The sequence below is a fragment of the Pogona vitticeps genome, chromosome 3 (genome assembly GCF_051106095.1).
Source record: "Pogona vitticeps strain Pit_001003342236 chromosome 3, PviZW2.1, whole genome shotgun sequence".
In the NCBI taxonomy this organism is placed as follows: domain Eukaryota; kingdom Metazoa; phylum Chordata; class Lepidosauria; order Squamata; family Agamidae; genus Pogona; species Pogona vitticeps.
The window spans coordinates 115,485,200-115,539,958 of record NC_135785.1 but is presented as its reverse complement, the minus strand read 5'-3'; the positions used below and the strand labels follow the sequence as shown (position 1 = coordinate 115,539,958).

Sequence of the window (54,759 nt, the reverse complement as noted above, 5' to 3'; positions counted from 1 at the left end):
ACTTCATACCCCTTCAAGAGTCAGCAGGTGCTATAGGTTTGTGTTTGAGCCATGCAATTATATCTGAGTCGCTAAAAGAGCAGCATAGACACAACATATTATGAGTAAGTTCAGACTCTTTCATATTTAAAGGAGACTGTAGCGTTCACTCCGCTCATGAATATTTATTTTGAGATTTGCATGCACTAGTAGGTGTTGGTGGGGGATGGAGTTAAAGGGGAGAGAATAAAAGGAGAGGGAGTAGGTGGTTGAGAGTGGAGGAAGAAGGTTGTTTTAATTGAGAGTTAGGAAAGTGTGAAGGCAAGAGGAGAAGGGGACGACAGAGGACGAGATGGTTGGACAGTGTCACTGAAGCTACCAACATGAATTTGACCCAACTCCGGGAGGCAGTGGAAGACAGGAGGGCCTGGCGTGCTCTGGTCCATGGGGTCACGAAGAGTCGGGCATGACTAAATGACTAAACAACAACATTGACTGGACTTTTATCACTTGTAACAATAAACAATTTCTACTTGGTTCTTAAATGATACGTTGCCTGGACCTCTGTCATTAATAGTGAATGAAGTTGATGTAATCAACTGCTGGCAGCTGAACAACACATAGCTTGTGCCTTTGCTTGGTGAAACAACCAAGGGACAGGCGGGAACGTGACAGAGACCCATTGAAAGAAAGTTTGAGTATGCTTAAATTAGATTCACACCATTGTTTTGTTTCCCACTGTACCCCTGTGGAGAACAAATTGCTTAGCTCTGGACATGCTAGCACCTACAGTTTTAGAAAGCCAAAAATTGTCTTTCTCAGAATCATCCAGGTAAGTTTTGAAAATTGCATACTGAACTTTCTCAAAATCCTACACACAAGCATCTCTATCCCTTCAATCACCTAGTTCTACACAGCTGGGTAGGGGAAATTATATACTGTGTGGAAGACAAAATAGATGATCCTGGGATGTTGTGTTTCCATCAAAAGCTTACTGAAACAAACAGTTATAAGACACAATCCCCTGCCCTGTTCTTTCCTGATGCAATTCAAAAAAATTTAGGTATTACAAGAACTGAAAGTGAACAACTCATATGCTCCTGCTCTTTCCTGGACCATGAATCAACTTGTTGTCGTGATCCTCGTGTTTTCCCATGGCTAGTCCTGCCATTAGGCAGATGGGGCAGAAGATGCTGGGGAACAGCAGTCAGGTATAGGAGGGAGGTGTGCCCCACAGAAACTAAGCTAGACTGCTCTCTTCCAGCGTGTTGGAAGATGGTGTCCCGTCACCAGCGTTGAAGCAAAATTCAGCTTCACTTCCCAGTCAGATCTGTATGTGGAGTATGAAGAGGTGCCATTTTATTCATCCTGTTAGGCAGCAAAACCTATTAGGACAGCCCTATTTTTTGCCACATATCCTAAATGCAAGCAGAGTCGTGACTCTCCTGTTTCCCCTTGTGCCAAAAGGATATTTGCTTATCTTGTAGTTCAGCAGTGTATGGGTCAGCCAGAGGCCCCTGCCCACTTTGATCCTTCCTGCTGCCAGTGCCACTTCACAGTACCTCTCATTTCCCTTCCTTTGCCACTGCTTTGCCTTGCCTGAATTTCCTTGCCCACCTGCCAGGTATATACCTACTCAGGCTTTTTTAAAAAAAGGCTTAATTTGTCAATGTGAACAGGGATAAAATGCTTATCTTTCTCCCTGCATATCACTGCCTCGATATGAAGGACTGAGAAGATGACACCATTTGTTACAGAAGGAGACTCACCAAGTGATTGAGAACCCTAATTTTTCAGGACCAGAGACCCTATGGGAGGCATGAGCTTTCTGCTTCAGATTGACCATCTATACCAATGATGGTGAACCAATGGCACACGTGCCACAGCTGGCACACAGAGCCCTCTCTGTGGGCACACAAGCCATACCATCAAGAAATACTTACCCATCCTCCAATCCTGGATTTCGGCGCTCCCCTCTGCTGGTGCAGTGGTCCACTGGAGGGGTGCAATGGCGACCATTATCAGTCTAGCCCAATGGGGACCAGTAAGCATTTCTTTGTTGATATTGCCCATAGGAAAAACACAAGCATTTAACCCTTGCAGTGCAGGGGCAGTTGTGTTTTTTTTCTAAACAAAAATCTCAGTATTCGGTTTTAATTGGAGTGTTGGCACTTTGAAACAAATAAGTTGGTTTTGTGTTGCAGTTTGGGCACTCGGGCTCAAAATGGTTCGCCATCACTGATCTATACAGAGAATGACAGGTGAGGGGGGTGGGACTGGAATTTTCTCCCTGTTCCTGCTTTCAGGTTAACCCTTCTTGAAACACATCTGGAGAGGGCTTGTATATAAGCACACAAGCTTCTTCAGGCCCTAATGCAGCACACCGTTACTGCCACTAATCTGCATGAGCTGTTGTGTTGTGGAGTGGATTAAGAGCTAACTTCCAGGCTTAGTGGAAGAATTTCTACTCGCCCTCCAGTCTTGGCAATGTGCGTATAGCGAGATGGATTTCCACAGGCCAGTGATTCCTAGGAACAAGAAACAGTATTTTGTTTGCAACCCTAGAGTCATTGCCTGATGTGATTCTCTGTGAAGTCCAAAGGTCAAAAGATTAGGAGGAGAGGATTTTCTAAGTCTGCCATAAGAGTCTAAATCCTCCCAACTTATCACTATAGCAGGTGAATGCTAAGGTCCTGCTAGGATTGGGAAGCCCAGTTTTGCCATCTAGTGGAGAAGTGCCTTATGTCTCTTGCACTGTCCTGCAGCTGTTGCAGAGGAGGGGGAAATGTGAGGTCTAATGCGGACATTTGCAAGATGTGGTGGGGGGGGCTCATTGGTATAAGGTAGTGCAGTGGCACTAGCATACATATACACTATCAAGTTTTCAGTCTGATATTTTAAAAAAATCTGTGGCTGTGGAGGGACAGTTTTTGGGAGTACAGTGCATGGGTGTTGAGGTTTCCTCCCTTCTCCACTCCAGAAACAAAGGTTCAGGAAACTTGAAGTTGGGGTGTGTGCCAAAAAGATATTTGTTTACTTATACTTATTTATGCCAGAATTATGTCAGCTAAAATACCATGGAAGGCACTGTATTCTGTGACAGGGGTCCCTTTTAGACTCTAATGGAATGGTTCCCAACTTTGGACGCTCAGGTGTTCTTAAACTAAAACTCCCAGAATCCTTCACCCCCATCTCTGCTGGCCAGGATTTCTGGGAATTGTAGTCCAAGAACATCTGAGGACCTAAGGTTGGGAAGCTGTGCTCTACTGGTACTGATAGAGGCTCTTTAGAAGTTCAAATACTGGAGCGGGAAGAGTAAGAGCAGGAATGAAAAAGGAAATAGAAGGTTGACAGATTTGGAGCATGGCAGAGACCAATGTGTAGAAGGGAGAATGAATGAGCAGTGGGTGTTCATGGCCAAAATCCCATTGCTCAATGTAGTAAATCACACTAAAGTAGGACCAAAAATCAATTGGGATTTGGTGAACCAACTCTTCTGTAAATTGCATCAGTTCAAATGTGTCTACTCTAATTATAACATACTATGCTAAAGGTAAATTGCAACTACAGTCAGCCCATCTGAATCAATGCAACTTATAGCAGAGCCGACTCATCAAATCCTTGTAGATTCATTGGCCCTCTCTAGGGCAATTTGCTAAGCATTGGGATTTTGGCTGATATGCGTGAGAGTGTATAGCATGTTACCACCTTTCTTTCTTTCTTTCTTTCTTTCTTTCTTTCTTTCTTTCTTTCTTTCTTTCTTTCTTTCTTTCTTTCTTTCTTTCTTTCTTTTACATGCAACCCTAAGAGCGAGAAACTATTCTGTTCTGTCATGCTTTAAAAGGTGTGGAACCTCTTGGAGGTATCTGGGTGAAACTTATTGTTCCACTCGGAGGAGTCCTGTAATGAGGATGAACTGGAACTTCCTGAACTTGACAAGGGGAAGGAGCTGCTGGATCCTGCAAACCCTGAACCTGTGGGACTCCAGGAAGCTGAACTTGCAGAAGAAGGGAGCTCTGTCTCTGACCCTGAGGGAAAGGGCTGGACTACCTCCCAGGTCACAGGATAAAGGCATGAGCCTAACTAGAAGCCTGCAGGTAAAGAGGTTGGCTGCAGGGAAAGAGTCCTTGGGAGAAAAGGCCTCATAAAAAGTCTCCTTGATGGAAGAGTGTTCTTCTCAGGGAAACCTGCATGCCAAATCCTGCAGGAGATTTCCTTCTGCAGCTGGGCAAGTGGCTGCTACTGAGCTCAGGGTGGAACTCTAGCAGTTTGTCTATATAAACATTAGACTGTGGCTAGGACTTCATTGGAAACAGTTTCTTCCTGTCCCAGACATTAGCCTGCCTTAGAAACACTGAACTTTTATGTTTTCCTTTTGGGCTGCTTGGCTCCTTGGACTCTTCCTATCTGTACAACAGTCCTGGCTATAAATGTGGACTGTTTTTGGACTTTGGCTAACGTTTTCTCCTGCCACTTGCTCACTTGACTCGATGGTAGGACTCTGTTCTATCTCTACCTATTGCTGTAGGTTCTCTGAGACTTGGCCTCATGGGCCTGCTTGCCTCAGAGGAAGGCATTAGTTTACACTGAAGAAAATGCAATTTTTCAGTGGGAAGAGTAGTTAGAGAGAGATTTCCTCAGGTTTCTTAGATTTTCCTTTACTTTCTTTGACTTATTGTGACCTTCCTTCAAACTAGACTAATACATATCCTTATGGGTTGCTGATCTCACTTCTTCCCTTCTCACCTTTCACTCTTGATCCTCCCTGGGAGAAGACAGAAGTAAAATCTCACCTTTCTTCTCAACAGGCAAGGGGGCAGCCATGGATCCCTGCATCTCCAGTTGAATTAGCTAGAACTCCTATTAACTTTCCTATCATGATGTATTTTTACAATAAATACTAGTTATCTTATTTTCTTAAAAGGAGAAGTGTGGATGTGGTTTCTTTTGTAAGGAAGAAGTGTGTGTTGAGAACAATTCTGGTACTCAGCTGCTGAATCTACAAGTTAGCCCAACTGTTGCTTGGCACCACTTGCTCTAATGAGAGAGACTACATTTGTTGAGGGATATGCTAGACTTGCCCATCCCCCTCTTTCCTCACAGAAACACAACTTTCTAAAAGGGGGGAAGGTTGTGGTACTCAGGTAGCTTTCCCATGCGAGTCAAACCATGCTATTTTTGTATGTGAGCATCTCAGATTTTGAAGCATGACTGAATAAGGCTTGTGTCTTATCCCTGAATAAAGGTCCAGGTGAAAAATGGTTCCCATCCCTGCTTTTAGTGCAGAACATGACCAGATACCAGTTCTTAAATAATTAGTTAATGGTTTAGCTGCATGAATTTATTCTCTAGTGTTGATACTGAATTATTTTATTATTGTTCTAATGTTTTAGCTTTTCTTTTTCTTTTGTTTTAGAATCTTGTTTTTATTGCAAACCACCTTGGAAATTTCTTTTAATGAAATGCAGTACAAACATGTTTTTAGATTAATCTAGCTAGCATTGGCAGTGAAAAAGATCTAAGACTCAAATGTGGAAGGATTATCTGCCCAATACCTTGGAGAACCTCTGTTAGCTTTAGAAAGGCTAAATGAACTAAGTGGCTTGAACCGGACTTAAGATGTGACTATACTGCTGTTTACTTTGTGGTGTGTGCTGGAGTTGTCACAAAAACTCAATGTTCTGTTGACTGCATAATGTACAGCCTGGTTTTTTTTTCATAGGCATTCATTGCTTTTTGTTTAGCTATCAGGGTTTTTTTTAATGTAATGATCCTGCTCACTTCACTTGGCCCAAAGAGGCAGTGGCAGGTATGTCCTAGGCGAGGTTGACAGTGGGGCAAAAAATTTTTTGGCAAGTGACGTAGCACTGGAGTGATACAATAACTTGTAAAACTCCAGTGTTTATCTGACCTAACACTACATTGAAGAGAAATAATCAAAAATTGTTCAGAGGAGAAAATTATAACCAACTCTATAATTATAAAATCAAAAAAGTATGTTCTGATCTTGACGGTTATTATTTTGGACTTCATATCTTAGCCAACATAGTGACTTTTCCAAGCTCTGTGTCTGGTTGTATGAAATTTGGTGCAGTGTCTAGTGAGGTCTACTTAAAGCATATGCTGAAAATATTCACAAACAAAGCAGTTCACAAACGGCATTTTAAGTGCAGTTTTCACCTGTTTTGAACCAGTATTTTATATAGCTTAAGATGCCTTCATATTTTCATTTTTCCTGTTCAGATTCTCTCAACATTTCCTGGTCTTAGCAAGAATATATTTGTGTATTCAAAATATTGTAAGGTGATAAATTCCATTTTTAAAAATTATTAATTTTTAGAAGTTCAACTGTTACAGTGCATGCTCACTGTCAAATAAACTGTCTCCAGTTGGAGGTTCCTCCCAAGAGGAAAATGCCTGTGAGGAGACAAAAGAAGCTTTCACCCACCTAAAGTATGAGGGGAACAGTATCTTAGTCCGCGTGTCTTTTTGTACGTGGTGCTTGTATAAGCCAATTAATATTTTTTCAGAATGTGGTGTGTGTGTGTGTGGCATTGTATTTGTGTGAAGTGTCCATATTCGGCAGTTTATATGTTTGTTTATGAATTTCCTGTAACAGTTTATACCTAGAGTACTGAGCTCAGACCATGAAAACAGCTCTTCATAGCTTTGTTAGGGTTTAAATCTGGTCAAAATTCATCTCCAGTTCATGTACTTTTAAGAAAAATGTTGTGAAGTGGTCACCATGATGGCAAATATTTTTTCCTTTTACATTCATATATTTAGGATTCCATGACTGACAAATGTCTTGTGAAGTTGTGATTGTTAAATTTTTACCACTCTATTATGGGACATGTTAGCCTTATGGTAGATTTTTGTCTAAAGCCAACCAGTAAACTTCATGCCTAAACACAGACCTATCTCGCAGTCTGCATTTCCTTCAGTGTATTGTTAGACTACTGATTAACCATTGTGAAGTTCTGATATAGTCAAAATTTTGCCCTGGCCTAAAGACATTCTAGGGTAAAGAAAATCATTTACTAATTGCTCATGCATTCATTACAAAGAAAAATATTTATATGTTAAGGCACCCACTTTAATTTCCACAACATGAAAAACATATTTCATGGTTTCATGTATTTTACTTGCTTACAATTTAACCACCACAAACCTATATTTGACTTTGATCTTTGAGCCCTCAAGCTTTGATTAGTCTCTGCAGGTGGGGAGAAACTGACACTCAGGATCCTCATGATACCAAAACTGCACGGATCCTCTGCCTGGTATATGGGACTGAAAGAATGAGGGAAGGTGGGGCTATGCCGTATGGCCAATATGTTCTTTTATGATGTATTTATAGCTCATAAAGGAGTGATCATACAATTCCCATCTTCTTTAGCAAGTCTATTTGGGTATGAAGAGTACCACAATGCATTGTTAGTATCGCCTTTAGGCAGGCCTTCCCTCCTGTCAATACTTGATTTTATTTTTATTATAATTTTCTGTTTTCCCATCTTGAGCATTACATAGCATTACTAATCACTGTTGTTTTGAATTGTTTTGAATTGTTTTTAACTGTTTTAGCACACAATGTTTAATGGAACCCACCCGGAGTAGACTTTACCTAAAAGGGCGGGATAGAAATCTAATAATTAATTAATTAATTAATTAATTAATTAATTAATTAATTAATTAATTAATTAATTAATTAATTAATTAAATAAATGAATGAATGAATGAATGAATGAATAAATAAATAAATAAATAAATAAATAAATAAATAAATAAATAAATAAATAAATAAATAAATAAACAAACAAACAAATAAATAAATAAATAAATAAATAAATAAATAGTTAGGGGACCTTAGCATACACACTAAGACTGATCCAGCAATGTGGTTTTGGCTTCCATGGCAGTAATGGACCTGTACGTATATATATATATTGGTTTTATGTCCAAAGAACCTCAAGCCTAGACTACTATAAATGGAGCTACTCTTGACGTTTTAGCTGCTGTCAAACATGGTGGATCACATTTGAAAAGTTCACTCTCTTGTGTCAGTCACTGAGACATATCATCCCCATTTGCAACTACTTGCCATTCCTTTCTGGGTCCGATTCAAGGTGGTGTTTTGTTTTGTTTGTTTGTTTTTTTGCCACAAATCTCCTCAGGTAATGCTTCTCAAACTGCAAGGCAACTGAAGTGAAGACATTTCAGGGAGAGACAGGATCTTGAGGCAAGTGGAGACTTGCTCCTCCACACATACATAGCTAGCCAGAAGCAGGATAGGCTGGTTGAAGTTTCACAAGCCAAAGACCCATTCCGGTTCATGTTGGAATTGTATGGGTAACTGTTATCCTATGCACCGCCTCCTTGGAAGCACGAGAATAGTTGCAGCTTTCTTTTAATAGGAGTTCTGTCTATATGGTTTTAGAAGGAAGTGGACGGGGCGTAAAATATCCTTTTCTAGTTTGATTCTAATGCCATTTGTTGATCCCCAGCCATTGTTCACAATGTGATAATGCAGCAGGAGGAGGCTGTGTGTGGCTCAGAATTAGCTTTTAAATGTATGCTTCCTGAATAACACTGTACAGGAAAGTTACCGGCTCTGGTTCATAACTACACCTTATTCTATCTTCATTTGGAATTGTTGACTTCTACAATGAAACCAGAGTCACTTCTTTCAAGATGATGGCCATGGTCAAGCATGAAAGAATTTGGAATTGCATGACATAAGAATCTCGGAATTAAAAAAACACACACACAGTGCAGGCAACAGTTAAAGTGCAAGTCATAAATTTATTCCTCAGCACAAGCAATTGTTGTAAAGTGACAATTTTAACTTCAAAAGAAAATAAAAGTATTTCCAAAAGAACAGAAATGGGTCTATAACTTCTGCAGATGTGCAGCCATACATGGGAGAGGCTGTTGCTGGCAAATGTGAAGCACTCTTACATTCAGGAGAAACAGGGGAGGTGACAGTCCAGATAGCACAATGATGGCCAGTGTTCAGACAAAGAATGGCATGATGGTGAAGGTGCCAGCTGGGTCACCTGTGTCTCTCTGAAAAAGATTTAAGGCACCAGGAGTGTCCGCAAGCATCTCACAGCATTATTCCATGTTTCAGTTCCTGGTATTCCTTCCTGAGCTACTAACCTGGACTCTTGAAACTTTCTAAGTCATAGAGTGGCCCAGCACAGACTGTTGAACAAATCTTAGCAAGATCCACTGGATTCCTTCCTTCAGTTTGGTGTCTTCTTTTCTATTCAAGCCTTTTTTGCACGATACTAATCTCTCTCCAGAATTTCACTCCTGCTGTCAAACAACTAAAAACTATGGTGGAGAAAAAATGAAATAGCCCGCTTCCTACATTTCCAGGGTTCCTAGTACCTTTTTTCAAAGTTAACACCAATTCACCAGGTACTTCCTTCCTATAAGAAGAAAATAAATGAAGGCACGAAGGAAGCCCTTTGGCCGTCACTCGCTGCATAGCCATGCCTGCCAAAGTTGTTACAGGCAGCCACACAGCTCTTCAGCTCCCACAAACTCTTTTGAGACAGATGATAATCTGTAGTTTCATAACATAGAATCCCTGAGAAGCTGCATGCCCTTCCAACTCCTTCTTAACCACCACCACCCCAGGTCTAAACAGTGAAATCTCACTGCACAAGATCAGAAGGGCTGTGGGAGGCTACACCACGTCAAACCTGTTGGATTTCAAGTTCCAAGTACAAATCTGGTTGTGAAAACTGCATATAATCTCCCCCTGATTACCATCTACAGCATTTGTTCTATTTGCCCCACTCTTGAATGGCAATGAATCTTCACCACCCCCAACCAAACAGTTTATCCTTATTTCATATTTCATTTCTCAATTCATGCCTTGCATTTGAACCCACCTCAGCCACTGGTGGTGTTGTGGGTTAAACCACAGAAGCCTCTGTGCTGCAAGGTCAGAAGACCAAGCAGTCGTAAGATCAAATCCACGTGATGGAGTGAGCTCCCATCACTTGTCCCAGCTCCTGCCAACCTATCAGTTCGAAAGCATGTAAATGCAAGTAGATAAATAGGTACCACCATGGTGGGAAGGTAACAGCGTTCCGTGTCTAATCACACTGGCCACGTGACCATGGAAACTGTCTACGGACAAAATGCTGGTTCCGGCTTGGAAACGGGGATGAGCACCGCCCCCTAGAGTTGGAGACAACTGGACTAAATGTCAAGGGGAACCTTACCAGCCACCACTGAAACCCAGTTTGGTATAATGGATAGAATGACAAAGACTTAGAAGATCAGGGTTCAAATCCCCACTCAGCCTTGGAAACTCAGTGGGGAGTGGCACTGGTTAAAAAGCATCCCTCAAATGTCTCACATTCCTTGAATACTCTACTAGGGTTGCTATAAACTGGATGCAACTTGATAGCACAAAACAGCAACCATAAAGATCTCTGCTAACTGAAGAGACAATTGCCTGTAACAGGAGAATGAGCCCAGATTGGAAGGAGCAGAACAAAGGCTAGAGGTGTTTTCAGAGCCCTGTCCTTTAGGTTCATTGCTCAGAAGGCTTTGACATTCTGTGGCAACCCCTAGAGCTTCTAAGCTGCTGCCCCTCTGGCTGATCTCTGACAGGTTTCTTCACATACACACTTCCCTATTCTTCCTTAGATAATGATCTGCCACAACATTACAGATACATTGGCAAAATTAAAGGTGGAAAAGAAAATGGCAAAAAAAAAGAGGGAAGGTGAAATATTGTGGAACTTTAAAGACTGACAGATTTACCAGTGTGACCTTTTGTGGATCAAAATCCACAAAAGCAAGAAATTGTGTATGAAGAAGTAGATTTTGATCCATGGAAAGCTCACACTGAAATCTTACTTTTTTGAAATACCATAATATTGTGCCTTTTCCCTCTTTAATTTTGCCAACATACTGAGACAGAATAACATGGCTACTTTTTTTGGAAAACAGTACAGATCATGAATGGTTGCCAAGTTTTCCCTGAGCCATGCTGCGTGACCCCACCCAAAGAAAAGACTTCTACAGGTCCTCCTACTGCTGTTAAACAACAGTGTGGAGAATCGTCTACATATTCCTCCCCCAACCAGCAAGCCCCTTGACTGTAGTCCATGCAAAGCTTCAGCAACCGGGCCAATTCACACAGCAACTCTGGGTGCCTGAATACAAAATTGTCAAGCTCAAAATAGCTGGCAAACTGCAGGTAGGAGAAGTCACAGCAGGATGGCTTTTGAAGTTACTGAAGTTTTTAAAAGGACAATAGTACTTGAATGGAGTGCAGCAGACATAAGAGGTGGGTAATAGGAAGCAGCTGGGAACTGGACTTTGGGTAATTATTGATTCCCTGGGTCAGTCGCACTGTGCTCTACAGTTTCTGTATCTTGGTTTGGAAAGCCTCTAGCTTCCTTCTCAAATGCCGTGTTGCAAACAGAAATGGGCACATGGTATGTTGATTTGAAAAGGTGCAGGTCCATTCATTCATTCATTCATTCATTCATTCATTCATTCATCGATCGATCCATCCATCCATCCGTCCATCCGTCCATCCGTCCGTCTGTCTATCCATCTATCCGTCTATCCGTCTGTCTGTCTGTCTGTCTGTCTCTAAAGGGTTAGGTCAAGGCGGAATGAAGCCTCTGCTTGCATGGATGCAGGGAAGAACAATGGCCATTTAAAGGCCAGTGTGCACTTTAAAACTAATGTTCAAGTTGTGTATTTTTATTTGGGCATCCACACAAATAATACAGCATGAATTTGTCCTAACAATGAATGTGTCTGAAAGCAATGGCCATTTTCACCCGTCTGTCTTTCTCCACTTTGACACTGCCACACTGTTTTCTTCTGCCCTTCCCTTCTGTTGAAGTGAAGGAGTCTATGACAGCTGGCCCTCAATGGCCACTAACCACTTCCACTAGCTGGTGCCTGGGATGACTTGTCAGAAATAGGATCAGGCCCAGTAGATGTGAATGCATTTTCTTTTTCAAACAGGTTTTCAGAGCCCTCATGCAGTCCCTCCCTCCATTCCGCTTCGTGTCCTGTTCTAGCTAGAGGTCAATGTCATTCCTTGCATTCTCAAATGCATTAGTCCACACATAATCTTACTTCCATGTGTTTCGTAAAATTCCAGTCTCCCTTTTGATGTTTCCACAAATGACTGTCTGGTTTCTGCTCTACGCAAACTAGCTGCTAAGCAAACAAGACTGTGTTTACTGCACTCCTGCAACCAAAGACTGCAGAGTCAATTTCCTTCTGCCATAAAAAGCAGAAGTGTTTGTTCTGTTTGGAAAACAAGAGTCAGATACTTGACACACACCTCTGTACATCTTCCATCTTTGCTTTTTGTAACATGCCTTTTTGGGGCCACCTTCTCAGTCCTGAAGAGCATCTTGCGCAGTCCAAGGAGGGTGGTGGGGAGGAAATTTTGTCTGCCAGAAAAGGAATTTGCATCTCCTGCCCTATCTAATTACATAGAGAATTGTACATATCTTTATGGAGGTAAGTGGTTTCAGAACATCATACATTACAAAGAATTCCCAGGCATAATCACCAGGATAGAACTACAAAGCAAACACAAGTATGGGAGTTTGTCTCAGAATGTTAATGTTCAGGCAACGACATAATCCAGGAAGAACATCTGTTAATTATTCCCTGAAAATCCAATGCAGGAAGTTCCTCACCTAATTACCCACCTTTGCCCCAGGCATTCAGCATTATGTCAGCAAACATGGGCTTTGGAGCCCATGCTGCTGCTCAACATTTAGTTAAGGCAGGGGAGATGTTAAGTCTGCTAAATGTTCCCTATGACCTGAGAGAGCGCTGCAGAATGCATCCCCGGTGTCTGCAACATTGCAGCCATAGAGGGTAAGATGTCTTTTAGGGAAAGTGGGGGGGGGGGGGGTTTGGACTTGATGGTCTTACAGACCTCATCCAACTCTGTTATTCTATGAAACTTGCCCTCCATTATTCATCTAGCCAAAAATGAGCTTCTAAGAAACACATCTGGAAGCACTGGCTATGATCTAGTAGCCTAAAACAAGCAAATGCTTATAGCAGTCAGGTTTTGCGGCTTCATTCATGTTTTTGCTACTTTTTATTTTAACACTCGCTACTTCTTTAACACCACATTGCTGCTTAAGGATAGCTTGGAGGAGCACGGCTGTTTCTAAAGCACTTCAGAGATAAAATGCATTACGGATAGTGAGAAAGAATTCCTTAAGCACTAAAATATCTGTTTGTCACAAGACAAAATTTCACAGCTCCCACCGCTTGCAAATCAGCTTACTTTTGTTTCAGAGTGGTCACTGGCAGATAAACACAGAGTTCCTTTGCAAATATGATGGCTCAGTCATGAAAGTGTGCCTGAATCCCATCACTGGAACACAAATGGGTTTTAGCTTCTCCTAACTGGCTATCTGCAGCTCCTGTTTTGGACCCTCCTGCTGTTTTCAAAGTGATGGTGTATCTTTCACTTTACCCTGCTGTACAAATGGCACATTCTTCCGCCTTCACCATTTCCCTTCTCCTCTTGGAAATACTGCAAGTCAGGGATTCAAACAAGAAAGGCTCTCTGCCTCCTATCCTGATGTACATCCTATCCTGATGTACAAGAACCCATCCTAAACAGAAGGGATGGGTATGGCTGAAAAAGTAACTCTTTGCTACTTGTGCTTGTGGAGTCATTTCACGAATTATGCTGAAGCAAACCTGGGCTTGCCATCAAGCGGATACACAGCAGTGAGCTTCAGCCAATCCTAGCTCCCTGGCGGGTGTACTTCTCCAGTACAAGCGTTTTCAAACTGTTTGTTGCATTCACTCTTTAGATTTTTAGATGTAAGTTTTTTTTAAATCTGCCAGAATTCTGTTTGATATAGATATGTGTGGAATGGTAATCGTGCAGGTAGTTTCCCTTCTTTAGCATAGTGTTTCTGGTGGGCTGGCTGTAAAATTAGTCACGTGACTAAATAACACCTTGCCAAAAGGAGGGGAACTACTTGCACGATTAAAGTTCCCTGTACATTTATTTCTCGCAGGCTCTTGACCCTTATGTGTATGCATTAAAATGTATAATTTGAGAAGAGGCCATGGGGGTGGGGGGGTGGGGACAGGAAAGAGCTAGTCTTCTCTCAGTGTTGACTAGAGCCTGGTCTCCAGACATGTGCCTGCATCCCCGTCTGGGCTGCTGAGAACCTGGGCCTGGCTACTTGGAAACTGGAGGATGACGAGGGTCGGCTTGGAGAAGCCCCTCCTCGGCCAGCCTCACTAAGTTCAGGGGAGCTCTGGTATTGGGGGGCAGCCACGTGGAAAGGCCCAGGGGAGACGGGCGCAGAGGTGGAGGTCATTTCTGTCCTCCACACTGGCTCATCCAAGGTGGTGGCAGAGCGAGGAGCCAGCACAGTTGGAGCCAGACCGCCCGAAGCTGGCATTGGGGCAGGTGTGGAGAAGCGGCGGATTTCATAGGTCCGGGCGGTTTTCACAGGGGCTTGTTTGGCTGGGGTGAAGGACAAGCTGGACTGTTGGGCTGTCTGGCTCGTGGAGGCCTGGGCACCAGAGCTCGGAGTCTCCCCAAAACAGAACATGGCAGAATTGAGCTGGTACGGCTGATGCCTCATGAAGTCGATGGCCTTGATCCCTGATTTCTGACTGGGTGCTTTTTTCACCTTGCTCTCTGCCTTGCTGGCTTGAGATCTGCTGGCTGCTAGGGGGTAAAACGGGGAGTGCAACGGGTTATAAGCTATGGGGGGTGGAGCACGGATGTTTGGGGAGTATTTCCAAGAAGAAGGCAGAGAGGGAGCTGGAGACGGGGTTCTGGGTTTGGGGACTGATGTTGGCGCTGCTTCCACCACAAACCTGTCCATGCGGCTCTGTCGCTTAGCAAAAAGCTCCGCCCCCTTCCCTCTCAAATGGGACAAATCGTGGGGAGGAGAGGACCCATTCACCTGGGGCTTAGGGGCAACTGGAGGTGGGGTCTTGAACCTCCGGGCCGATGGCTGCATGAAGTTGCAGGCTTCAGCTCCCAGGCTGAGGAAGTCTTCCTCAGGGCCAGACTCAAACCCTGCCCCGTGCTGCTCTGCCTTGGGCTTTTCATCCAAGTTCTGTACCAGGGACAGTAGCTCCGGATTAGGGGAATTCTTTTTCTTTTCCTCCACAGACTTGAACATGGGCTTTTTACCACTCCGCCGACGGGCCTCCTGCAAGATCCCGGTTCTGGGAGCTGGAACTGAAACCCTCTGCTCCCTGGAGGCAAAGGGTTCAGGTGCCGGCTGGGGTGTAGCTGGTGCAATCCCGTTGAAGGACTGGGTGGATTGCTGGTTTTGCTGCTGAGGGGCCGGGCTAACATACACAGTGTAAGAAGTTGTCTCTTGAGGTTGTGAAGGACGTGATGGAGGGCATGCCGCGGGGACTGCAGCTGCAGCTGGCTTAGCAGGAGTTGACAGGTATATAGAAGCCGTGGAAGTTCTGGCTGTGCTGGGAAGCGGCCTAGCCTCCGTGGAGCTTCCAGCCATTGTTGGCTGCCCTGATGATGGGGTGGTTGGGATATACAGAGACACAGATGTGCTTGCTGGGCCATTAGACTGCATTGCTGACGGAGTGGAAGCAAGCCCAGCGGTCCCTGGAGAGAAAGAAGGCACAGGTATTCTCTGCCCAGCTAGACCCTCGCTGCTTTTCTTTGGCATTGATGGTCTGAAGACAACAGAGGAAGTCATAGGACGCTCCCCAGAGAAACCAGGAGTGAAAGGTCGGGCAGATCTGTTAAAGATATTTGTGGTGCTGGGGGAGATGGTTGCACCTCCTCCAGTGACGCCAGATGGCGACTGGAGCTGAGCAGGGTTAGGGGATGGTAGCTGCCGGGAGACCTGTATGGATTCCAAATGGACATTTAATGGGGCCTTTTCTGCCTTGTGTGGAGTCGGTGCTTCATTGCTCCCTGCTCTGTCTGTCAACAGGGTGGTGGGGACATGGGGCTGCTCCTCAGGTCTCTGTGCAGGGACTTTCTCCAAAGTATGTTTGCCAGCTTTCTGCCTCTGCTGCTCAAACATCTGCACTCCCCTGCCTGAGGCTTCAGGGAGGCCTTGCTCTGGCTGGGCCTGCTTATCGGCGGGATGTTCCTTGGGCTTCTCAATATCGAGGTAGGTGTTGTCCCAGTCAGAGTGGTTGGTTAAGCTCCGAGCATCAGAGAAGCCTTCCTCATCAAATTCGGACTCACTGGTTGGGAAGACACCATCTTCTTCGTCGTAACAGCGATCTTCATCAACGCTCCCAAAGCTGACCAGAGTGTACTTCTTAGCTCGCTGCCTGCGCTTCTTGAACATCAGAACCCCTTTGGAATGGGGGTTGGGGGCATCCGTCAGCAGGGACGCAATCGTTCGGCATTTGGTTTTGGCTTCTTTCACATTTTTTTCCTGCATGCTCTCACTGCGGTGAAGCTCTGCAAAGAACAAGGAGAAGAGGCGTAGTCAGAGCCCTGCAGGGAACCAGGCCTGAACTTCTGTCATGGATTTCATGACCAAGTGGACATGACCCATGAAAGCTCACGTCAATATACAGCAGCTCATCTTTAAGTGACCACAACGTTTTTGTCTCTTGTTTTTTGTTTGGTCTGATATGCTGACCACTTCCTAGTCTTGATATGACAGAAGAGCCCCTGTCAGTGCAAAGAATGCTCTTGGTCATCTCTAATGCTGTACCAGGCCTTCAGCTCAGGGAGAAATATAGGAATTTCAGGGAAATCTGACCAGGGGACAAAAAAAAGCTTTTGTCCTGAACTCCACAGGGGATTCAGAAATGGGCAAGCCAGACAGCAATTCGGAAAAGCTTGACAAAACCAAAGGTAATAATTTCCAGCTGTCTGTGGCATTCTCAAAACAATGTAATAGGATTTAGGCCTGGGGTAAATCAGGGACTGGGGCCAAGAACATTCCCTACAGTAATGAGGCACTTCTGTCATATTGTCACTAGAAATCAGGGATCAAAGTCTGGCAAGCGAAAAATTATGTATGCCATATAGGGGAATGCCATTCTAGATGCTTGCATACATTAATGGCAAATTACCTCCATCCAAGGTGAATAAAGCACTAGCGGAATATCAGGCAGAAGAGTTCTAGCTTTGCCAGTCCTTTGCTGTGACCGGCTTGTAGTTGGGAGAGATTTTTGCACATAAGGGAGTATTAAAAACATCATCTGCCACCTGCAGCCAGAAGTTGCACCATCATCTTTTTCCATAGCCCAAGATCTCTCCTGTCTCGCTCCCACCTCCATGTGCTGCCCAAATTTGCACATCTTCTCCTTCAACACATATAAATGAAAGTTGAGAATGATGAAGAAGGCCACCTAACCATCCCAAGGGAAAGCAAGAAGGGAGAGCATGGGAAGTGTACGATTCAAAAAGAAGAAAAAGTCCCCTATCAATGTTTATCCATACTATCCATTTCCATGATGATGGCAGAAAAACACAATATTTTTTCTTGCTTGCTGTCTCTGCAATATAGCTCTGCAAAGAACAAGAGGGGACAATGTCAGAACTCTTCAGGGAACCTGGTTTTATCTCCTGCTTTGACAGAAAGTTGGACTTAGAGGCCCATAGGCCTCAATTAATCTCTAGACTCCAAAGAACAATCTAGAAGGGTAAGAACCATTTGAAATGAAAGCATCATCATCATCATCATCATCATCATCAAGCCAATGTTCCCCTTAGAGTTCCAATCAATTCATCAAGATAGCTACAGCACCACATTTTTACACATAAGATTTAATTAGTTTTCTTTTAAATTTGTTCCTAATGAAATTAACAGGGCAAAGTCCTTGAAATGTTCAAGTTTTGCAGAAGGCCCTTCCACAGTTTCAAAGAGCCTTTCCTGTTCTATAATCCTCCTTCCTACCATTCACTCCAGAGACACCACATCAGGAATGTTGTCAGCACAGCAAAGGTCAGGCAACAGACATACAGCTTTACAGGAATGAGAGATCCTGAAAATGGGTGTTCCATTGATCACATTAAAATACCCCTGAGTAATTGTTGAAACCAAGTTCACCAAAGTATTTAGTATGTGCAATGCCACACGGAACTGAGACTAGCAGAGCCTACTACTTATTTTTTAGGATGAACCTGCTGCTTCATTAGATGAGGAATAGATGGACCCCTCCTCACAACTAAAAACAGATGTGAAATCAAGAAAAATATCATTTAAAATGTAGCTACAGTATTAAGTTGTTCTCAGTTTGATTTCATCTGCTTCAGACTTGTGACTCATAATAAAACAGACCAGTTGCTTTTGTGTACCCAGCAAGAAAGAGAGAAAGAAAGAGAGAAAGAAAGAAAGAGAGAAAGAAAGAAAGAAAGAAAGAAAGAAAGAAAGAAAGAAAGAAAGAAAGAAAGAAAGAAAGAAAGAAAGAAAGAAAGAAAGAAAGAAAGAAAGAATTCAAAGATCAACCCTCATTTGTCCTCTTTTAAAATTAGGTAGTATAATTAATAATAGCCGTAACCACCATGCTACAAAGTAGGAGGGAGAGAAGAACTCCCCAAAGCATGATCTTTCGTATTGTTATGAACTGCATAAGATTAGACTGTCTTGTTCAAAATCCTGCTTCTCACAACAGCCAGCCAGATGCTGCTATTAGGCCTGCAGCCTCCAGGGGACATGCTTCCCTGCATTGTTTACCCCTCCCACCTAGCCGGCATCCAAAGCAAGGCTGCCTCTCCACATGAAGGGCCCTTTAGCCATCATGATGGCTGAAAGGTGTTTAGATCTATCCGCCATTAATTTGCCCAGTCCACATTTAGAGCCACCTATACCGTCTTCTATGTTAGTCAATTCCTTGGGTATGTTTTTCAAAGCATGTTTCCTTTTGCCTAGACCACCCTTCATTTTCACTGGCACTAGAGATACCTGTCCTGCTGCAAAACAGAAAGAAGCAGTTCAAAGCTCCTTCTGGTTTCCACTGTTTAGCTTTTCCAAATTCCACCTCCTACTGCTTCTCTAGAAGGCAAGAGGGAGGCAATATTTTAAAAAAACACAAAAAACCCAAAACCTAAAAATGTAAAGGCAACACTATCCTCTTGCCACTCACCTTCTTTCCCCAGCGTACAGTTAGGAAACCATGCAAAGGCCTACAAGCTAGTAGAAAAGGGGAAAGCGACTTGTGAGGAGTCTCGCTAAAGTTTGGCGAAACAAAGAAAATGGTACCTGCATAGGGTTGGTCCACGCTCTTGAAAGCAGGATCCAGTCCCGGAGAGAAAGGCATGTCACATACCCTTTTTAACTCAATGCTTTCCATAAAGAGAAAGAGAGGAGTAAGAGAACAGCTCCCTTCTGGAGCAGAACCAAAAGTTTGAAAGAGACCCAGCCCTTTTGATTGCAACTCCACTGGCCTTTTAAAGCTGCTCTTTTGTCTCTGAGATATTGCTGCTGAAAGCCATGAGGTAACTCTCTCTATTTTTACCCCCCAGGCATCATCACTAAACAGCGTGATGGACATTGTCAACTGCCAAACACTTGTTCCACTCCCCATCCTCTCCTCATAGCTGAGGTTTAAAATAAGACAACATGTTCCGCACCAGAAATGTTTCCATGCTTATGGAGCAGAAAGGGGGACTCTCTGAGTCACAGAATGTGAACACATGATATACAACCCATAGTGATCTCTCCTGACATGCTGGTCTCCTTCACACACGACACTTTTCTGATACCTTCATTTATAAAGTATAATGCTAGTGCTATTTTTCAAAAAGTACGCAGATCATGCATCAGTTTCCCAACTGGTAACTTTGTTTTCATTGCTAAGTGGTGTCAAGTCACCTCTGATTTACGGCAACCCTATGAATGAATGATTGCTAAAATGCCCTGTCTTCAACAGCCCTGCTCAGCTCTTATAAACTCAGACCTGTGGCTTCCTTGATGGAGTTAATTCATCTCATATTTGGTCTTCCTTTCTTCCTGCTGCCGTCAACTTTTCCTAGCATTATTTCCCCACCACCACCACTGAGAATCTTGCCTTCTCATGGTGCGCCCAACGTAGGACAGCCTCTGTTTCATAATTATTGCTACCAGAGATAGTCCAGGCTTGATTTTATCTAGGACCCACTTGTTTGGCTTTCTGGCAGTTCAGGGTACCCACAAAGCTCTCTTCCAGCACCATATTTCAAATGGATCAATTTTTCCCCTTACACAAATGTAAATATTTGTATTGTGTTCATATATTTTTCTTGCACTGAATCATATGTTTTTTATATCTACCTTGTTCAGGTTTGGGGGGCCCCTAATTTGAACAACAAAATGTGTATATATCATTCACATATCTCTAGGTTCTGTTGATTTAGTCACTTTTCTCATGGCCTGGCTTCAGTACTAGAAGCCTGCTGGAAAGAGCCACTAGGTAAAGTGAAGAAACGTGTGGTAGGGTGCATTATATGTCTTCTATCCCACATCTGATACTCAAATTAGATACACATGACTTCAGCTGTAAATAAACATATGTGGCTGCATCCATGACATCTGGGCAGGCCCTCAGGAATTTGGCCTGTTGGAGTTAAGAGGTTTGCTTCTTATTGGCAGGTTCTGCCATAGCCTTGTTCAGGCATTTGGTAATCTACTTCAAGTAAACCTGCAAGGAGGGGGAGCTCACTAGTCCTGCCCTCTCCACCATTATGGCCATCCTTCATCTCACATAGACAACAACAATCTGAAAAGGAGAGTCACCTTTATGTGTCTTTTCACAATGATTGGAAGGAATGGGAAAATGAGGTAGCTTTGTACAGAGAGCCATTCCATGTAGAGATGGGGAGAATGAAGAGAGAGAGAGAGGGCACTGCTTGTGTCTTCTCCTGATATTTTTGGCGAAAGTAGATTACCACATATCTGGAAAGGGCTTTATTGTTATCGTCATTGTTGTTCTACAACATCAGGACTTGGCCACGAAAGAGACATTACAGTACTAAAAAATACTATTATAATGGATTTTAACATGATCACCATTTTCTCTTCCCCCGGAGCTGTACAAATTTCTTACCAATGGCTAGAAAAAGTTGCCTCTGGGTATGTTTGAATTTGCATAACTATGTGACACGCCAGAGAAAGGTCCTAACAGGAATTCAGAGAGTGCTAATTAGCAGCATGGAGACCCGGTGACCCACTTGTGCCTTAATATTGTATGCTAGAGTTCTTTTATTAGACCATATGAGATCTGAGAGAAGAAGTGAACAAGCAAGAGATTTAAGATCTGTTCTCATTAACGAATCATCAACAAAGTTCCTCTATGTTTCAATAAGGATAAGAATTCAGTTACTGCAAGCTTGACTCATTTTATTGATGCAGTTGTTTTGACCATGAATGGCTAAATTTGCCTTTCTATATGCTGTAACATTTCTTACTTTTGTTTATTATTTTTATTGTTTCTTTGAATTCCATATGAGTATAGTGTTTGAAACCGTGTTGTGTAGTAAGTCATACCTAGAGTAGGTCCATTGGCTCACCAAGAATTTAGTGAGTCATCTCCTTTGTAAGTTCCACTGATTCAATGGGCATCCTCTAATTGTGACTTATAACACTAAGCAACAGAACTTCAGCCAAAGAGTACTACATATGTAACACATGTTCTTCTATAAGAGGACTATGTACTTCATTAATTCTATGGAGGCTTCATAAGTGTGGGTATTACATTAGAGCTGTTTGTGCCAGGTTGGCAAATGAGCAGATAATATACTGTGATAGGCATGACTGCATGAGCTACTATTTGACAGTGGCTAGAAATACCACATCACCAAAAAAGCACTTGATTTCATCTTAATGGCAGTATATGCTGAGCCATTACCAAAGTGTCATCTACAGTCATGCACATTCTGGCATGTATGCCTTCCATGACAGAGTCAGAAGCAGCAATTGAAGGAAAACATTGGATGAAATTAAAATTTTTCTCAATACAGATATACCGTATTTTTCGCACCATAAGACGCACTTTTTCCCCATAAAACAGGGGGGTGGAAAGTCTGTGTGTCTTATGGAGTGAAGAAAACAGATTATATTTTCCTGTTTTCTTCTCCTAAAAAATTGGTGCGTCTTATGGAAAGCTGTGTCTTATGGAGCGAAAAATATGGTATATTTTTTCCAAACACATTAGGAATTGAAAAGTATTAGTGAAATGGCTTCAGTTTTATCTTGTGATTGTGGGCATCTAGGAAAATATGTTTGTGGGGCCCAGAGAACCCCTAGTCCTAGCACAAGTTCTAGATGGCTCCTTAGTACCTGAAAGAGGAAGTTGTTACGTGAGCAACAATCTCATTCCCTATTGAAAAATAAAGAACAAATAACCTTCATGGAATGGCCTGGTCATGCGAACCATCCTTTACATCACCTAGAGATTTAGCAACATTGCACCATAGGAAGCAAACAAATAGCCTCAAAGGCTGGGCTATTTATAGTAAAGCTATAATTCTGAGAGTCTGCCCATGCCAATGGAAACTCACTGTAATGGATGGTAGCTTGGCTGGTATTCATCCTGAAGCGAAGGATCCACCAGAACATTCTTCTAACACAATTTTAATCTGGTCAGTAGATTTTTAATTGGGCTACGTACTTGAACGGAAAGACTGGAATTTATTTATTTACTGAATTTATTGACCACCTTTCTGCCAAAGAATGGTACTAAAGGCAAAAATGTTGCACAGAACAGGTAACAGTTTTGATGTGCCTATTTGCAACTTCAGAAAAATCATGTTCAACTCTTATAAACTCTTTGAGCATGAATTAGCAAAGTTAAGAACTTGGACATCTTGCTGGTTCCAGCTGGATGATTGAGCACAATCATTTTGACTGAAGTCGCTGGAATATCAATGTGCTTAAAGTTGGCTAAATTATTTTCTGTTAGTTTTGCCCCCTATCTTTAAATCTGATTTCTCCGACACAAAAGATGCCTCTTCTCATGATGTAAGGACTACCATTTCTCTGATGCACCAGGACAAGAATACTTCTGAATATAACCAACATGGAGTGGATTTTAGCACACAGAGCAATTTTTTCCATGGCTAGTGTCACTGTTAATAGATCCTGATATAAGAGTTTAGAGTTTTAGGTCAGCTATATATTTGTTATATGGCTTAAGTAAGCTTTAAAAAACAGGAGCTACTGTAAAGGTTTGTTGGATTCCAAAGGCGTTTGTTATACTGTCCAAAGACAGCAGATGTATTACAGAATTAATACTATGTCCTGTCCTTAAAAGGCCCAGATATGACTTCTATTATTGGTAAGTCTTCCTTTGCCCAAACCACTGGTGAAAACTCCCTCTGACAACAGTGAAAGGGGCAGCTTTGGCTTACATATTCTTGAAACAAGCATCAATCAGCACTATAATAATAACCTTTTACAGGTTGAATGGCAGAATCTGTGTTCATGCCCCAATTTCCCTGGGTTCCTCTCTGAAGTGCCAGGTAATGCTTTTCCATGCGGCATCTTGAACTGTTCCCCCACCCACCTACCAACCATATGGTGCTATTTTTTTTCTTATTTTTGTGGACCAGATTGGACATTGCAGATAATCTGCCATTAGAGCTTAGCTCAACAGAATTGGCAGTCTTTATGTCATAAGAAGCATCTTTTGTGTCTTAGAAATCAGATTTGCAATGGGAAAACATGTCTACAACCTGATGGCCAATTTCAAAAGAAAAGAAGCAAATCCACAAACTACAGAAGGTGACAAAAGCTCCTGTTGTGACCTTCATGGACAATCAGGCTTGAGGAAGTCCCTCATCTGGTAGTGGATTATCTGTAATGTGCAGCTTGGCCCTATATGTTCACATTAATCTTTGACCTTATATGCTAGACTAATTAAGAAGAGCAATCTGCTCTGTTTTCTTTGGCGTGCATAACCACTAAACATGCAAACAAGTCTGGGAAGAGCAAAACAATACAGTGCATGCTATCACAAAAGCACTGATGGTTTGCCAAAGCAAGGGGAGAAGTGGCATTCCAATATGGCTGAAGTCCCTACATGGTTTTTCTGAAGGCAAAAGGTTTCAGGTTCCCCCTATAGAATCCCAATTCAGGAGTTCAGTAAAAGGATTAATCCGAAACCATAAGTAGAAGGAGCAGGCTACACTTGCTGCTCTACACATTGTTTACACATATGGAGAGCAAAATCTGATGAGAGCAGTCTCCACTCATGGGATATACTCAGGTCATAGGAAATCCAGATTTTTCAGGTTTTTCTGATAGTATGAAAAGCTCCCCACATACAGAGACTGCTCTCCTCACCAGAGTTAGCTGTCCACATACAACAATGACGAATAAGAAGAGCGAGGCTAGCCTGCTGCCTTGGTTCATGGGCTCTTTAACGGAATATCTAAATAGGTCTACAGATTTTTGCTCCAGCTCAGCTTTCAAATGGCTCTATTGCCTTTGCCTCCTTGTACCAAGATATAGTAACAATTGGAGAGTTTAGTTGAAAGAGATACTGACCAAAATCCTTTAAATTACTCCCACCGGCATTAATTCCATCAATATAAATCTCAGCTGTGAATTGCTGCAAGCTAGAGAGTCCATGTAGGCATTTGCTACCCATACTAATTCTGTGAATTTGTCACAACAGCAAATGCCTAGGCTGAGTTCTTAATTTTCAGCAATTCACAGCTGAGATTTACACCAACAGAGTTAGGCCGGTGTAATTTGTCAATTGGTTTCTGACCTTTATGGAATATACTAAGGGTCATATCAAAAATATGTACTGTGTACGTCTGTGATCTAACTGGCAGTCTGAGTATATGGAGGTGTGACTGCTGTGGTGGCTGAAATGGTAGTCTACATGTTAGTCTTATAAACTGCCATAGTCTAATGTGGCTCTGGAATGAGAGCAGTGCATATAGGAAAATGCTTGCTTGCTTCCTTGTGACATTTGTATCCCACTTTCCTTTAGTGAGCTTTTCCTCCTCACCCTATTTCACAACAGCCGGTGAGACAGGAAGAAACCTGGCCAAGCGAAGAGAAACTGGCTCGTTCTCTGAGTTTCATAAATGAATGTGGAGGAGAATTTGGATCTCCCAAGCCACCATCCAACACTCTTAATTACTACAACACCCTAATTCCCATTGTTCTTCTGAGGCTTTTTTCCCCACCCTAAACTTTAAATTAGTATACATCCCTTTTCTTGTTCCCTTTAATGAAAAGTACATCAAAAAAACTAGTTTTTAAATCTGTCTGCTGTCTGTCAATCTGTCTGTATATCACAAAATAATCTGAATGGATTTTAGTATGCTTCCAGACAAGGCTTCTACTATGCAATTGTGCTGTCTCTTGCATGGAAGTTTACAGGAGATGTAGATCCTTCTCATATTTTCCTTTTGTTTCTTACACTCATTTTTTTGACAGAGAAAATCCATTAAAGAAAATAAATTGAAATCTATACAGTGCCATTTAAATCTGAGTGGTAGATGTTTGCGGGAGAGTATCCTGAAAAATGGCTACTTGTCCACTGACTCCTCTGTCCACCTGCCAAGATTGAAATGACACATATGACAAATGCTGGCACTCCAGCTCCCCAGAAGCACCAAGCATCTGATGAGGAATCAGCCCTGTGTGCCATCGCAATGCAAGGCAATACCTGGGGAAGGTAGGAGTGCCACTTCATATAATTGTTGATCCTTCCTTTCCAACGAGAAGCTCAATGTAGCATATGTGGTCCTTCCCATCTTTTTGCTTCATGGCAGTTGTGCAAAAAGACTGAAGTACAATTACCTGGGAGAAAGCAATGCTTCAGACCCTAACTAAAACATCTTGGAAAGAATGAAAAATATGACTATTGAGATCCTTAGAGTAGGTGAATTTTTTGGCTTAAGATCTAGTCAGATATTGGGCACACTGTTTCCTTGAAGCAGTAATGATGCATAGAACCATTTTATGGTGTTGATCATCATAGTAACGAAACATATAAGTGCATCCATTACAAATTCTGTTCTGAACTCAGACCAAGTAATATTGAAAAGCCCCTAGACGTACAGGTTTATGCCCCCACTGCTGATAAACATGAAGAAAAAGCATTTAAAAGGAAAAATGGGGGGCTGGAATGAAGTTATTATATAGAGCATACAGAAAAGAACACCTATTTTTCATAGTGGGAAATTTTAGTGCTATGAATAGGGGTTTGCAAAGATTGTGTTAGACCAGTGGTCCACAACCTTTTTGACACCACAGTCCATTTGGGGTGGGGTGGGGTCTGTGTGCGAGGGGAGCGGGGCACCCCCCTTGCTTACGTGCATGCGCAAAGGTATGGGGCACTCATGTGCATGTGTGAAGGGGCAGGGGCACTCGTGTGGCACGTGCACACACTCGTACACATGCGCAAAGGGGCTGTGCAGGTTGGAGTGTGTGTGGGGGGCAGAAGATGTGTCTCCACTGCCTGGTTCGGTGAAGGTCATGGACTGGCACCGGGCTGTGAACCCGGAGTTGGGGACCTCTGTCTTAGACAATCCAAGCTAGGAGCAGAAAATGAACACAGAGGACAAAAGGTGACATTTAGCAAGACCGCATTCCTATTACCACCCAGAAGATTGTAGGTAAATGTATATGAATAAAGAAAATAATGAGAAGACAGATAAATAAAAGGAAGCTATAAGTGAAAGGATTGAAAAGCAAGAAGCAGTAATAATCTAAACTGGACCTAATAATGAAATGGAAGCCAACTAGTGAAGAGCCTTGAGATAGTTCTTATTCTTAAAAGTAGCTTAATGTTTTTTAAAAAATAAATGCATAGAAGAAAAGAAGGAAAATGAAATTGTGAGCAGACCTGAGGCAACAGAACTAAGAAAAGAAGAAAGACATTGAAACTGAGAAAGAGGAACATCTAAAACAAGAGACTTACTATAGTTGTCAAGCCTGGAAAGGATCAGAGAATAAACTCTACAGAAGAAGTGAGCAGAAACAATGTTTTCAATTTTTTTTATTTTTTGCTGTGGTTACAAAGTTGAAATGGCAATAACACGAAGAAATGGAGAAAAGCCTCAAGGAGGGCTCTACATTTTCATGGGGAGAAAAGGAAGACCAGTAGTAGTATGGAGCTAGCCTCTGTGGGAGTGATTAGACAGGTGTTAGTGCCTGCTGTTAATGCAATATTTTTCATTCTTCCTTTTGATGCTTCTGCCATGGGCAACATGACTAACACTAATCATGAGCAGATCTGAACTTTTGGCATGAGTATGCAACCTATTTTGTTTGGCTCACAGCCCTTTTTTTGGTGGCATTTCTACTTGCTTTATTTTATCTTTGTGATCACCTATGTATATCAGTCTGCTGTTGGGTGTGCCCAGATGGCATCACAGAGGATGCATGAGGACAGCATGGTGTGAGAGTGAACTCTAATTCCTTTTGCCTGCCTTCTGCTTGCCCTGATATGGACTAGAACTGTAATGCAATTTGTATATTGTTTTTTAAAAATTATTTTTTCTCCTAGTTTCATGCAATAGCTAAACTGATACAGCATCAGTTCAAATGCTTACCATGCCTTGTAGCTCATTTGATAAACATTATTTAAAAAGGAAGGGATTTGCCAGCAAAAGTGATGGGTGATGGAGTGATTTTTAAAAAAATCTTTTAAAAACATAAAATGAAACCATACTTAGTGATAATGGCAAAGAAAGGTGACAGAGAAGGGGGCTGTGTGGTATAAATGCTCCTTCTTTAAAACACACCTTACTGGGATAATTAAACATTTCTGTGTGAGCTGTGGTAGTAATTTAAATGTCAGAGTAACATGCACAAAAGTCAGCATTAACCCAGGATGAACTGCTGTCTGACCACACCCAGTGTGAGAGATTTAAATGGACTAATAAAGGTGCCATCCACTATTCTCTCTAGACAGTATTAGTTACAGTGGGATAAAACAGAAAAGATACAGATTCACAAGAAAGACAGATTAATTGTTTGGCTTTGGATACATTAAGCTTTAAATAAAGTTCTGTTGTTGAATACTTAGTCACTCCTTCACATTACTGAGGACAGTTTGCATATGGAAATACTAGTATTACATTGGGAGTTACTTCAAATGTGATTATTTTCCTATACAGGCAGTAACAAGCATATAATGACTCACTGAATGAAGCTTTTGATCTAATTCACAAATTGTAGCTACTATCGTTTTTTTTGAGCTCTATAGCCCTGAAAAAAACTATTATGTGTTTCTGTTACAGCAGTCGCATGCTTCCACATCTTTGTGCTGTACTGCAGCCAAAACTGTGCTCACGACCTGGGGTTTAATCCCAAGGTTCAAGGTTCATTTAGCCTTCTGTCCTTCCGAGGTCAGTAAAATGAGTACCCAGCTTGCTGGGGGCGAGGGCAATGTGTAGCCTGCATAATTAACCTGTAAACCACTCAGAGAGTGCTTGAAGCTCTATAGGGCGGTGTATAAGCAGCAAGCTTTACTTTTGCTTTGCTTAAGGCAAATGAAAAAGGCAAGTAAGAAGATGCCCACACGTTGTGATTTCTGAGCACTGAAAGTAGGGCACTCCTTTGACTAGAAGCAGAAAGAATCCCTAGGTATAATACAGTCTAGACTTGTGTTTTTCCCCTTCATCGTATACTGCTTGTACAAAATAAATAATTAAAGCTACATGTCATCAGACTGGGTAGCTACTATAAGGAGAGTGCATGACAAGGGGGGCTGCTGCTTTCCATGGCTGGTGAGGCAGAAGACATAGCAGCAAATGATGGGCAGAACTAGGAATTACAGGTGCACACACACACACACACACACACACACAGAGAGAGAGAGAGAGAGAGAGAGAGAGAGGATCTGGGGACAGTGGGATGGGATTCATACAGACAGGTGGACTGACATTCATACATTAACAGAACCATGCACACAAAGGTTGCAGGCATTCACCCAGATTATGTCTCACCCCATCCTTTTCATTTCCTCCAGGTTTTAAGTGAAGTGCAGAAAGATATATTTAGGAAGGCAGCATGTATGTGCGCGTGCACGCACACACACACACACACATCATGCAAACAGAGTGTGATGCAGCCGGGAATTCAGAAATTGAAGCAAAGGGGGAACATTGGCAGGGAGCTGATTTTCCACCACCTTATCAGAGATTGACTGTGGGTATCTTGAGACTGAGGTGGGGGCGGTCACCACTTTTGCCCTAATGGATCAGTTTCCACTAGTGCCAGAGCACCCTATGTACTGCATAGTCCTAGGGATAAGCAAGACATGAAAAGGAGGAGGAAACCGACCTTTTTAGCTGTGCCACCAAGATTGCCTGGTAGTTGCCAGCAAAAAGAAAGAAATATGGTGGAAATCCACCCCAAAGATCTAGGAACAAGGAAGATATCCAAGCTAGACCCACAAGCAGGCAGCACAATGTGGAGGGTGCTGAGAGCTTGCACACCCACAAGGAAAAACACTGATCCAATGAAAGAACACTCCCAAAGGATACTAAACAATTCAGGCCTTTTTACAGATTCAAAATTCCCTTTCCCCGCTTACATTCTGATTGGCTGCTGATAGGAGCCCTTGTGACACCATTGGATGAAATATTTTTGGGGCAAATTGACAGACAACGGGTGAATGAAAGGTTCAATACGAGAGGGGAACACAACATTTTTAATGTACTTTTCTTATCATGAGCATTCATGTTCAAGAGACTCTCATTCAGGAATCAATGAAAGAAGATGAAAACAAAAAGCCTCTTTCACATTTTTCCCTTTTGTAAAAACATGAAAGTCCAATCCCTAGTCTGAAACAAAACTGTTCATTTTTATTGAGACAATATCCCCTGGCTTTTCTTAGCAGTAACTGCATGCTCGTCTAGACATGGTGAAATGAACAATGCTGTCCCCTACTTCTCATTCCTGTTCTTAATGCTTCTTACGAGTCCTTTAAATACAGCCATATACTTCCTGCCCCTTCTCTGCCCTGTCTGTTGTTTTGTTCTGTTGCTTTGTGAACAGGGGAAACCTTTACAAACTGCCACTGATTTTGTTTTTAACAAAGAAAAAGGTTTTGGACTCACAAGGAAATCAGAAGCTATAAATTCCATTCCTAAAACAAAGGGGTTGAAAAAATAAACCAAGGAGCAAATGCTGCATGTACAAGCAATGTAGGACAATCAAAGCAGTCCTCGGTATAGTCACATCAGCTCCTGCCTTTAGATTTCCTCTGCAGCACTGAATAATTTGATTACTGCACCTTCAGCAATATCCTGTAGAAAGTGTGTGACATATTGCTGAGGCCCCTTTGACTCTCCTGATACTGTCTATGAAAATAAGCCATGATGCAGGACCTTGCTCACCCACTGCTAGGACTATCAGATGGAAGAGAACAGCTGGGCATGCCTTGCTCAGCATTCGCCTCATGTCTGCGCATTATCCAAAAGAGAAAAATAGACTCAGTGTAAGGTGACTGACACGCCTGGCAGTACGTCAAGCAAATGGATGCATTCCGCACTCAAAACTCTGGGATTTCAATTCATTTGTGTTTGCTCCTACCACTTTCAGATTTTTTATGTGACTTTCAAAGGGAGAACTTTAAATATTAAATTGTTCAGTATTTCTCATCAAATTGGAATCTCATCACCCGAGACAGAGACAGCTACATCTCATCGGCTACATACCTAGCCACTTTACTGACAAGGTCTAATAAAACTCAAGCAACACCACACCTAAGAATTAACCAACTTGAAGAATAATATTGTGCTTTGGTTCAGAGGAACTGGGTTTTATATCACACTTTCTTCTGTTTTGGGAAGAAAGGTGTGTGCCCTTTATAATCCCTTACACCAGTGGTTCTTAACGATGGGTTACTCAGGTGTTTTTGAACTGCAACTCCCAGAAACCCCAGCCAGCACAGCTGGTGGTGAAGGCTTCTGGGAGTTGCAGTCCAAAAACACCTGAGTAACCCAAGGTTAAGAAGCACTGCCTTACACCCAAAATAGGGTACAGTATATGTTTACTTTCTGTTTTGCAGCTGATACTCTGCTACCCAGACTTGGGAGAAAAATGCACTTTTGTAAAACTTTAAAACAAGGCACATGAGATCTGGAAGCTGAGTCATGTTATCTGAACTTCTTTCTTGTTAGGTTGAAACATGTCGCTACTCATCCAAGTAGCTTCTTCAGTCCAAGTAGCAAAACATTTCAACCTAACCAGAAAGAAGTCCAGTTGCCATGACCCGTCTTCCAAATAACCTCACCTGGATGACTGAGAATCTTCACAGATATAAGGCATATGAGAAGCACACACTTTATGTTGAAGGCTGATGAACACTCCGGGAATCCTTCTAAAAGTGTAACATTTTGGAAGCACTGTGCCAAATTTCAGCAATATGTGGGCAACATTTGGAAGAGCGGCAATTTATTTTTAAAGTGGGGTGGGCTGCACTCCCTTTACATCCTGATTAGCAGTTCCAGGAGTCTTCCAGAAATGGTAATCATCTTGCAAACAAGGCAAGCAACTCAATCCTCCTTGTTTTAAAAGCAAACTGTGCTTCCCCACATGCTGCTTATGTAAGTAAAGGAAGACAAAGAAAATACCAGTCTGAATAACTTTGGATGCCTTTCACAAACTACATGAAACAACAATATAATTTGAATATTAACTGAAACAGAACTTTGGCACTGCCGTACAAAATTATTTGAAGAAAATCAAATGCCTTGTCTGCTTTTTATTCTCACCTTTTCTTTTAGATAAATATGGAACCTTGGCTTAATTGTTGAGTGGAGATAGCAGAGACCACAGGAAGGAACAAAACTGAGCAAAATTGAGCCTGTGGGATTAAGGTCCTTCCCCCTTGCTTTAAAGTTATATCTGAATGAATTTGTTGTGATTTTTGGACAGTCTAGGATCTAAGTTTTCTATATATTTTTATTGTAAAGCATGCTTATCGTCAGAGTCAGCTCTCTAAAGTAGTAAAGTGACCTGAGTTCATCTTCTTCCCTCAGACTGCTGCCCTCTTGCTGCCATTCCTGAGCTCAACCTGCTACTCTCAGCTTAGATTAAAAAAAATTACAAACCCCTTTGCTAAGCTCATTTACCAGGGAGGACAACTGCCTCTGGGGCATGAGATCACCACAGAGGAGCAAGCTACATGTGCCAGGGCAGCTGAAGCTGGCCAAGAATGTCCCAGAAAGGAGGACCTGAAGACATTTTGCAGCAGTATCACCTCAGGAGAATGGCAAAGAGGAATCAGAATCCTGGATTTTGAGCTGTCCACCTAGACTTCAAAAATAAGCTTTTCAGGACTTAAATCGGGTTTGTTTCCCACCTTCTCTCTAATCATTAGAGTCTAATGAGCTAACATTAAATTACTTTTTTCTTCTACACAGAATTTTCACACACACTCTGTAAGGTATGTTAAGCAGAGATAGTGAGAGGACCAAATGACATTTCTCCATTTCAATTCCCCCCCCCTGAATTATTTTTAATCATCGAGGGAGCACTTTGCCCGTTTAATTTTAACACCCTTTCTCTATCCCTAAATACAATTTACAGTGGGTGAAATGATGCTCAAACTGAACTCTGGACTAATATTCTGTGGAGATTCCTGGCATACCTATTATGAAAATGTGGAATTCAGCTTCTGCATCTAGAAAAAAAATGAATGGCATAAAAGTGATAGGTAAGGAAAGGTGGCAAAGACAAAAGGCAGTGTTATACATGGGTCTGCACCACTTACTGGCTTGCTTGGCTTTTTCCATGTAGCTGGTAGTCAGGTCTTCATCCACAGGGTGCTCCACAGGCCCTATCATGGGGATGAGGTGCCTCTCCGCACGAATGGTCTTAGTGGCGTGTGGTAAAAGCATGGCCTCTGGGGAAGCCTCTCTGTCTTCCAGTAATGGGGGCTGTAGCAGAACTTCACTCTCGGAGAAGGGGGTGTCTGTGCGGCTTCCCGGCTGACAGACAATTTCCCTCTTGGCCACTCCACCTTCTCCAGCTTGTGTGATTGCCTCAGGTGTGCTGTCATACCCACTCAGCTCTGATAGCGACACTTCATCCTGTGTCTCACCCATTTTATTGTTCGACCCCTCAGGAGGAGAACGTGGGCTCTTCTTGCGAGCTCTCCGGTGCTTTTCCTGAGCAATGTTGTCAGCATCACTGTCAGTCTCGGCATAGTACGCCTCGCTGTCTGGAGGGGATGTGATGTTCTCCAAGTGCTTCTGTCTCCGGGGTGGCTGCTCAGGTTCTGGAGCAACACGGGGACCTGCCGGTTCAGGACTGCGCACTTGAGAAACCTGGCTGAGCAGAGGTGGTGGTGAAACTAACTTGGAATTGCTTTGCAGTTGCCTTGGAGAAGGGGAACGCAGGAGTCTCACGTCAGACAAGTCCCCACTAGCTGCTCTGTGGGAGAAAAGAGGAAATTTAGAGGAGCTGGGTAAATTAAAACTTAAGAAGACGCAAGCTGGATAAAATCAAAGCCCTATCAAGTCTAGCATTCAGTGCTTGCAATGGCCAACCCAACGCACATGAGGAGAAGACCAGAAGCAGGGTGTAGGATCAACAGCATCCTCTTCCTCACACTCCAAAGCAACTGACATACAGAGGCACTGAGGGCTCAACAGAAAAGATTGGGTGCATATTTCGCACAATACCTGCGGATGTAAGGCAGATTGGAGATGTCAGAGGCTGACTCTCTGATGGTCTGCATCAAAAGCCTGATGCCCACCACTGAGCGGTGCACCCTGTCCATAATGAAGACTCCACGGCAAGGATAGGTATTAGCTGATCAATATGAGCAGACTAAAAAAAATCTTTCACCAAAATAAAAAAATTAAAGAAGTGGAAAGGGTTTAAGGATTTTTTTTAAAAAACCCTCTACCCAAATAATGTATGGTCTTCTTTTCTCACGAACAGTATTAACATGTAGCTACAAAGATCCTCTGTTACAAATGGGCAAAACCACTGATTATAACACACCCACGCCACTTAAGAAAGGTTGGCCCCCAACCCCAAAGGGGGCCTGTCTGTGTCACACTGCTAATCAAAGAGTTTGGGGAAAGATCTTCCAGCACCAGTGACAGCATGCTAGCCTGGTGACATTCTAAGTTGTGGTGACCCTCCAAGCCCAAATCAACCCATGAGTCATTTCTAATTGCTCACCAGCAGCCCAGTAAACCTCCTTTTAAAAAAACTGATTACTGAAGGCTACAAAAACATAGGATGGGGTTGTCAAGTATCTCACAGGCTAAAATAGACAGATGTTCTGCTGTGGTCAGCATGGTGGGTCACACATGTGCAAGCTTGCTGCAGGCTATTTTGGACAAGATGTAGTACTTGTCTAGAAGGAAAGCAATGCTATTGTACCAACTCTGCATAATGTTTTCTGAAGCTGAGATTATAGTAAAATGCTTCCAGCTATGAGCTGCACGCTAGCACATGCCACCCAACCAGTCCGATTTTAATGGAGTGATTCCTGTGGTTCCCTGGCTTGTTTAAAGTCTGAAACAGTCCAATAATATCCCACCCATAGTCCACTAATGTCACTTTGGTGTACTGCACCTGCCAGACAGTCTGGGGTTATAGAGTTCCTGTGTCTTGTAGTCACTGTTCACTTCTTTCATCATTTGTGGGAGATTTAAATAGTAGTGGTGCCCACTGTAGGTTCTTGGTGTTATTCAGCTCTGTTCTCTGTTTTTGTTTTTTTTAACCACTCTTCTAGTGATAAGAGATACTGTTTCTTTTCAAATAGCTGCCAAATTTCATAGGAATCTTTAATAATGACTGTGTGCTGTGAAATCAATTCCAACTTGTATGTGTTCTGTGCCATCAGGCGACCCTAATATGACTTTCAAGGCAAGTAAGATAGTTAAGGAGTAGTCTTTGCTGTTCCACTCCCCCAGTGAGTTTCTGTGGCTGAGAGTGAACTCCACTCCAGTTCTCCAGAGTCCTACCCTGTCACTCTACCCACTACACCTCACTGGGAATCCAATTCCAACTTACAGTGACCCTTGTAAGGGTTTCCTAGCTAGAGATATTTCATCAGTCCCTTCTTCAAAGGCTGGCTGTTTTCCTGGGAGGCACAGTGAGGAATTAACCCCCCCCCCAGTCTCTTGATCTGCAGCCAGATACCTAAACCACTGAGCTATCCACCCCTAATGTGGACTTTTATCAGAAGCTTTTAAGAAAACCCATTTAAATGGTATTCACGAAGATCCCTCATTGTGGGGACAGTTCTCATTCTACAGACCACATTTGATTATATCATGCACAAGCTAGATTTGGTTAACTGCAAACTGTTCGTCAACAGTTACAAAGTGGGGATGCACAGCCTTTCTTCCCAACCACTCTGTCCCAACAGCTGTTACTGTTTACCTTTTCACAACAATGCTGAGGAGGCCATTACAGGAGTCGATGATCTGCATAGCCGCAGCGTGGGAGAGACCAGCACATGGCTTTCCATTGATGGACACGAGCTCATCATTTTCCCACAATCCCCCACGGCACGCTTTACTTCTTTTGCGAATCTAAGAAGGGAAAAACAGAAAGGAAAGAGTGAGACGGAAGAAGGAAAGTACCAACTTCTACAGAGCAGGCAGCCAAGTATAGATGATATCCAACAGTAGTTGTTTTCATCTATCACAACAAAATCAGCAAAGAGTACTGTGGCATGTTTATTGCAAGCATATATATAATGGCTTATCTTCCCTGGACTATATTTCACATTGTCAGATGCATGAAATAAAGGCAGGTGATCAGGAATTCAGCTCTGGAGTCTCAAGTCTCCTCCAAATTATGTGTTTGTGTGTTAAGAACACTGTTACAGTGCCATCCTACAGACATCTCAGAAGTAAGTCCCATTGAGTTCAAAGGGGTTTATTCTCAGTATATCTGCTGGTCATTTTTGATTGCTCTTTCCACTTCGTGAAAACCTCTCTAAAGTAGTGCAGTACGAGATACGGATTTTCTACTATTCTGAAAAGTATGATGCCTGGCTGGCGATATATGGTAGTTGACTGTATCGTCAAAGGTAAAACAGTCTCCCTTGATCTTACCCCATGCTGGTTCTTGACACATACTTCTAAAAGAATAGAAGATCAAGGTTGGGCAATGCCTTTACAGGACAACGAAAATGTCATTAGGAAGGCAAGTTTTTAGGTTCCCCAGAACTCTTCATCAGGCTAAGCATGATAGAATCAGGATCCATTTTCCATTTGCTGCTACAAAGCTCATAATTTGGTTTCATGATTTGGTTAAAGATAAGACATCAATTCCGCACACACTTAGAGATGCATCTTCAAAGCTGCTGTATTCACACAACCCAACACAATGCAAACAGAACCCGTTATTCCTTCCAGGGATCTCCTGCCAAACAAAGGGAAGCTAATTTGCAAGCAGAGAAGGTTGTTAGACACTAATTATACATACTTGATTACTTAAGGGTAGCTGCTCTTTTGGCTCCTTTGGCTCCGAAAGGGTAATGGATAGAGTGGCCTCTGTACCATTTTGAAAGTGAAACTTTGACCCGCTACATTCAAAACACTGAGATGAAGTCTGCTTTTCTGACTAGGAGATGTAAAATGAATGATTCTTTGACGTCGATCATTAAAACGTAAGACAAATATTATGGCTCTAGTTTTCAAGCATGTGATCTTGCTTGATTTCCTTAACATTCAGGGTTAACAGTTTCTGGGCTGCTACTCAGTCAAGGAATTGGGAGACAGACCCCCCCACACACACACCCTCTTCTCCTTGTGCTTTAATTAGGCATAGAGAATTGCCAGCGCACGGCCCTGTTAAGGGCAGCAGAATCTCAGCCTACAGACTCTCCCTTTCTCTTCCACTGGGTGATATGGACTGTTCTGCACATAACAATGTAAAGTCTGTAAAACGTGTTCAGCACAGATGAAAGTAGGTTGATTCCCTCTTGCAAATAACCTTCACCATTCTCCTATCTGTCTCCGACATTCTTTCCCTTGGCTTCTTTACAAAATACTGTGGTGCACTTTCTTTCTGAGGCAGAATGACTGGAACTGTCCCTTTCTAAATGTGCATAATCGTGTTATAAAATAAGCTGTTTTGGTCTCATTGGTAACAACTTTTTAAAACGCACTTGCTTTTTCAGCACAGATTTGCTGTGAGTTTTCTTTGTTAGATATTACTCCTATTCTTTTCTGAAATATGCAAGGGGGCAATTAAGCCTGCTGGGATGCTGGCCAACAAGGCATCCTATTTGGCAAACTAGGGTTTGCAGGGGAGGGGCAATATCCTACGGTTGTGGTGGCTGGGAGAAGCAAGGTATGGAAGGCCTAATTGGCCCGTACCAGAGCCAGGTAGTGCTGGTCCATGTGCTTATTGATTGAGATGTACCTGTGTAGTGTTAGGGAGGCTGTTGTTCCCACATTTGCATTTTAGGATTGTGTCCTGAACATGAGCCAAGGATCTCTAGCATGCCACTAGGGGATTTGTACCACTGTTTGGAGTGTTGCAAGGGGCTGACTGGTTCACTCTTTTTTTCTGGAAGCCACATGACATAATCACTAGAGCAAACCAATCCATCCCCAGAGCATTCCCTCCCCACAAGTTTTTGAGCATCTATCAGAGGCTTCTATTTTTTTGGGGGGGGTAAGTGGGCTGTAACTTAGCCCATTTCCAGTATGTGTGATCACTGAGAATGGACCAAAATCAAGTACAGTATTGTAATTGTCCTTCCACTGTCAATTTTCAGTACTGTGAAGTGACAAGATACTTCAGGATATTGGAAGATTGAAACTTCCCCTGCTCCTCTGCAGAGGAGCACAGGAAGTGAAAGTATTATTTTTTTTCTGTGCTGGACTATTGCTGTTGCACTGAATCACTTAGATTAAATTATTTTTAAACAATTACTGTATTTGCCTTCATGTGAAGTGTTGATCCAAACTGTGGCTATGGACAGTTTATTGATTACTGCAACACACAAGGCAAAGAATCTTTTAAAAATGTAAGTGGTTAAGTGCATCAGCAATGGTCAAGTACAGGCAAAAATAACAATTTCAGTTCTCCTGCCCCTCCACAGAGGAGCAGGGGAAGTGTTCAATTGACAGCAGAAGGAGCCGGAAGGTCACTTGAGGTTTATATGTCATTTGGACATTAGGATTGCATGAAATGGCATATTGGTCCTCCTCTGACTTCAAGTGACCCTATTTAGATCTCACTAGCCCACACCCAAAGGGCCAGTGTAGTCACACCCTAATTTTAGAGCCTGGACTTGATGATTTTACCAGAAGCTGAATACAAATTGTGATGTCATATTACTTCTAATGTCAGGCATGCCCCTAACATTTATCTTCAGTTTTTTCAACTTCTACAGTTCCATGCTGTACATGGTCCCCTACATTTACATATCAGAGTAAAAAAAGACCCAAAACTTTAAAAAATGGTTTTTAATATAAAATCAAATATCTGAGCATCTGCAGATTTGCATTTTAAACTGCTTTAAATTACAGTGCTGTTATGATTTCTGGAATTTGCTTCTACTGCTTCAATGCTAAACACAGTTACTTGGCAATAAGATTTTACCAAATTTTGTTACAAAAAAGGAAAAGGAACATTTTCATAAAATGAACTTTTTGCATCTCTCATAATTTGCAAATTAACTTGCTGTGCATTTGGATAGATGCAAATACGGACTTCATTTGCCAGTATGATTGTTCAGATGTGGAGCTCCACAAGAATGACATCTCTGGAACACTAAAATAATTATGTCTTCTAATATGCTGCAGCTTTTGATGTCCCCCCCCCCAGCAACTTGTTTGTAACTATCCCTACAACTGAAGTAGAACTGGAGAATGGAGGGCTGACATTTTAATTTCCCACAGTGCCTTGAAACACGTGGAATAATGCCATTTGGCAGCACTGTGGGAAAATTAAGATGTTGCCAAGTCCCTAAATTAAGTTGTCCATCACGAAAGCCTGAGATCAATGCTAACAGTGGCCCCTGCTGGGGTACTCAGCCAAGGGCATCCACGTGAATTTTTCTGGGTGGGAGAGAAGCTGCATAGTGGTATGTCAGCACCAGACAGACAGACATGCACCTATAACTCTATAACAGCCTATCTGTGAGTACTAAAATGAACAAATTTGGGATTCCAGGGGATCAAGTCCACACATTTTAAATAAATAAACAAGTCATCCCCCCATGGAAACCCATGGCCTCAGCATTTGCACATTAATGTGAGATATAACACCAGTCCTGACAAAATACCATGGAACTTGCTTCAGATTGCTAGGAGCATTTTTCTTGGATTCATGCAACTGGGAAAGCATCCATCACAAGTTTATGTTTAACATGGCTCTAGACAACAGTACTAATTAGATACTGAAGGGTCTTCTAGATTGGGAAAATGTTCTCTCTTAAGCTCTGAGTCCTGCACAGATGTAATTGGCATCCTTTCACCACCTATACGGCATTTGTGTTGTTTAACTTACTACACTGGTCTTCCCCCAGCCCACTGTTGCTTTTTTCTGCTCCTTTTGGTCCTCCTGAAACTGTGGTTTATTTTTAGTATTACTCTGTGGTGGCATGAGCTTAGCACTTCCCACCATTAGCAGGAATACATTTCTTTTCGCTCACCAACCCTCTCTCTTTTTCTTTATGGCCAAATGCAAAACTTTTGAACTGTCAAAAAAGGAAAACTACTGTCCTGTGACTGTGGGATAAGGATTTGAACATCAACACCATTTGCAGAAACATATGGCTTGTTTGATTTTCTGCATGCATACAATCAACACTCGGACACAAAGAAAGGACAAGACATGGTCTCTCCACTCTCATGCCCACCTCCAGCAAATTGGAGTGATTGGTGTCCTTGGAACTCCCTGCCAAATGGAAGGTAAAAACCAGATCTTAATTGAAGGGTGCTCACAAAGGACAAGTTTTTCTTTCAAACAAATGAAGTGTTTATTGATTTGTACAAAATAAAAAGGGTGAATCACAGGTAATAAATCAAGTTGTTAATCACGTTTCTCAATTACTAGATCACACAGACTTTTCCTTTACTGACTATCTCTCTCAAATCTATCTCACTCTCTCAATCAACTTCTCTCATCTTTTCAAACTCTCCAAAACTCCCTTCACACATCACACACACCCCTTATATAACCCAGCTCCTCCCCCTTCTGCACCACCCTCCGTCCTCTCATTGGCTGAGGTTCCCCTGCCCAGATGTGACGGACAGGTGAGAGCAGAGCTGTATGCCACAGGGAGTCCATTGATTTTTCAGTTATTGTTTTCATTAAGTAAAAGTAGGCACAGGATCATTTTAATTTAATTTAAATTTTAATTAGGGTTACAGCATTCAGGAATGGGAAGCTAACTCCACTTGTGCTTTGGGTCTACATCAGATCGCTACCAGCCTTACCTGAACAAATTAATGTAAAAGAAAACAATAAGCGTCCTAATGAGAAACTGGGTGTCATGTCCGCTTTGGCCATTATTATTTTTCCTGCTAAACAGAGGAGTGGAGAAAAGGGGAGACACAGATCTGTTTTGGGGTGTGTGTGACTTGTCTAGACATTTGTTAGAGCTTCTTCAGCCTCTGGGGATCAGCTCCGAGCTTTTCCGGCAATCTTAAAATAGAAATTACTCATTTCATCTGCCACATTCATCAGCAGAAGTGCCATCATCCTGGCCTTTCAGAGTCGTTGCCCTTCCTCCCTCTAACTTTTTTTAAAAAAACATGGAGTGGGAACATGAAACCTAGTCATAAAGAAACTGGGCAAATAAGCTGTCCTGTTTGTATCAATGTGAGCACCATCTGATTTGTTCCCTCTCTTTTCTTTTTCTAGGGTTCTGGGGTACAGCTTGCAGGCAGGGAAAGAATGGAATGCACACTGCATACACTCATGCAGAATGGCTTGTTTTTGGGAAAACGGCACCAAAGATCTTCCACGGGTGTTAGACCTGCCCCAAACCCAGGTCTAATCTATGGAAACAAATAACTCATTCTTGGAGATCCTTCCAAAGAATTGCACAAGCATGAAGACCCAGAAGGGTTATTGAGATGAGACAAGATGTCCTTAGAGAAGAGCACTGGTCAGAAGGAAAGTCATCCGCTTCTCCCAGCACAATATTTCTTCATTTTTGTGTGTTGCTGACTAGCTTGCTTCCGTTTTGTCACTAGTTCTAGTGACTCCTCCTTGTCTCGACTACGTCTTATTTCAGGGACAAAAAAAAAGCAGAGGTTTGGGGCAAACCGGGTGAAGAGTTTTCCAGTGTTATCTCCTACCCCACACTTTCACTTTCCAATTTCTTCTCCCCAATGGCTATAGGGTGAGACACCACATAAAAACAATATTTACAACACTATCCCTCCAGGAACATGAAACAAAGCAAAAGGTCTGAGAACTCAAACATGACGACAAAGTTGCGCTCCTCTCCCAGTTATCAATTGCACAACAAACATAGTCTGATCTGCCAAATGCAGACTGAGTCAAACTCATGGCAGAATGAACAGACATTTGTGTCTTTTTAAGGAAGTCCTGATTTTATAGATGTGTCAACTGTATCGTCTAGTTTGGTTCTTAGACAATGGACGGGGAGGATGAATACCTCTCTAGGGGGGGGAGAGGTCTCGTGGGCTGAGAGGCTCCCTCTCCTCTTATCACGAGCCACCTATCATTCTGACTATGAGATCCTAAGGAGAGGTGTCATTTCCTCCATCCTTGCCTGGCAACTACTTCTCAGGCACTCTGCTGGCAGAAAGAGCAATCACTTCTGTGAATGGGGAATGGATCTGCAGGACAGATTCAGCACCTTGGACAACACCCTCAAAGTGCATACTAAAATGCAGAGCAGGCTCACAGCGCTTCCAAAATGGGACTCACCCCTGGTCTGAAGAAAGAGAATTTCCTCCCAGGTTATCTTGTAACAGAACCTCAACAGCAGAGCTCTACAAAGGCACTTCTTGGCCTTAATTTGTATTATTACTATTAAATCTGTCTCAGAACCTCCAACTGCCTTTTGAAACAAGCATCTATACTTTCTCTAGCATTAAGTCACAGGTTTCCCTTGGTTCTCACAGAAAATGGGTCTTCCCTCTGAGCCAGTGATTTCTTTCCACCCAGGACAAACCTGGAACATGATTTCCCTGGTTGTGGCTTCCCTTACTTTGGCTTACCAAACTTTTTAAACTGGAGGTTCTTTGATGGATGCATGATGCTGCTGTGGCCTTTGAAGGTTGAATGTTTCTGTACTGGGCAAAAGTGGAAAACAGGGTCATAATTTCAGAGGAAAATATATTGTAAAAGTCAAAGGCTACATTTCTATATAGGCATAGTAAGGAATAAGCCACATTGAATTTACCTGAACTAATATATGTATAGCATTGCACAGTGGCACTTATTATACTGTAATGAGAAGGTTTTCTTTATTATTTACAGTGAGAAGATGCAATGCAAATTGAGAGGTTCTGAGAAAGTGCAACTAAACCGTGTTTCCAATTCAGTATACATCCAGAGGGATAGGAATATTAATAATGCAGCATAGGAGTGTGAAGCTGCCTCCTTTCTGCATAGCAACCCCCCCTCCACAGAACACTTTTAAAAAGGTGTTTTTCCTCTTGAGGTTACTTTCAATCATGGAACCTCACCAGGATGTTTGTAAATTTAGAAAGCTATTTAGGAGGGGAGGAAAACCCTGGCTGAGGTTTAAAAGGACGGAGCTTCATCCTTTTGGCCACCAAGACTGTGCTGCCATTACCCCCTCCAAAAAACATACATGAACAATATGTACACATTCATTTAGGCAGGAATTCACTGGCAAACCCGTTTCTGAGCAAGTCCCCTCACCTAGTTTGTCTAACAAAAACAGTCTATTCTGATATTCCTAGGGCCTTTCAATCACTAGGGTTATGAAATATGGAGTCAAGTCTCCATCTTCACTGCCAAATCCTACCATGGAGATTATTCTAAAAATAAGATGAACAGATTCCCAACTGTTCTTGTTCCCAGAGGGGGATCTTGATAAACTTATACATCCCTCTTGAAACATAACTTGAGTAAGCTTTCGGACAGATGGCTCTAGGGTTATCAGCGAAAAGACATCAGGCACCTCTCACATCTTTCCCTCCTTAACAGTTCTTTAGGGTAAGAACAAAAAGATTGTAGAAGTGGGAAGAAAACACAGGAAAGTTATCAACATAGGACAACATCATCTGCATGCCCGCCTCCCATAGCCAGGACAATTGCCAGGATAAAATCATCATCTTGAAACACCCAGATCGATCAGTTCACCCAAAACAAAGCATCTTGTGGCACCCTGAAGTCCAAAGCCTGAATCCAACTGTTAGTCTTAAATCCGAGGAGACCCACTGAATCAATTGCTGCATGGCATGCCTTCCTTCAACAACATTGGGATTAGGAGGTTAGACCCCTGTGTAGTTCAAAACCCATATATAACTTTTATGTCCACCAAAACATAACTAAAAAGCACAATAGTTGATTCACACACAAGCACACACACACACCAGTCCTATCGGGAGCCTCTTGACAATCCTTTCCATATACTGTAGTTCCACATGTAATGAGCTTTAAAGGTCTTTATTGACCCCCTGATCTAGAAGCTGAATTGGAGATGTTGTGTTTGAGGGACCACTTCGACACCTTCAGTGTTGAACCCATGGGGTTCTGGGTGGCCAGGGGCACAGTATTTATTGAATATTTATCTATCGGATATTTATTTATTCATTGGAATATTTATTGAAAAAAACCTGTGTATAACTAAAACCATGCCGTTCAGACCCATGCAATTCAAGGGAAAAGTGTTTTACAGTGGATCAGAGACCATGACATCAGATACATGGCCAGGATGGTCAGGCACAAATGCATACAATGGTGTGGGGGTAAAGGTAGAGAGGAAAGGAAAAGACTGAGTGCAGAAAGAACAGTAACAATATTGTAAAAACAATATAGTTCCATATACTATTATCAAAATAGTGTACATGATAATAAAAACATCCTTGAATTGGCAAAGCTATTCCTACTCTAGTGTGACTTACTGTGCTATGCAACAGAATGTCAGCGACAGTGTGATTAAATGTCCAAAACATTAATTCATATTACTGGGGACTGAACTGAATTTCCTAATCAATTGTAATTCCTCCCCCCCCCCACAACACACACACTGGTATTTCTTTTCAAAGATCTTCCATTAAAGAATAGGTACCTTTATTTCAGTTGCAGCGTGGCCTGCTAAGTTAAAACATTCTCCAGCTGCTTTTCTAGATTTTGCTGGGAGTTGATATCAATGTGAAATTTGTTTGCAAGTGGGAAAGAAAGCTAGACACAGAGAACACAGATGGAAATTATTCCATGTTTATTATCCCATGTCTGAGAAATTTGTGGAGACAAGCAGAAATCTAGTTAATTCTGTGTGTCACTCCACCCACAGTACTCATCAGACTTCAAGGCCTGTGTGTTTTGATGACCAGCCACAGAGGCAATTTGGATGAAGTATCTGCTGAGACCACTGGCCAGCTTTGGGCACTCACTTACATATAATTGTTGCAGGCAGATTTTAAAAAGTGACTACAACATATGTATGGCTGAGTACCATGTTACCTTTAATTCCCAATACCTGGCTCATTTAAGGTAAAGGTTCCCCTTTACATTAAGTCCAGTTGTTTCCAACTCCAGGGTACGGTGCTCATCCCCGTTTCCAAGCCGTAGAGCCAGCATTTGTCCGTAGACAAGGGGTTCCCAACCTTTTTCACCCCGTGGACCAGCTAGGAAGGCGGGGCACACCCTGCGCTTGTGCGCATGTGCAAATGAGCGTGCTGTCTCTCACGCGCGAACAAGCGCATGCTCGTGTGCATGCGAAAACACTCATGAGCATGCTCAAACAGCGGCACGGCACTTGCATGGGCATGCTGGAGTGTGTGTGCAGGCACAAACAGATTGTGTGGGGGTGAGTGCATGTGGGGGGTGGGGCGGGAGGTCTGTCTTCGTGGCCCGTTCCAGCTCAGGCCACAGACTGGCAACAGGCTGCGGACCGGAGGTTGGGGACCTCTGCTGTAGACAGTTTCTGTGGTTATGTGGCCAGCATGACTAGACACGGAATGCCATTACCTTCCCACCAAGGTGGTACCTATTTATCTACTCACATTTACATGCTTTCGAACTGCTGGCTTGGCAGGAGCTGGGACAAGCGACGGGAGCTCACTTGGTTGCATGGATTCGATCTTACGACTGCTGGTCTTCTGACCTTGCAACACAGAGGCTTCTCGGTTTAACTCACAGCACCACCACGCATTTAAAGCTCATTTAAAGCTATTTCCAAATGTATCTTTTGAATATGATATTTAGTCATTCATGTTCTAACAACTTGCAGAACAACCCTATGCAAATACTAAGAACAAAGCTTATAGCCTCAATATTCTGAAACCAAGCCCTCCCAAATATGACACCATGTCTTAGAGCTTGGGAAGGTAAATTTCCCAAGGTCTGACATTTTCAAATCATGTTCTGGGAGGGCTAGATTGGGACTCCTCCTCATGTGCCTCTCCCAACAGATTTCCTTCTGTTCCTACCACCTCCCCTGCCTGCCCGCCCCCAGGCTAGAATAGTGTAGCAACAAGGCAGAGAAAGAAGAGGGCAATAGAGAATCATGGAACCACTGATCACAGTGGTTCCTATTTAACATTGGCTTATTGGACCAACACTTTGAGCAATACAAAGGGTATCCCATACTCCTCCTCGGGTCCTTTTTAGGAAAAAGTCAACTGACTAACAGTGTAGCAATATGAGCGTTACAGTGCAGCAACAGAGTCACTATAAAGTTGTGGCCGAGTCTATACAACAACACTATCAAAGTTTTAGACATGCCAAATTCATATGTGACCCCTTACACAAGTGAGACTGAACTGGTGTGAAATGCCATCTGAAAATGATATCTGCCGTAACTGTGTTGCATGCTGTGGGAAAAGGTCATCTGGTACTGATCTTTGTGATCTACAAGAGCAGGCCAGATCCCTCTCACTGCATTCTCATCACAAGTGATAGGCAACAGTTCATCCGATTACACAAAAAAATCCCTGTGAATACCTATCAATAGGTTCCTATCATAGAATCCTAGAGTTAGAAGGGGCCATAAAAGTTATTTTCTTCAAGCCCTTGTGGGGCTTATTAGTGTCCACACCCTTTGCTATCTTGGTCACCCTCTTCTGGATATGTTCCAGCTTGCCATTAGCCTTCTTAAATCATGGTGTGTCAAACAGAATTGCATTTTCTGAGAAAACACGAACAGGCATAAATTGCCATTTTCAGAGTGGATCTGCCACATCTTCACTACAAGAGTATAGGCCGTATTTTGCATATTATAAATAAATACCATGAATTGCCCCAAATCCAGATCACACAGAAACATCACATTCCACCTTGGGCATCTGAAGAACAGTCATGTAATTAAATAGTAAATGATTAATGTGTTCCTGCAGTGCACTGATAGTGGGAAAAACTTCCAAACAGCTGTTTTGCTGGAATGGATATGAAGTGTCCAGTATCACAACCTGACTCCTCTAAAAAAGCTAATTCAGCAGAATAAGCAGCTGCCATAATGAATGGAGTTTAACATCAGTCAACTCACAGCAGGTTCCCATGCTGCATTCCGACTGAATTTTCCATTAGTCTAAGGAGACAATGCACAGTCCTTCAGTGATTACCATCATTATATGCTTTTCAGATACGAAACAAGCCTCCATTACTCTCAAGTGAAAGCGGGAGATAAATATTCTAACCCACGGCATTTAGTTTATGGAGTGCTCACATTCTTCTGACTTCTCCTCAAGATTGTTTAACATCTCTATGAAAGGACTGGGAGAGATAATCTGGATGGACTATGGGCTATAGTCCCACCAACATGCAGATATTAAAAACCTGTATCTTCTTTCCTTGTGCTAACCCTGGGAGAAAGATGAAACACTTGAAACAACCAATTCTCTAATCCATTTGAGAAGACCAAATAAATATTAAAATCTCAGATTACCAAGAGTTATGAGGCTACCATATGCTCCAATTAGAGACGGGCATGAATCAGAAAAATTGTGATTTTTTGATTTGTGGTAGACGAGTCAAGGTAGACAAATCATAAATTACAATGGTTATAAGTTTTTTGGGTTGTTTGGCCATGTTCTCAAGGTTTTTCTTCCTTTACGAAGAAAACCTACAACAACCATCGGATCCCAGCTGTGCAAGCCTTTGAGAATACATAAATTACAAATTTAGTATTTTTTTCTGATGAATTGACTAATCAATTTGTCAGTTCAGTTTTGAATGTGAAACCCTATAAAACTGCTCCCCAAGCACCTAGAGGCACAAAATTTGCAGAGAAGCTTCCCCTGACATGCCTCTATGATCCTTTCTTGTTTTGTGAAGACTGGATTTTGGACATCCAAATTATACACCCACAAAAAGAAGCCCTCAGGAAAATTTTCCCACTGGCACTGAGAGACACCAAAATTGTAGAGCAGCTTCCCATGACTCTCGTCTACAATATTTCCTAGTTGAGTGAAGATTGGGTTTCCACAAGCCAGCTGCTAAAGGACCCATTTTGTGGGTGTATAATGTGGATGTCTAAAACCCAATAGTCATTTTTATAGCTCAGTGAATCAATGAATGAAAAATCACTAAAAATTCATTAATTCATATTCATCAGGGAGCATTGATTTGCATGAATATGAATGGATGAATTAGTAATTTTTGAATGTTGGTGATAATTTGTACCCATATCTACCTATCATCCATTATTCCCAAAGAAAGACATTCTAAATGATCTGGATACATTCTTTTATGCTTCCATGCAGCCTATGAACTTGGCTAATGGCCAGGGAGATATATGAGAGTTCTAGGCCAAAATATCTGGAAGGCATCAGGTTGCCCTCTTCTGTGACAGAGGATGAACACATGAAAAAATCTAACATATTTTAACAATTTGAAAGCTTGAGGAGTTTAAGAATGGCAGAGCCAACAGAAGTTGTCCAGTCAACCCATGATGATTGTGCTGAAATCTCACTGGTTGTAATGGAATATAACTATCCACTAAATTGAAGCCAACTATTACCAAAAATGAGACAGAGTCTTATATTAATTTTTGCTCCAAAAAACTCATTAGAGCTTATTTTCAGGGGATTTTTCCCCATATACAACAATCTACCTTTATTCAAACATAGTCATGTCATCTTCTTCTGATTGCTGCACAATGGTGTAAGGTGGGGTTTCACTTAACGGGGGCTTATTTTTGGGGCAGGGCTTATATTACGAGCATCCTGGAAAATCATAGTAGGTCTTATTTTCGGGGAAACAGGGTACTTTATTTTGCTGAACTATGCAAAGAGGGGGAAGTCTAAAAAAATTCCACAGAAAATGTCAGTCTGGGTTTCTTAAAAGCCAGTAGTAGGAGCGAACCAACACACAAAGGACTGACCACTGAAATGAAAACAGGCAGCAAAGAGTACTCGTTTTCTGTTGCTTGGCTCAGGAAAGAAGGTGAAATCTAATGTCATGCCCGAGGACAAATGCCAAGGACTAATGCTGCACACTCTAGAATAGCTACTGAAGATATTTGATAGTTTATTGACCTTATGCAGAATAAAACAACAAGTTACTAGTGCTTTGTTTTGTTCTTTAAAAGAAGCTAAAGGCTCAAGGGGGGGGCAGATAGAAAGATGTGTTGGAAATAAAATAGATCTTGACAAGTTCTGTTCCTTAGCAGGCAGGATCCATACCTATACATTAAAATGATACTAGTGTAGATATTTGTAATGTATCGTGCTGAAGTACATTATCCGTGCCACAACCTATATATCCTTAAAATTTTAAGTACTGTCCTCCTGAGAATCAGAAGCTTGCCACAGCCATTAGAGCTAGGGTACTTGCACTGTGGCATGAGCTATCTATATCATCATTTGATGAAATTCTGTCATACCATGTGTGGTGGGTGTGACAAGCCCATAGTACTTTTATGTGTGGTCTGGTTCCTCTATAAAGAGAAACCAACAGCCAGCAAATGCACAACAACATGTAAAATCTCTCATCTACTGAAAGCACAACACAGGATGAAACAATTATGTCATCCGAGTTAGCTGAGCTGGGACATGGATGCATTCTATGAAGTTGTGTATGATCCTGACCAGAATCTCTATAGAATCATTATGGCCCACTGCCTTCCATGCTCAGGCCACAATCCTATTGCAAAGGTATACAAAAAGTGTAACATTTGGAAGTGAGTTGGCCTACAGCAGATCATGTCAGTACATGACAGAATGTCTCCTTCCAAGAGGGGCTGCCCATCCTACCTGTGCATCTCAGGCCAGGTAGCTGAGGATGCTAATCCTGAGAGAGGCCTAGAAGGAGAAAACAAGGAGCCAGGCCTTCTCAGCGGTGGCTCTCCTCCTTTGAAATGAATTGCTGCCCAAAATTCACCTGGCCCCTTGGCTGGAGACTTCAAAGAAATCTTTAAAAACTCTTCTATTTTGACAGGTTTCTAAACCATACCGTCCTAATAGATCTGCCAAGACTATAGACTATATATTTAACAACTACAACCACAGCGTGATTTGAAATTAATTTTAACGATCACCATAATCACCCAATCTCCTGAAAAGGACAACAAGCTGATCCCACAACTACAAATACTCAACTACACTACACTAGAACATAGACAGAGTTCTAACTCCTATCCTCTGAAGATGCCAGACACAGAGACTGGTGAAACGTTAGGAAGAAAAACCTTCAGAACACGGCCAAACAGCCCAAAAAAACCTGCAACAACCATCGGATCCTAGCCGTGAAAGCCTTCGAAAATACAATTTTAAAGGTTGTTTTTATTGTAATTGTAATTTTATATTGTTTATTATTGTACACTGTCCAGAGTGACCATTGGTCAGATGGGTGGTTCAGAAGCTAAATAAATAAATAAATGTCTACAGAGATTTCTTAACTTGCAGCAATTTGCTTCCAATAGTTATGTCTTTTGCTTGCCGTGGCAACTGTGCAACAGGATTTCAGCCACTGTTTGCAAGAGAGTCTATAGAAAGGAACTCTTCTTTCTGCAAACAGGGTAGGTTTTCCCAACATTGGAGCATTTAGTACTCAGGATGTGGGAGACAATGTGTCATTCTAATTCACAAATCTGTAGGTGACAATCAAACTGCCTATGGCTTCACCCACTGGCTGCATATTTTGACAGGCAGTACCTGTAGCAGACTCTTATAACAGTTGGGTTGAAAGTGAATTTTTTGCTTCATGTCTCAAATTCTACAAAAGTTGTTAACTCTTCAAGATTTTTTTAAAAAAGGAAGCTGGGAAGTGTCATTTTCTGGTCTAAATGGGTGCCAGGTCACATGCAAAGAATTCAGGTAAAGGAAATCCAAATAGGCAATATGACATCCTTATCCAAGAACTTTGTCCCAAGAGCACTGTGTGTGACCTATTCATACCAATGGTGTTAGGTGGGTATTTGTATTCTGTATCTTCTTCTGTTTCCCTTTGTGCACTGGACCCCAAAACAGTAACTGTGAGGAGCATTGAGGAAACTCAAAACCTGTCTGCAGGGATTGCTGGGGAATGACCCCATGGCACTATTAGCAGATGTAGTGGGCCCAGCTGCTGTGATATCATCTTGCATGATGTGCATATGGTCCATGTCAAGAATTGGCTGGGGGGGGGAAGGGAATGAAATGGGCACCCAGAATTTAAATCTATTTTACAAACAAATCAAACTCCTCTAGCATCCTGAGATTCCTCTCTCTCCCTTGTGGGGCTACTTATCAGGTCAGCCGTATCATATTCCCTGATATTTCAGAATAAAAACCTGGGGATGGGCACATGTCATGCATAGTGATTTCATTGCGACACAGCAGGCAAGCTTGGGAAGAGGGTTGAAACTGCTTTTTGGACAGCTAATGTAGAAGCAGCACAAGAGAAATGCAGGTAACTGGGCCCAGAATCCAAGTAAAATTCAGTGACCCAGGTCACATGGAAAATCAAAACAAGGGAAAGAAGACATATTTTTCTGCATGTAGGTAGATGGCAAAATGCCACTGCTGTCTTTCCCGCAAGGGCTCACATCACATATTGCCTTACCAACTGTACATGTGACCCAATAATACTGATAATGTGCTGTCAAGTGAATTCTGACTTACCGTGAGTCTCTTAGGGTTTTTATAGGTATAAAATACTCAGAGGTAGTTTAGCAGTTTCTCCTTCTAGTGGCACTCTGAAACCATGCAGCTTGCCCAAGGTTGCAGAGGTGCAACATTTCCAAATCCTGTGTTGCTACTCAAGCTTGTGAGAAGCTCACATGTGATCTGCGGACAGATTCCCCCCCCCCCCCCCAAAGCTTTTCATAGCTGCTACCAAGGCTTTTATAGCAAGAAGGCTCATAAGTCCTGATGGCACAGCTTCATTCTCTGTCTTCCTCCAAATGGCGCAACGGGACCAAATGCATGCAGGGCTTTCCCTTAGTGACTGGCGGTCTATGAGAGGTTTCAAAACAGGATGTATCTTGTATCGTATATTGTTTGTAATTGTGTTATTTTTAAATCTGTTTTAGTAATGCTTTTATTAACATTTTTACTAGAATCTTTACATATTTAATTATTTTTAAATATTTGAATAATTTACTGTTGTTAGCTTTTAGTATTGTGCTTTTGGTGAAGTAAGCTGCCTTGAGTTATTTTTAGGAGAAAAATATTTTAAATAAACAACGCATCCACTGGCTTTTTTTCCCCAGCCCAACCCCTGACGCTTGGCTTTTTGACGTTCTATGGTTGTGCACAGGCAACACACACGAAACACCTTCAAACTCAGCCACTGAGCCCTAACAGGGAATGGGAGGCGACGGTAGCCCAGGCTTTAAAGCCACCTCTCTCACACAGAAAATATTAAGCGTTCTCCTCCTCCAAGATAATGTGGCCAAAATCTCTCTCTCTCTCTCTCTCTCTCCTCAGGGAACCATAGCTGTTTCATCAGACTTCAACTAGTATCCTGAGATCTGGCAACCTTTTCTTAATTGTTCTCATATAGATCCATCGGGACAAGAAGATTGATCTCAGAGACTTTGCTGTCGGGGCTAGATTGGGGCCTTTGTCTCTTAGTAAAATCTCAGAGTTAGCTTTTAGTTCAGCAGTGTTTAGAGAAATTCCTCTCGTCTTGGTCTCCCTTCAACCTGTTCTTTCATATGTAACTATTAATATAGCACTGCTTTATTATTATTATTATTATTATTATTATTATTATTATTATTATTATTATTATTATTATTATTATTATTATTATTATTATTATTATTATTATTATTATTATTATTATTATTATTATTATTTGCAGTACAGTGCTAAACAGATGCTGGTAAAAGGAACAGGACGGACGCCATTTCTGAAACAGAATGAGGGACGACTGATTCTCCAGACATGCAAGTTGCCTGTGGTGAACAAGCTGACTATTCTGGAAGATGAACCTTACAACCAAACGTTGAGTGTGCTTGCCAGCGGGAGGGTGTGTGACAGGCACAACATACAAACACTTCTGTCTTCCAATCTCTTGCTGCCGCTCCCTGTTCTCCTACGTCTGCTTCCTGAGGAAGCCACTTCAGACTGTTATAAGCACAAATCAGAGATTAGCAATGTTCTTGACAATTTCAATGCAGTCAAGGACCACCATTGAAATGTGTACATTTCCATTAATTTGGGTCAGATTATCAGTGTTTTCCCACTGACTGAGCCTAGAAAAGAAGCACTCCCCCCCCCTTTGCAACACCCAGTAGGGAGAAGAAGAGGACAGTGTCATTCTTGTTGCCACTACCCATACAGCACATCATGCTATGTAAATAATGACTGGGCTCATGTATCTGAGCAGTGGCTAGAAAAAGGCCGGTTGGCAGAGTCCAGCTCAGGCCGCAGAGAGTGGGTGGTGGTAACAGCTCATCCACCAGTTTGGGACCCCTGACTCAGTTTGGCTGTTTGCATCATACAGTACATTAAAGCAAACACATTTTTAGTCCTCTTGTCCCTGCAGGCATGACAGAGATATTAGACATGTGAACAAAGCTGTGTTATCTGTCAGTTGACCAATTATTTGGAGTGGGTGGGGAGGAAAGCAGATTAATTTGCTAAATGTGGGTAAAGGCAAATTTGTGTCAGAATAAATAGACAATATTTTCTTCTCAAGGGAGCAGTGCTTCTAATGATCTGTTAACAGTACTGGCTCCAAATATGAGCAAGTGACAATTCATGCATAATATTGCAGTTGCTTTGTTTGCGGCATTCATAATGTTAAACATTATTGCGTATAAATGTTGTGTATAAATGTTGTGTATAAATGTTGGAATTTTAAAATTTGGGCTGTCAGCCAATTAAAGAAATCTTAGTTAATCAATCATATGAGTTTAACTTGGTTAGGCTAATTAATACACTGGCATATGGATAAAATAAGACTTCTGAAGAAAGACGTCTTGATGGTGGATAATGCACATGTATCATAGGAGGCAGGCATCATTTTAGGTTACGGTAAATTCTATCTAATATGAGATAAACAACAAAATAATTATTTTAAGATGGTACTTGATATCTCCAGTTTTTGTAAATAATCATAGTATATACGTAACTTAAATCTACTGTCTGGTTAACTTGAAAAACCCTTTTAGGCACTTTAAAGCTTTTACATGATTAAAGTGAGAAATCTATTTTAAAATGTTACAGCTATACACGAAACCCTACTGAATCTGGATATCCTCTTATTTACCACCTTGTCTTCAGCCCTTGAGCACAAACATCTGAAAGATACCACTACAACAAACAGCACCAGAAAAAACAGCTTCAGAATAAAGAGGACTCTCATATAAAGCTGGCTTTGGGGAATGGCATTCGTAAGATGCACGGGAAGGTGACAAACCACACATTGCTATATAGCCCAGTCCTAGCCATGTCTTCTTGGAAATACTATGTTAAAAGAGGCAACTGTGTGTACAATTGCACCTGTGGGATGAAGCCCAACAAGACAGACCTTCTAACCCTGGTGAAAATGGTTTGGAACTTGGATACGTTGTCCACCTTGGAAAGTCACGCTTTGGAAGGCAGCAAACATAGTCCAACCATGTTCCTCTCTGCCTGGGTATCTCCCAGAAGTGGTCAAACTCTTCCTTTCTTACCTTCGATACTTGAAGGGGCCTTTTCTGTTCAGAGCCGCCCTGGAGCCGGAAGCCCCACGGGGCCCCTCCAGAGAGAGTGACAACCACCTCTTCTTCAGCAACCATGATATCAGCGTGTTTTCTTTCTTTTGGTGACAAATGTCCTCTCCTTAAATTAAACCTCCAGCTCTTAAGGAATGATGTTTCCTGCTTTCATTGCTGCAAGTGGCATTTGTCTTCTGAGGTCCACCTTGAAACTCCTTTCTCCTGTCTCCTCTCCACCTGGTGCTCATGCATAAGAGAGTTCAGTCCAGCAAGACCCACACGCCATAGTCTTCCAGACCTCCAGCTGCTTGAACAGACTACTGCCAGCCGTTTTGATTCCACTTTTGGTAAGCGGCCAGTGTCATTTGGCACATGGAGCTTGTCAATCTCACCCTCTGAATGCCTCCACCTCCTGGCCAGCAATAGATCCTGGATCTCTCACTAAAGCATGGTTATAAATAGCCCACCTCCTGTCTCTTTCCAGAGCTTTGTCTCACACTTTTCCAGCTGGAGAGGATTTAATTTAAGCACTGCAATAAAGCATGGAATTCCTGTAGGCTTTCCCTTCTTGTATTCTCATCAGAGAACCTCCAGTTTCCGTTGTCACCTCAATTAAAGCAAACTCAATTTCTTCAAAGTAAAATAATGAGC

General features: G+C 42.2%; 1 protein-coding gene across 2 annotated transcripts; it reads right to left on the bottom strand.

Moving 5' to 3' along the window:
* Nucleotides 1-8,761: 8,761 nt before the first annotated feature.
* Nucleotides 8,762-54,499, bottom strand: SYNPO2L (synaptopodin 2 like). Of its 2 annotated transcripts, XM_020791214.3 has the most exons (4): nt 54,085-54,499; nt 35,280-35,431; nt 32,647-33,308; nt 8,762-16,426 (listed from the first exon to the last, which is right to left on the bottom strand). In XM_020791214.3, the coding sequence occupies exons 1-4, from the start codon at nt 54,187-54,189 to the stop codon at nt 14,124-14,126; spliced, it is 3,222 nt and encodes a 1,073-aa protein (XP_020646873.3). In that variant the 5' UTR covers nt 54,190-54,499; the 3' UTR covers nt 8,762-14,123. The 2 variants fall into 2 exon arrangements, with proteins under 2 accessions (XP_020646873.3, XP_078247249.1); XM_078391123.1 differs by lacking the exons at nt 32,647-33,308; nt 35,280-35,431; nt 54,085-54,499 and adding an exon at nt 19,182-19,833.
* Between the last annotated feature and the right edge of the window lie 260 nt (nt 54,500-54,759).

What these genes read in the sequence shown, in the direction of transcription:
- SYNPO2L (XM_020791214.3), bottom strand. Translation starts at nt 54,189, where the DNA reads ATGGTTGCTGAAGAAGAGGTGGTTGTCACTCTCTCTGGAGGGGCCCCG. An exon ending in CTCAGCATTGTTGTGAAAAG is followed by an intron (nt 33,309 to 35,279) that starts GTAAACAGTAAC and finishes TTTCTCCCACAG; the next exon opens with AGCAGCTAGTGGGGACTTGT. An exon ending in GGAAAAAGCCAAGCAAGCCA is followed by an intron (nt 16,427 to 32,646) that starts GTAAGTGGTGCA and finishes TGTTCTTTGCAG; the next exon opens with AGCTTCACCGCAGTGAGAGC.